This window comes from Juglans microcarpa x Juglans regia, chromosome 8S (genome assembly GCF_004785595.1).
Source record: "Juglans microcarpa x Juglans regia isolate MS1-56 chromosome 8S, Jm3101_v1.0, whole genome shotgun sequence".
In the NCBI taxonomy this organism is placed as follows: Eukaryota; Viridiplantae; Streptophyta; class Magnoliopsida; order Fagales; family Juglandaceae; genus Juglans; species Juglans microcarpa x Juglans regia.
The window spans coordinates 10823574-10895662 of record NC_054609.1 but is presented as its reverse complement, the minus strand read 5'-3'; the positions used below and the strand labels follow the sequence as shown (position 1 = coordinate 10895662).

Below are 72089 nucleotides of genomic sequence, written 5' to 3'. Positions count from 1 at the left end.
CCAAAATAACCACTTCAATTATATGCAAACTCAATGAAAGGCAAATGATACTCCTGCAAATGTTCATGCAACAAGTCAATGAATGGCAAATGATACTCCCACAAACGTTCATGCAACGCGTCTAAAATCTTCTTTACACCAAAATGACCACTCCAATTATATGCAAACTCAATGAAAGGCGAATGATACTCCCACAAAAGTTCATGCAACACGTCTAAAATCCTTTTAACACCATAATGACCCAACAAACCACATCCATGCACTAGCATCTCACGCATAAGACTAGTAGGCTCACAAAGTTTATTCTCTCTAAACAAATACCAATTTAGTCTATAGCACTTACCAAATGATGCATTCTCACACGCTCCATACACACTAGCAAAGTCATCATCGTTAGCATGCAATTCCTTATCATATTTAAATTTCAATAACTTTGCATCTAAAATGAAGACAATGACATACCTTCTTGCTAAAGCATCAACCACAAAATTTTGCTTACCTTGTGTGTATTTCATTACATGAGGAAAATTCTCAATACAGTCCTCCCACTTAGCATGCATTCTAATAAAAAACTTACTTTGTCCCTTCAAGTGTGTCAATGACCAATGTTCTTCAAAGAAAGGTCGGGTAGGAATTGTCGCACCTGGTACAAAATTAATGTAATGCTCTATCTCCCTAATAGGTGGCAATCCACTAAACACACCGCTAGTATTAAGACTAGCCATAGCATAAAAACTTACTTTTCCCCCTGTTTCTTTACTCTCTTCTTTGTTTCCACTCTCTTTTTCTTTTTCACTCTTTTTTTTTTCTTTCACTCTCTTTTTTTCTTTCACTTTCTTTTTCTTCATCTTTTTTTTGAACTCTCGACCTCACAATTGTTTTTCAACTCATTCTTTCTTTTTCTTGAGGTTTCAGCCTCATCCTCATCTTTTTTCTCTCTCATTTTTCACTCTCTCTCTTTTTCGACCTCACTATTTGATTTTTTTAGAATCTCACCTTCACTCTTATTTTTTAGCTCAATCTCAATTTCACTCTTGCTTTTTAACTCAATCTCTTTTTCACTCTTTCTTTTTTGATAATTCTCATTTTCACTTTTTTTTTTTTTTTTAGCAATCTCACTTTTTAGTTTCAATTGGTCCCCATGGACATGTGTTGGAGTTAATGGAGCAAATTTGATTGTTTTTCCATCATTTTCAAAACTGTAGATGTTCCTTAACCCATCATGGATCACTTTCGTATCATACAACCACGGCTTCCCCAATAAAATACGGCCAACATGCATAGGCACTACATCACACAACTTACTTTGTCCCTTCAAGTGTGTCAATGACTAATGTTCTTCAAAGAAAGGTCAGGTAGAAATTGTCGCGCCTGACACAAAATCAATGTAGTGCTCTATCTCCCTAATAGGTGGCAATCCACTAAACACACCGCTAGGAAACACGACCTCATATCCCTGCAACAAAGAGACAACAACACTAGGCAAAGATACGTCAAGTTCGTTAGTATTAAGACTAGCCTTAGCATAAAAACTTACTTTTCTATTTGTTTTTCTCCCACTTTCTTTACTCTCTCCTTTGTTTCCACTCTCTTTTTCTTTTTCACTCTTTTTTTTTGTTTCACTCTTTTTTTTCTTTTCACTCTCTTTTTTTCTTTCACTCTTTTTTTCTTCATCTTTTTTTGAACTCTTGACCTCACAATTGTTTTTCAACTCATTCTCTCTTTTTTCTTGAAGTTTTAGCCTCATCCTCATCTTTTTTCTCTCTCTCTCTCTCATTTTCGACCTCACTATTTCCTTTTTTCACAATCCCACATTCACTCTTACTTTTAGTTCAATCTCAATTTCACTCTTGCGTTTTAGCTCAATCTCTTTTTCACTCTTTCTTTTTTGATCACTCTCATTTTCACTTTTTTTTTTTATCAACCTCACTTTTCAGTTTCAGTTGGTCCCCATGGACCTGTGTTTGAGTTAATGGAGCAAGTTTGATTGTTTTTCCATCATTTTCAAAACTGTAGATGTTCTTTAACCCATCGTGGATCACCTTTCTATCATACTAACACGGCTTCCCCAATAAAATATGGCCAACATGCATAGGCACTACATCACAAAGCACCACATCCTGGTATTTTCCAATTGAAAAAGAAACTAGCACTTGCTTATTTACCCTAACCTCCCCACAATTACTCAACTACTGCAACTTGTATGGTATAGGGTGTTTCAAGGTAGGTAAATTCAATTTCTCAGCTAAAGTAGTGCTAGCCAAATTAATACAACTCCTCAAATCAATGATCATACCACAAACCTTGTTGTTGATGTGACATCTAGTATGAAAAATGTTCTCGCTCTGTAGCTCTATATCATCCATCTTAATTTGTGTATTGAGAGCATGCTTGACAACAAGAGACTCACCATACTCTTCATTCTTACACTTATGTTCAATACTAGGCTCACGCCTCCTTCTATCTCTCCTGCCTTGTAGATTTCTAATTATCACTTTTTGATAATCCATCCTATCCCTCACTTTACCCAACACCAAGTTCAACTGCTCAAACTGTTGTTGCATGGCTTGCAACACAAATGATGAGTTATCTGTCATCCCTTTTGGTGATGAGTCACTCCTATGAGATATTGTAATGTGCTGCACAAAAAGAATATTAGTGAAAAACCTCACATACTCCCTTACATGTTTATACTCGAATAATGGCATTTCACTCGTGTTTCACTCTTAATTGGTTTTTTCCGATAATAATCTCACACTCTCTTGCATTTTGCCTCAATAGTTGTTTTACTCAAGTTCTTTAAGAACTAGTTGAACTAAATCAAGAAAATACAACCTTGTATTATTCCAACCAGCGATAGGTTCAAGAAACAAGAACAAGAAACAAGGAAGGGATAAAATGACACGAAACTCAAAGAATTTATATGAGAAAAAGAGTAATTATAAAACAAGATACCAACTAGAAAGATGTATCTAGCTCCTTTGATGATAAAGCTCAATCAACAAATGTATTTCTTTCTCTTTGTTGTAACTATGTAGCAACCTTTGAATATGCTACCTTTTATTTTCTTCTTTTTTTTTTCAAATTTTTTTTCTTTTATTTTTTTTCCTTTATATTCTTTTCTCTAATTCAATCACAAATATCAATATTCAATTGAGAAAATCAAGCAATTGAATTCAAGCACACAAGAATTGACAATGAAGTAGAAGAGAAACAATGAAACAGCACTCCAAGCAATTGACAAACTTAGAGATGCAAGAAACCCTAGAATTTTGAAACCCAAGGTGATGCAAATTTCAGCCAAATCAAAATTCTTAAGAATTTTTGTAACGTCCGTCCTTGGGATGTGACTTTTTATAAAATGATTTTAGAAAGGATGACGAGAATTACTATTCGATTTAAAACTTTTTACTTCCATACCTAGGGTGCAAGACTCTATGTTTATAAAATAAAATGTGCTTTTATTATAAAAGAGGTTTACAGCGGAAAACATTAATCTTACAATAAAAAGGTCTCTCGTACAATTAAAACTCATGCCTAGACTTCTGTGGTCTTCCCCATGGGTCGTGTCCATCCTGACGCGTACTTCTCATTCAGTCCCTGTGAGGGGGAGGGACATGTATAAAAAACTTAAATGAGTCGATGACTTGTAAGCATTACTTCATACAATTAAAATAGAACAACATAGGATTCATGCATTCATCATTCATACATACTATACTTACATGCGTGCATGCTTACGTGCGTTCATTTGAAAACATCACTAGACGGGATTTTTATCTTAAAAATGGACTTTCCTTTCTTTAAAACGTGTCCCTCGTCAGTGCTTTCATTTCTTCAAAAATTCGTGCATTCATGCTTTCATGCATTCATACATTCATTCTTATCACTTTCATAGGCCAGTACACATTATTACACCCCGTGTGTTGGGGTTAGCGGTCTTCCTTTGGACCTGGACTCCGCCCGTAACCACGGGTTGGGAATCCCTTTTCAGTCAGGGGGCAGCACTGGGTGCACTACCAGTACTACTTACTCGTCATTGCAATCTGCCCATTCATTGGTACCCTTTCCATTCATTCATGTGGCCATTACATATCTTCATACAGTAAACGTTCATTTCGTTTCAGTCCATTCTTACAGTTAAGTCCTTTCAGTCCTTTCAGTTCAGTCCTTTTCATTTAACAGTTCGGTTCATAAAAAAACGTCGTTTAAAGCATGGGCTTAAACTTCGTCTTTCATGGCATCCATAAGCATCACCTTGAACGTTGTCTTTCATGGCATCCATAAGGATCACCTCATGGCATGCCTAAAAGCATTGGTTCGTAGGATCTGTGAAAGCATCAGTTTAAAGCATCATTCTTTTCTTTTCTTTCGTTTAACAGTCCTTTCATGAGAAAACATTATTTTTCATGAGAAAACATTGTGTCATGAGAAAACATCGTTTGGGGCGTAAGCCCGAAATTCGTCGTTTATGCATTTTCATCAGTTCATGAATTTTCTTAGAAAATACATACAATAGATACAACGTATAGTCATCCATTCACATGCGTACAATTAATACTTTGGGTGCATAAACAGGGGTTGCCAAGGAAGGGCCTTACATACTTATACCTTTAAACACTTAGCAATTGCTTTCGTAAAACGTCTTTCGCGTTGTTTCGTAAAGCATCGTAAAGGAAAAATGTTTCGTTTTCGTTTCTTTATATTTTAGAAAACTCTAGAAGAGTATGAACGTAACACTTACCTGGACACCATGCTACTTGCATATCATGCAGTCCATTCATGTGCGTGTCAGATGGCAACCTACATGCATACACATAACCTTAACGTCATTCTCTATCTAATGCATAAGTAACTTAAACTTAGAAATAAAACTACACTTTACTTGGAACACTCTCCTTCTATCCTGTGCTCTTACGTACCCTTTACTATGCTAAGACCTTCGGGGGACAGCTTACGGTCACTACCTCTTCTCAATTCGACGTTCTTGCCTCAAGTGCTTATCTCTAAAGTGAACCCGTGATTCACCTTAGGATTAAGACACTAGGACCTTCGTCTTACTCTTCTTACTGACCACATTCCAACGCATGATTCTGACCGGTGGAATCACGCATCCCCATCCTAGATAATACACCCATCACTACCTCCATGCACCTTAGCTCACATTAAATCCTCATTCCCATCCATACAAGCCACGTGGCTCTAAGCCAACTCTGAAGCTTAAGTACCGTGTAACTGTGCTAAGGACAGATTACCCATTACATATGGTGAATCCGTTCGGCACATGTGTCTGACTAGATTACACATGTACCTTACCCTTTTATCACTTGAGACCAACATATAACATGTTGATCACCTGCTCATAACGAGAAGGGCCATACTCCGATACCAATCTTCTCTTAACCCTGCTAGCATGACTCTTCGTGCTACCTGTCCCTTTTGACAGTTCATCCCAACACTTGATATGACAAGACTCCGTTCACAACTACGCCTTATGTCACGTCATATAGCTTGAGACTACACTCAAGCTACACTGTGACCTTGTCACGTCACCTGACATCCCACTACGTCATTTCTACGCCAACTTCTAACTCATCAAGAGTACGGTTCCTCCTTCACATACTCCTAACACATTGTGACATTTCGTCATGATCCCTGCTACACCATTTCTACACTAACTTCTCACCCATCACAAGCACGACTGTCGGTAACCACGTCACTTCGTGACGTTGCACAGTCATGCTTCCGCTGCACTACTCTAATACTTGTTCTACTACTTCACACGTACTCCCAGCCATAAGTCAATCACGGTGACACTTGTCACCTCAGACTACAGGCTACGCCATAACTACTTCGGAACACTGTTCCACAGTTCCTGACACTACTCATCACGTTCCACGCCCATCAGTCACACAACCATCCTTATCTCTACGACACGCCACATGGAGTGTCGCTGCCTCGTGGAGTACACTCTACGTATACTCCATCTTCATACACTACGCCACATCACCATTATGGCATACCCGCCATATGGTGCATCACTCGACCACATGGAGTACACTCCACGTGTACTCCCTTCACACACGTTACGCCACATTACCATTATGGCATACTCGCCATATGGTGCATCACTCCACCATATGGAGTACACTCCACGTGTATTCTCTTCACATGGAGTATACTCCCCATTCCACAATACGCCAAGAGGGTATATTTTACATATACTCTCCTTATCCCACACTACGCCACATCACCATTATGGCATACCCGCCATATAGTGCATCACTCCACCACATGGAGTACACTCTAAGTATACTCCCTTTACACACTACGCCACATCACCACTATAGCATACCCGCCATATGGTGCATCACTCCACCACATGGAGTACACTTCACGTGTACTCTTCCCATTCCACAATACGCTAAGAGGGTATATTTTATATATACTCTTCTTATCCCACACTACGCCACATCACCATTATGGCATACCCGCCATATGGTGCATCACTCCACCACATGGAGTACACTCTAAGTATACTCCCTTTACACACTACGCCACATCACCACTATGGCATACCCGCCATATGGTGCATCACTCCACCACATGGAGTACACTTCACGTGTACTCTTCCCATTCCACAATACGCCAAGAGGGTATATTTTACATATACTCTCCTTATCTCACACTTCGCCACATCACCATTATGGCATACCCGCCATATAGTGCATCACTCCACCACATGGAGTACACTCTAAGTATACTCCCTTTACACACACTACGCCACATCACCACTATGGCATACTCGCCATATAGTGCATCACTCCACCACATGGAGTACACTTCACGTGTACTCTTTCCATTCCACAATACACCAGGAAGGTATATTTTACATATACTCTCCTTATCCCACACTACGCCACGTCACCATTATGACATACCCGTCATATTGTGCATTATTCCATCATATGGAGAACACTCTATGTGTACTCCATTCACACACACTACGCCACATCACCATTATGGCATACCCGCCATATGGTGCATCACTCCACCACATGGAGTACACTCTAAGTGTACTCCTTTCACACACGCTACGCCACATCACCATTTTGACACTACGCCACATCCCCATTATGGCCTATCCGCCATATGGGGCATCACTCTACCACATGAAGTACACTCCACGTGTACTCCCTTCATACACACCACGCTACACAAAGTACACTCCACGTGTACTCTTCCCATTTCACATGCCACATCACCAATACAACACATACTCCACAACTACACTACACAGTCCACAACACTTCACAGTGCACTACACAGATATGCCCAACACTTCACTACACAGAATGCCCAACACTTCATTACATAGCACATCACAACACAACGAACTCCACAAATACTAACAGTACGGTCCACAACCTAATCAACTAATCAACATCTAACATAAATAACGAGGGATAGAGGGTTATACCATCAACGGGATAACCCGTATGTTGCTCGCTGATTGTCATAGCCGATGATGTCTGAAGGGTCGTACGTGGTGGCTAACCCACGTACGATGATTGTTTGGGCGTTTGGATAGCTAGGTGTGGTCTTGGAAGGGCTTGTGGTGGCCTTGTGATGGTGGCAAGGAGCGTAACACGGTGGATCTAGCCATGTACAGTGGCAGTCAGCCATGCGCAGTGGCTGTCCATCATGTGCAGTGGCTACCCACCACATAAAGTGGTGGTTTGGACCTAGGGTTCGACTAAGGGAGGCAGCTGGTGGAGCCGTGGAGGCTCAGTGGTGGTGGCACAGCGATCCACGGTGGTGGAGAGAGGAATGGTCGTGTGTGAGAGGGTGAGATGCCGTGAGAGAGTGAGAGAGAGTGTGCATGCATGGGTGGTAGATTGGGGCCAAGGGTGGTTAGGATGGGTCAATGGTGGCCTGAGGATGCCAGAGAGGGTGGTCACACACTATGGGTGGCGGCATAATGTGGTGGAGGGTGAGAAACCCGTGTGTGAGGGAGGGAGAAAGCTCGTGCGGTGGAGGGAGGCTATGGGCCTCGGGTCAGGTGGAGACGGAAGGGGGAGACCAGGAGGAGCTCGTGGTGGTGTTCGGTGGCCAAGGTGGTCGCGCATGGTGGCGCTAGGGAAGTGCACAGTGAACCCGTGCATGGGTAAGGCTGTGTACATGCAGGCGGAGAAGGTGGCTGCATGGAGGAGGCCGAGCTCACTGGAGGGTGATGGCCGGTGGGAGGGGAGGCTGCCGTGGAGGTGGTAGCACCGTTGGGCGGCACACGGTGGTGCAGTGAGCACCAAGCCCATTCGGGCTGTGCACTACCTAGAGAGAGGAAGAGAGAGCGTGAGAGGGAAGGACCAGCATGGGAGAACTCACCGGAGGGAGGAGGTGCCGACGGTGGCGAAGGTGAGGCGCACTGGCGCACGACGGCACCGGGCTGGGTAGTGGAGCAGTTCGGGCATGGGGGGTATCGTGCAGTGCAAGCTAAAGGAGAGAGAGAGGGCTGGGGGAAAAGTGAGGGAGAAGGAAGAGGGGTCTGGGTATTTAACCCAGTCCATTCGTCTGGGGATCTACGCAACGATCTAACGATGGGGAATGAAAACACTGATTTAAAATGCGTAAACATTAACTTAATTAAAAACATTTAGAGGAATTAAGATAGAATATTATTTAAACTAACTTTAGTTTATAAAATAATATTCTTTCATCATTAATAAATGATGAAGTTTTATTTAATATATTTAAACGATAAAACCATTTAATTAATTAAAGTTGTCAACATAATTTAAATCTCATAATATTTTAAATAACTGGAATCATTTTAATAATAATAGTAAAATGATTTCCGACAATTTTAATATTTTTGGAGCTCTTCAAGAATATTATAATTGTCGAATTTAAAATCCAGCTTAGTTCAATAACACTGGAAATACTTCTTACAAATATTTTCAGCACATTTAAAACATTGGGCGTGCCTTAGAAGTCACATAGTATCTTTGAAAACACGCCATCAGGGTTTGGCACGCATAATGAGGCTCACAGTCACTAGAGAGAAGGGCGGACTATTGCATAAATGCGTCCTCAGAATATGCTTATGTCAAAAAGAAGGAACGTACGTCAGAAAGAAGAAGCGTACATAAGAAGAAAGGAGTGGGGTGTTACAATATCGGCAGCCTACTTTTTGTTTTTTTTGCAACCCTAGAATAATGAAACCCTAGAATTAAAAGATAGAATCAGACCTGATTAGAAACCTTGCTTTAAATACCAAATGATATGAACCAGTGGGAATGAAATCACTTGAACCCACAATCAATTTGAAAACTCACCCAAGAAAGCCAAAATCAAGTCAATTGGTGGAGAACCTAGATTATATTAAAATCTAGACCCGTTGAAGAACATGTCTCAGGAACCCAGATTACAAGGAGGAATGCCACAAAGGTTGTGATTTATCATTGATAAGTTCAAAAGTTCAATTAAGAACAAGAGGAGTAAACTCAACTCACAATGAATAAATTTACCAAATTTCATAAAACTAATTAAAATGAGATTACAAAGAGTATTTAAAACAAAACCTAATTAAAACCCTAGCCAAAATAAATTTCCATCTTCCAAAAATGCCCCTGATTGAATAGTGCCGCGTCTACAGTACGGCTACAGTACTCGGCTACAGTAACTTCTTGAAATCCTAGTTCAAAAAATAATAACTTTCCCAACATGCCCTTGAATAGGTACCCCCCTTAAGTCGTTTTCATAATAAATCTAATTATTCTAAAGTAATAAAATAATTCATTTAAATTAATTAAACAAGTTGAAAGCCTTCAAGTGCACAAAGCCTTTAAGTTATGTTGTTGCCCTCTTCCATAGCTTGTATCAAATGAATCAAAAATGGATCTTCATCCTTCAAGCCCATCTTGAATGTTGGGCTCTTGCTAGACTCTTCCCAAGTGGATTGCATCGCCTCATTGATCTTCTTGGCTCTTGATTTTGTAATTGGCCCATCTGGAACTTGCAAAGAATCTTTAACACTAGGTCCATCTTGGTGCCCATCACTTGGAGTGTCGGGACATGCAACATAAAGTTACATACCCTCGTTCATGATAGTTAAAATGCAATGCATCATAGTATGCAACTAGCAGTATGCAATAATCGCAACGGAAATAAGGGTGATAAAAATAATTAATGCCATAATGAACTAAACATCCCAATGATTTATAAACCATAAATAGGTACTTCCTCACTTAAGAGGTCCACTTGAGTTCAACATAATGTGGGAGATAGAATCTCCATAAAACAGAATCTATATAATCGGACTAACTCTTGCATCCGTTCTATAGTATATAGAGCTATTACTACGAAAGTTAAAATCAAGTCTAGCCTCCTCTCCAGATTGGGCTCCTCCTCAACCATCTGAAGCCAATGGTTCATTTTGTTCGTCGAATTCTGGTCCTGACACAACTGTTACCATTCCGGGGGGAATGGTAGTGGGTCCACAAGGGTGAGATTTATTTAAAATTTCCGTAAGTTAAACAACCAACTTGCACAGAGATAATATATGCATGATTTATGATAAACATGAGATGCATACTATGCAGAAAAATCCGTATTTGTCTCCCATCTAGATTCCTCAACATTTTTCAGAAGAACTTTAATGCACATTCTCTTTCAGAGAACAATTTTTTTCACTTCCTTATTTCAAAAGTATGGCATTTTGAAAGAGAACATTCCATACTTCATTATTTCGAAAAAATTTTCTTATTCTTAACATCATTAACATAACGTATGGTGGCAACACGGTTCCTCATATGCATCGTGAGCACCTGCCGATGACCGTAGCACAACTCATGTTGACACTACGTCTTTGTCTGCAAACATCGTACCGAATGCATAGGTATCATAATATGTCATAACATTTCATCATAACGTATGCACCCACCAGTATTAGGTGCCATATACGACTTTGCTCCGACATTTTTTAAAAAGAATTCATTCGAAACTCGTTGATGGTTTTTTGTCAACCCAGGGGTTACCACTCCATTTTTACTCACTCCAGAGTAAACCGAGGAGTTTCACTAGGATAATTCACCATTCTAACTTTTGGGGTCATGAAAAAATTTCTTTTTCATACTATGCTTGAAAGTGATTTTCATGACATGTGTTTGTAAAGTATGCTTCGTGTGAAAATGACAATTTTATATGTTACTACTGCGTTTGAATGTGACAAACCTAATTGAGTGGGAGTTCCGCCATAACATACATTCATATTGTATGTGTACTATTGACAACCATATGAGGGAGCGATTGGATGAGTCCCTGCTTCATCACTATGTGAGCCCTAATGGATCAATAAATGATCTGTTCCTATGCCCTTAAACCTAAAACTATGTCATGAGATGAAAACTTGATGTCGCTACTTTAGTATGTTTTCTTAGGGTCACGAATGATGCGGTCTAGTAGAGCATGTCTAGGAAAGTAGTCGAATCTAATTTAATTGACATGAATGTCTAGAAAAGATTTATTGGATTTTTACTTGTTATTTTATATCTCATAGCCCGGACGATTATATCATTTTGACTCGATATAATTATGAACATATTATATATTGTGAGGTCAATAATTGCTTTGAGTTATAAACTCGTGAGGGATTAAGGACCGTTGACCGAGTGAGATCAAATAGACTGGGGCATAGACGAGAGATGTTATGAGTGATATACTATATTAGTATGATGATGACTTAATATGGTACTCCTACCTTTTGCCTTCTCGTCGGGTTGCATGCTTTATGTTCTGTATGAGGGATAATTGGTTGAGAGATCAGGAAGAGATTGTTAAGTACCACCCATTGTGGACAAGTGGAAGATGTTAGTAGTGGGTACCCCATGACCCATATTGTGTCCACATGGGTGGGAAAGTTACAAGAAGTTAATTAACTCCCCGCCACTAGCACTTCACTTTAGGGAACTTAATTAACCACCCATTAGAAAACTCTATAAATGAGAATTCTACATACATTAATGATATGATGGTGAAAAAGTGAATGTACAAAAAAAGCTCTCCTCTCTCTTTTCAATTGCCTAGAGTAACCATCTTGATTAACTCTTGATTTTGAAGTGTGGAATTATTTTAGGAGACTAGTAGCCTTCTAAGCAATGTAGAGGTGCAATCACAATAAAGTGATGTGGATTGTAAGACGAGCAAAGATTCAGACTTGATGGAATCCCACTCCACTTGATGTAATTCGAATTAACCTTATTTAACAATGGTATACTAGGTCCTCTTTATATAGTATCGATCAATTTAAGAGATGATTAGATATTACTTTTTAGGCAAGGGGAAGCCTAGAAATGTGCACTTGGGTTTGAATCCGGGTACTCAAGTATACCCGGACTCGAAACCGGGTTTCAAGTCCAGACCGAGTACCCGCTCGGGTTAACCTGGGCCGGTACCCAATTTTAAAACCGAAAATTCGAGAACCCTGGTTGTATCTAGATTTTATTTTATTTTTTAAAAGAAGCCTATATTTTATTAAAAAGATTTCAAGAAAAAAATTATGTTGAGAATAACGCACGTGATCCTGAGAAAGGTTGGTTCAAGATGTTGGAATTCGTAGATCCTTATATTTCCTTTCAATGTTTTAATATTGGAGATACTTCTAGCATATATGGTAAACTAGGTTTTCTAAATGCAGTGCCTCAATTCACAAAATTACCTTCTCTCTTTCTCATGTATTAAACTTCATGAAAAATTTCACATAGTATCGACCAATTTAAGAGATCATGATTAGATATTACTTTTTAGGCAAGGGGAAGCCTCATGATGTTTTTATTTTTTACAAATTTGCAATTTCCTTATAAAAATTAGGTTAAACAATATCGGTTCCTCCCCATAGGCCTCTAAACAGCTGTAAATGATCGAGGTAGATTTATCAAGTAGGGAAAATGCTTTTCCATATACAAAGACAAATTATTATATCTTTCCTAAAAGTCTGTTGGATGATCAACTTCGAGGGGTGTCGAGCTTTATCATTTCCTTTTAATTTCCTCCTCCTTATACGTACCGTGAAATATATGCATTGTTCTCTCAATCCGGCCAACATGCATTTTCTACTGATTAAGGGCGATGGATAGTGCAAAGGACAATACCATCCACCCTAATATGAAGTATCCCACCAGTCTCGTTGGCCCCACATCCTCTGGTTCCTGCCACAGAAGTTTATATTCCAAAAATCACTATAAAATTTAAGAGAGAGAGAGAGAGAGAGAGAGATAGAGAGAAGTTAAAGATACACACGAGTTCTTTTAATTTGCTAAATAGTATTGTTCACAATTAGGACTATCAGTGTTTATTATTAACACCGAGATTACATTTTTTAGTTTAGAAGAAATTAATTAAGATCCAGGAAGGAACTGATCAATCCTTGACTCCACTGTTTTAGACTTTGGTTAGTTCTCAACCCTAGATCTCCCAGGTTGGAAATTTTTGTTAGGTTTGCAATATTTCTTTTTTCAATTATGCCCCCATATATAATTTTAATTTCTTCTTAGGCGGCTAATACTATATAGTCTAACATAAGCCCATATTCACTAAAGGCATATGGCCTGAATGACATAAATCCACAGTCTCCAAAATGGAGGTCTTGGGTTCGAAACCCCATCCCCAAATGTTTCAAAAATAAAAAAAAATGAGCACATATTCATATTCGAACACATAACCAAGTACATATCAAACCTCTTAGGAGTAAGTCAATTAAGACTATTAAGCCACTACCCTTGGTAGTAGGACCTTAATTGACTTGCTTTTATGGAGATTGGTTGCTTTTGTAAATGTCTCTATATGGCTTTTTCGGAATTAATGGTATCTTATCTTAATAATATATGATGAAATTAAATTTAGTAGTATCGTTTTTCTTAAGATTGAAGTTTTGTCTCGCATATTTTATTGAGTTATGTGTTTTTGTGGCAACGTTTTATTGCTTAGTCTTGTAATAGAATTGATAAATATTGAGCTAGCTAGGGTGTTACGGTGGCCGGGGTGGCTACCCCATGCGTGGTCAGTCAAGGCCGACTGTCGTAATGGTAGACATCCACGATGGCCACCTCTCGTGTAGGGGCCAATATATATATATATATGAGTAATGTTACGTACAATTGTGAAATGCGTAAGCGTTGTACAGTGGTTTTGAAAAAGAATGGAGTCTACTATTAAAAAATTAATTTATTTTCATACGGGTCCACTATTACTGTGTAAAAAAAGAAGAAACCATGCCCAACAGTACTACATAGAAATTCATTTAGAAGAGACGCGATGACGTATCAGATGAAAAACAAATAGTACGTAGCAGCTAGCATACCTGCAATATGGGAGGAGATTCTTTAGAAGTTGGTGTTTCGTCAACCTCAAAGGGCCAAACATATGTGTCTGCCTTTTCACTCCTAGCCAAGCTCCAATCATACATCCTTCTCTCTTCTTCTGATGACAAAATTATGTATGATTCCTATCAAAAGTTACCACTATTGTTAGAATTGCTATTCCCTCTCTCTCTCTCTCTCTCTCTCTCTCTCTTTCTCTCTCTCTATATATATATATATTTTTTTTTTTTCTTTGTCATGAACTGACTATATAGAAAGGCATTCACTGGATTTGCTTTGAGAAAACAGTAGCTTTCATGTACTAACTCTTAAAACTTCAAGCTTCTTGTCGAGTTCTTCTTCATCTAACCCCTGATTCCTCAATTCCTCAGCCTTGCTTTTGTATGCAACTAAAACCTGGATAGCCAAAATCCATGAGAGAGGAATATCATCAATAAGGAAAAAAGAGATGAAAAATAAAGACGTGATTTCATTAAATTGTCATTAGGTTGTGACCTGCTCGAGAGAACAATCTCTTCGTAATCCAAGTCTACCATAGTGATCCACATCTGTTATTGCTGCATTCTAAATAAACTTTTATCAATCAAATGCAACATAATAAAGGGTAGGAATTGAAGCAGAAGAGTACAATTGCATAAAGAAATTATAGTATAATTACGTATGCCCCGAAGAGCTCTTTCGACGTTAAGAGCAGAAATCAAGGAAGTTGTTCCTTCGGGGGCTTCGATGGCACTTTCTGGATCTGCTTCTGTGGAAGTGGTACTGGTTTCACCGGAAACTTCACTCGAGGCTCGAATCTGAAGAGGAAATCTCCTGCTCGGCTTGGTTGCAAAAGTGACGGAATTTACGAACGTGGCAGTAACGTTTACTGGCGTCAGAGACGATAAATCTTTCCGGGAAATGCAGACTGTCGCGGTGGTGGAAGACACGGCCATTGGCCTGAGAGTGAGAAATGCAGACTGTTTTTTTTTTTTTTTTTTTTTTTGGGAGTGCTGCTTGCTGACTGCTGTTTTTGGGGAGAGATAAGCTAAGGGCTTCCTACCAGTGAAATGTAATCCGACTTTTCAACGTGGATAGTGGATACCAGTGCTCAAGAAAAAAATATATATATTTGAGAGAGAAAAATTATATATATAAACGTGCCAAATTGATGGTGGAATTTAATAAATATAATCACATATTGACTTACAAATAAAATAACTATAATGAAGAAGGTAGGTAGTACGTACTAGTTTTACTACATGAACTATACCAATTGATGTAGCACCGTTCAAGAGTTGAATAAAAATAAATAAATCAAACCAATATTGCAGTTTGTCTGTGTCATCAATTATATAAATTTGTAAGATTTTTTAATAAAATTTATTCCAACTTAGCGATTTCTGTACAAAATATATATTCTCTCTTTTTCGGGTGTACTGGTAATATATAATAATACATTTTTTTATATAGTTTTAAATAGTGTAAATCCTATAGATTCTTTTTGAAAAATATGGGGTCTACTAATAAAAAATAATAATTTTCGTATAAAACCTAGATTTAATTATTTTTTTCAAAAAAATTGCATGTAAGACTTGAATTATAGGACGATAAATATCATTTCCCATAATATATATTTATTCTCTTACATATAGCTTTGGAGGATGGAGGGTGAGAGGAGCTCTATAACTTTGCAAGATTTACTAAAAAATCATCAAGTTTCTCTATATAATTTAGGGTTAAGCGGTTGGGGATCGCCACCCCTCCCCGTCCCGTCCGGCCTCTGCCTAGCCAAGGCAGGGGACGATGTTCACAGACTAGTCGGGAAAAGGGGGGTGCGGGCGAATGCCCGCATGCAATTGGGGAGTTGGGGGTGGGGCCCAAGTTGCGTCCAAGCCTGCTTGGGGTTTACCTTGTTCACCCAGTCCAGGCCATACACACACACACATACATACATATTAAAAAATAACTTTCTTTAATAAAATGACGTCATTTCAAGGTGTGGTTTTGTTTGAAACCTAACCCACCCCTCTCGACCCGTCTCTATCTTTCGCCTCTCTCTCTCTCTCTCTTTCCTCTCTCAGTCTAGACTCTTCCTTCCCCCTGTCACTATCTCTCTCTTCCTCTCACCAGCGCTCCCATTCTTTGATCTATTCTTCTTCTCCTCCTCCACTTTTTCTTCTCATTCATGAAGTGGTTCCAAGCCATGAATGGTCGTGGGTTTGCAAATAGACCCACGACCATTTGTGGTCGTGGTTCATTGCTCAAATTTGTTGTTGTTTTGAATTTTTTTTTTCGATTGTAGATTTGTTTTGAATGGATATGTGATTGTGTGAATTTTTCGTTGTTATTGTTGTTTTTTTATATTTTTTAAGTTTTTCAGTTTTTTTTTTTACGTTGGGTGGGTAGGGTGGGGCGGAAGGTTATGGCGACCAATATGCCCCCGGCATCCGAACCGGGGCACCCTTCCACAGGAGATGGTGCCATGGTTCGTGGCCCAAACTCTCCCCTCCCCCCCCCCCCCCCAAACATGTGGAGGTGGCGGGCGGGACAGGGGCACCGCGGTCTACCCTTCTAGTGGTGCGGGTAGCACCCGCAATATAAATGGAGAGCGTATACACTAGGCTCTCAAAAGTACAAAAATTTCTCAATTTTAACTCTTCCATTTCTAAACCCTGAGCTACGGATGAGTTACAAACAATGCGAAGGAGAAGAAACTCCCTGAAATACCCATGATGTCTCGGAATCCTTAATACACAAGCATTTGATCATTTTTGCTGTTGGTTAACAAGATAAAGGCAATATAAAAAAAAACTTCAAGGAGAAATTTAAAATAATTGCCATACTTTTCAATCTAAACCTCAATTTTCCCCCAAATGAGTTTTTTTATTTTTATTTTTTATAACTAATTAATTCAATCAAATCAACCCAAATTCAGGTATAATCCGAATTAATTCAAAGCTAATTATAACGAAGCCTATTGTTGAGTGTCTAGTTCAGAAATAGCGTGCCACCTTTATTTTATGAGAAAAGCTACGGATCAGCCATTGTTCACGGTGGATCCGTAGCACACTTGACGTGGCGTTTTTTTTTTCTCCTACCTGCTGTCAGCTAAAACATGCCTTTTACGCCCCAATTTTGAAATTTCCCACCTCCCCCACTTCTCCCCTTTTGCTCAGTTTCATCTTCGTCTCTCCCTGCTCTTGCTTCATTCTCTTCGTGAAATTTGTTTGGGCACTCTACTATTTCCTTTACCCCACATTCTCACTCGCATTTCGATCTCACTCATGAAACCCAATGAATTCTCACAACATTCAAGCAGGAGAAGCAAGTCCAAATAAACAATGGTTTTTGCAAGATTTCGAGCACATTGATGTTTATGTAACCGAGCACCTTGTAGTCGAACGTTTGATTCAAACGGACGAGCATTCAGAGCGCCTCATCCTTGGTGGCACCCAAATCCTACTAAAAGCAGAGAGCTTTCCACTCTGACATCATTACACGCGTTGTGGCCTCCTTTGCCGTGTTCAGGATTATCTCTGCATACACCTTCTTTAGCGAGAGCATTTTTTGCACACACACACCAAAAAAAAAAAAAAAAACAAACAAACAAACAAACAAAAAATCAACTTCTTTGAAACAAGAAATCAAAAATACATAATTAAGAAAATAATAGGCCAATGGTAGTAGTTGAGGTGGAAGCTTTTGGTAGTTACTTAGACAGTGGTTACCTGGGCATCATCTTCCATGAATCTTGAGAGCTGGTGTTATTTTGAGAACACAAAAGCACCGAATTTTTGAACTTGAATTTCCCTCTTTTATCCATTGCTACCTGTATATGTTTTTTAGCTGAAAGTGGTTCATTTTCATTATCTCATTTCGATTGTGAATTACAAGATTGTCTCTTGGCTTTGTTTGGTTTGAGGTTTTGGCTTTTCCATGGGGGTTTTATGCTGAGAGTTTACTCAGTTTAGTTGGGGTTTCTCTGAGGCAGGGTCGTTAGGCATTTTGCTGATGAGAAATTGGGGCATAAAAGGTGTGTTTCAGCAGACAACAGGTAAGAGAAAAAAAAATGCCACATCAGGTGTGCTACGGATCAGTCGTCAACAGTGGCTGATCCATAGTTTTTCTCTTATTTTATAACTATTTTTACAACTCTATTTTAAAATAAGGGTAGTTTAGTAAAATAGTATAATTATTATAAAACTTATTTTGGAAAGGTAAAAAAGGTCATATCTTTATCAGTTTTCTCATTATTTCCTCATCATGAACTGGAAAAATATATAGACTTTTCAGTCCAAATGAGTTGCTGAATACACAGGGGAACAAACTCCCACCAAACAATTAAATCATCAACATTTCTTGCATATCTATCAAGTGTGTGAGTTGCAACATCTGAAAATCTGTAAACATGTTCTATTGTGCAATTCTAAAATCTTTGCATCATCTGTCGTACATCTAAAACCAGATTTCCCAACAATGAGTTAGATTGTTGTAAGTCTTGAACTTCTTTCACCGCTAAGAGAGAATCACTTTCAATGATCAAATGGGGTATTCCAAGTGGTAGACATAATTGTAAGCCTCCAAACATAGCCAACAATTCTATATCAGAAGATTCATGAACTGCTACCTCTCTTTTTGTTGTTATCATGATAACCTCCCCTGCATAGTCCCTAAGTATCATGCCAATTTCAGCATACCCTTGTTCATGAAAAATGGCTCCATCAATATTAAGTTTAGAAGCACCTTGTGGTGGAGGCTGCCATTGAAATTTGGTATTCATACTACTCCTAGATTTGTCCTTTGCTTCCTCAAAATGTTACTGTAGACTCAAAGCCTGGTTGAAAATTTCCTCTGTAGAGAGTTTTTTGTCTTCAAATAGTCATTGATTTCTTCTATACCAGCTACCCCATGCTAACAAGAAAAATCTTTCCAATGCTTATTCTTTCTTGCTGTCTAGCACCTGTTTGGCTGTCTTCAAAAGTTAGACTTCTATCATTGACTTTTAAATCTGGAAAGAACTTCATCCAACCTGTTAACAATTGGAGGCATTTATATAGAGCATGAATCGTGTATTCACTTGGTTTAGAACAAAGTTGGCATATGTCATTCAACACAACCGTATTCTTGCTCAACTTCGATTTTGTTGGTAGACTATCCCTGCAAGCCCTCCAAGCAAATATTTTAATTTTGTTAGGTACTTTCATGCTCCATAGGCTCTCCTAGAACTGCCTTTGTCTGCTGGCATTTGAGGTCTCTCCCTGTACATTTAAGGTTTCTCCCTGGAACTTTGAATATTTGAAGTTGGAGTAAATAGATGGAATGCTAGTGGAGGGTGACGTCATCGTGTTTTTAAAACTTGAATTAATTCTGGGATGAAGTGTAACGTCCAACCACCTGTAAGTTTCTAACTACTACGAAAATCAAGCTCCTCAACTTAAGCGGCTGCGTAACGTAAGGCTACTATCGGACATATCGGGATTAGAAGAAAAAGTTGATAGGCTTGAAGCACAATTACAAGCCGGCTACCATTGCTTCTTTATATTTTTTTTACACCATATGAATCATATTTTTAATGACACATGCCACGAGACTTAAAAGGGGAGAAAATAACGGAGCGATCAAGAAATAAAAAATTGAAGCTGAGGCTTGTGAAAAAGTGAGGTAGCATGGTGCATGAGGACATTTGATTGATTGTTGCAGGCTGCTCGTAAATATAACAAATAAAAAAAAATAAAACAAAAAAAAAAAACAAAAAAAAAAAATGAAGAGAGATCTTCAACAATCTTGAATGCTTCATCAACCTATTTCAAGTAAGAGTTTTATTCTCCTCTCTTTAATTTTTTTTTGATGTATTCCAATAAGAACATGGTTGATTTCAGATTTTTCATGAACTAATTTTATTTTTCTAGGGTTTGATGTAGTCTAACTTTGAACATACAATTTAAATTCCAAGTTTTTTTATTTCCAATATTTTTGATGTTGAGTGTTTATCCTTGATCTTATTGCTTACAATTTTCTGGCCAATTATTGTTTGATCTATTGAATTGCAATGAGACCGAGAGGTGATTTATGATTAGAATTCTAGGATTAGAGCTAGATTGTTACTAATTTGGATTTTTTTTATTTTTTATTTTTATTTAGAAGTGTGTGCCCCGATCTAAACCATCGATCTAAACCATTAGAGTCTACACTTTTAGATCCCGAGATTGAGAGAACTTTGTGTCGAATTAATAAAACGAAGCAAGATGTCAACACATATGCCATCACTATGGCGGATCAAAGAAATGGAGAGGCAAATAAGGCTTTGAGAGACTATGCTATGCCCTTGGTTAGTGGGGCTACATCTAGCATAAGGAGGCTGGCTATATAAGCTAATAATTTCGAGATTAAGCCGGCGATAATTCAAATGGCAAACTGTTCAGTTTGGGGGTTGTCACATGAGGATCCTAATGTTCATATCATAAATTTTTTAGAGATTTGCAACACCTTCAAGCACAATGGAGTGACAGATGATACTATTCGTTTGAGACTTTTCCCTTTTTCACTCAAAGAAAAAGCGAAAGTCTGGCTGAATTCTCTGCCACCTGGTGTCATTACTACCTTGGAGGAGTTAGCACAAAAATGTTTGGTAAAGTATTTCCTTCCAGCCAAGACATCAAAGCTAAGGAATGATATTACTACATTTGTAACACCTAGACCCAATCAAACTCATTTTTTTTTAATTATTGATTTTGTTATTTATTTATTTTGTTTTATTTTCTTCACACATAAAATATTTTTCCGCATGTTTTATTTTATTTTATTTTCCTTTCTTTCCTTCTATGTTTCTTTTTCACTCGTAAGTGTTCGTTTCGTTCACGGCATGCATATACAAGCACGACTTAGAATCCGCACGCACAGAAGCTCCATGCACACACACGTCTCTCTCGTCTCTCTAGGGTTTCACCTCACACATATATATAGATGCATATGTTTTTCCATGCTATAAAAACTACCCAAACGCTAGCCGCCGCACCACCTTAGAATCGCAAGCCCAGCCTCCATCCCCTCGGTCTCATGCAACTCCATACTGATAGTCACCCCACGTAAGCCAGCCCTCCGTCGTCCATACTGCCGCCACCAGTGTACCCCCTCGTAAGCCTCTGATCAACCAACCCATCTTCACCGTGCACTGACCAGAATTCACGCTACCCTCCATACAAATATCGACGCAACCGTGCATGCATTGCATCTCCAACGATCGCAACTCCACCTCGCCGTGCGTCACCTTCACTTGACCATCACTGGTAGTCCAGCTCCTCCGCCGTACACCGCTGCACCACCACCAGAGTGCCAAGAACAACCATCTACGGAGTGATCTGAAACTCCTCTATTTTGGGTCCGAAAAATAGAGCAGTCCGTTCCACTGAGCTCCTCCGCCAGCCTCTCCCTTTCCCTATGCCCCTCAATTTTTCAGCCACGTTACACGACGGAAACCACCGCATGTAACTCCTGACAAGTCGCACGCCTTCTCGCTGTCCCTCGGTGAGTTCTCTCCCCTTCCGAACGCCATAGTCTCTTCGTCTCTCACTCACACCTTCATTGTGTTTCTTTCTTTCTCTCTCTCTCTCTCTTTCTCGTCCAGTGCATAGCCACCGAGTGCACCACCTTCCATCGCGCACTGCGCCGTCGCACGATACCTACTCGGTGAGTCCCTGCCGCCGTTGTACTACTATTATTCTTATGTTTATATTCATTGCTAATTTTATTTCATAAGGTGTAATTATATATATATATATATATATACGTATATTTGTATGTAAAGTTTTAACCTAATATATATGTATATATATATATGGAAAGTTCCTGGTTTTAGCCTACCGTTTTCGGGTGAGAAGTTTTGTTTATTATAAGGGTTTATATTTAAATGGGTTTTACTTTAAGTCTCATTAAGTATTATACTGTATTTTGATAATATTTTTAATTAATAGAATTAAACCTATTTCCTTAAGAGATGAGTTTTTCATGACCTATTTTATGGAAATTTTAGTAGACAATGTATTCTATTTATTTATAAAATGCTGTTGGTAATTTTAGATATTTTGAATATTAATTTTTATTGAGTTCTATAATTATCTTAAGACTTGCTCGATTAAATTCTTATTCGGAACGAATTCGATTAAGTGGATATTGATGGTATTTTGGAAATTTTGAGAATTCTAGGTTTTAAGGAATTATATAGGTTATTTTAGAAGTTTAGGATTAAATATCGAAATACGTGATTAATTGAAAATTTACGATAATTACGTGGTTATTTTATATGTGACGTTTAATTATTGTTTGACATTTTTGAGGAAAATTTCGAAAAAGCTAAGAAGTCCAGGTAAGCGGGGTTCCTATGCTAGACTTTGCATTTAAAATAAAATGAGTTGAGGTTATTTTTGGAAAATATACATATTTGATTATGAAAAGAAATTTGAACTACCTCAGTTATTTGTTCTGCATTACTCATGAGATTCTGTTTAAGAAGAAATTATTTGCTGTCATGACTGGTGTAATAGACATGAACTTATTTTTGACATTCTGTTTCTAAACTTTGGAAAAGAAAGCGAATATGAAATTTGTGCATAAATTATGTTGTGATATGATTTTGTTCTGTTCTAAAGATTTTGTTCAGTACTATGTTTGGATAAGACATGATTTCTGAAAACCTTTGGCATGACTCTCTAATTCTGAATTTGATTTTGTTTCCATTTTGTTCAGTTACGGCCTTGCCACGGGTTATAATAGTGGATACGGCCCAACCACGGGTAATAATAGTGGATACTGCCCAACCATGGGTAATAATAGTGGATACGGCCCAACCATGGGTTATAATAGTGACGGCCCTGCCACGGGTTATAGTAGTGGTCTTTGTTTTGAGTGCACACCTTGGTGACAGAGTGATTTACGTTCTGCTTGGTTATCCGCAGATTGCACAACCCTACCACGGGGGTTATACATGGCTTCTGTTCTAATATAATATTCTGATGATGATGATGATCATTTATGCTATGCCAAAAAGGATATTTTTGAATGAAATTATTTCTAGATCTTCGCTCTGATATTTTGATAACATGTTTTGCTTCCGCACTCTAAAAATTAAAATGTTTTGTTCTGCATTCTGATTTCTGTAAATGCTCATGTTTACACACTAGTATATGTCCTTTGCTTACTGAGTTGTTGATAACTCACCCCTTAGCTCCATATATTTTTCAGATAATTTTGATAGTTCAGCTGGAGAACAAGAGTAGGAAGTTTTAGCATGGTGTGATGATCGAAGTGGAATAAGTGCCTGAGGATACAAGTGCTTATTTGAGATTCGTAGTTAGTAAACTGATTTTATTTTTCGGGTATTTTGATTTGATGAGTTAAGGATAATTTCGAATTTTGGAGAGTTTTTAATTTATGTTATTGAGATTTTCTTTATTGTCCCCATGATATTTGGATTGATTAAATGGATTAATATTTTATGGGATTTTTTGGATTTTATAGTTGTGTTATTTAAGTTGATTTTAGGTGTTAAGAGTTAACTCTCCGGACCTCCGGGATCGAGGCGTTACAACATTCACTCAATTTGAAAATGAATCTTTGTATGAAGCATGAGAGAGGTACAAAGATTTATTGCGAAAGTGTCCTCATTATGACCTTTCGGCATGGCTTCAAGTCCAAACATTCTACAATGGTTTGAGAGCTACAAACAGGTCCATGGTTGATGCAGCAACTAGAGGGGCTTTAATGAGTAAAACTCATGAAGCAACTTATGAACTTTTGGAGGAATTGGCATCCAACAACTATCAATGGCCTTTGGAGAGAGTAATGCCAAGAAAGGCAGTTGGAGTTTTTGAACTTGATTCTATTACCACATTGGCGGCACAAATGACAACTTTATCTAAACAATTAGGTAAGATGAATGTTAATATTATTCAAACTAATGTTGTGTGTGATTATTGTGCAGGAAATCACTCAAGTATCGATTACCAAGTGGGCAATCCTTTTGCTCAACAAAATTTCGAACAAGCTAATTACGTGTCCAATTTTCAACGTCAAAACAATCCTTATTCAAACACGTTCAATTCCGGATGGAGAAATCATCCAAATTTTTCATGGAGAAACAATCAAGGGGCAGTTAGACCACCTCAAAATTTTTCACAGTAAGAAAAGAAGCCGATACTTGAGGAGATGTTCATGCAATACATGCAAAGGACAGATTTGGCGATCCAAAACAATTCGACTTCGATTCGTAACCTTAAGGCTCAAATTGGTCAGCTTTCAAACATTCTTACAGAAAGGACAACAGGAACTTTGCTGAGCAATACCGTTACCAATCCTAAGGAACAGGTCAAAGCAATAACATTGAGAAGTGGGAGTACAATTGAGCAACCACAAACAGCAAGTACAAACAGCAAGACAAGGCTGGAAATCATGTGGAGTCCGAGCCAAAGATGGAGGAATTGGAAGTGGCCAACCAACAAGCTAGAAGTTCTAAGGAGAATAAAGAAGCTTCAAAACCCACGAATTCCAGGAAGTTTACATCTGAAACTAATTCTCCTTCAATTTGATCCACCGATTCATTTTCCTCAAAGACTTAAAAAGAATAATTTTGATAATCAATTCTCCAAATTTCTTAGTATTTTTAAGCAATTGCATATTAATATTCCTCTTATGCTTTAGAGAAAATGCCTAAATATGCTAAGTTTTTTAAGAATATTTTATCAAAGAAGCGGATGTTAGAAGAGCATGAGACAGTGATGTTGACCGAGGAGAGTAGTGCAATTTTACAAAAGAAGTTGCCTCCTAAATTGAAAGATCCAGTGAGTTTTACAATTCCTTGCCCTATAGGAAGTTCTTATTTTGATAAAGTTTTATGTGATTTAGGAGCAAATATTAATCTTATGCCTCTTTGTTTCCAGGAAGTTAGGTCTTGGAGAAGCAAAGCCTACTATGGTCTCTTTACAATTGGCAAATAGGTCTATCAAGCACCCGAGAAGACTCATTGAAGACGTTTTGGTAAAGGTGGATAAGTTTATTTTTCCGCCTGACTTCATTGTACTCGATATGGAGGAGGACGAGGAGATTCCTTTGATACTGGGCCAACCTTTTCTTGCTACGGGGAGTACTTTAATTGATGTCCAATAGTGGAAACTTATTTTGAGGGTTGATGATGAGCAGGTTACTTTTGATGTATTTAAGGCTATGGATTTTCCTTCCGAAATACACTCTTGCTTTCAAATTAGTGACCTAGACTTAGTGGTGGCCGAGACTAATAGGGCTGGATTTTCAAAGCTGCCACTTGAGGTGTGTCTTACTCATTCTACAACTATTGAATCCGAAGATGAAGAGGTTAGAGAGTGTGAGAGATATTTAGAATCTACACCACCCTTTCCTCCTTGCATAAAGTCAAAATTGGAACAGCTAGATTCATCGATGCTGACATCTTCAAGTCAAGAACCACCCAAATTGGAGCTCAATCTGCTTCCGTCACGTTTGCGGTATGCTTTCTTAGGCCAAGACTCTACTTTTCCGGTTATTATTAATGGTTCTTTGAGTGATGTAGAGGAGGAAAAGTTACTGAGAGTTTTAAGGGAGCATAAGATGGCTTTGGAATGGACAATCTCGGATATCAAGAGAATTAGTCCTTCGATTTGTATGCATAAGATTTTAATGGAGGATAGTTTCAAGTCGATCGTTCAACCGCAACGGAGATTGAATCTATCGATGTAAGAAGTGGTGATAAAGAAGTATTGAATCTCGTAGATGCTGGAATTATCTATCCAATCTCAAATAGTGCATGGGTGAGTCCGGTTCAAGTTGTCCCAAAGAAAGGGGGAATAACCGTGGTAAAGAATGACAACAATGAACTTATACCAACAAACAAGGACAGTCATGGGATGGCGAGTATGTATAGATTATCGAAAACTTAATGATGCAACTCGAAAAGATCATTTTCCATTGCCTTTTATCGACCAAATGTTAGAAAGACTCGCTGGCCATGCTTACTATTGTTTTCTAGATGGATATTCCGGATACAATCAAATAGTAATTGATCCTAAAGATCAATAGAAGACTACTTTCATTTGTCCTTACGGAACTTTTTCATATAGGAGGATGCCTTTTGGTCTTTGCAATGCTTCAACTACATTCCAAAGATGCATGATGTCCATTTTCTCCGACATGGTGAAAAAATTTCTAGAAGTCTTCATGGATGACTTTTCAGTTTTCGGTTATTCTTTTGATAATTGTTTATCTAACTTGTCTTTGGTTTTGCAACAATGTGAGGAGACTAATTTAGTTTTAAATTGGAAAAAATACCGCTTTATGGTTGAGGAAAGGATATTGCTTGGCCATCAAATTTCCTTCAAGGGAATTGAAGTTGATCGAGCCAAAATAGACGTTATTGACAAACTCCCACCACCGGCCAATGTGAAGGGCGTGAGAAGTTTCTTGGGTCACTCTAGATTTTATTGACGGTTCATTAAGGATTTTTCTCAGATTACTAAACCTCTTTGCAATCTTTTGATTAAAGATACATCGTTTGATTTTTCTCATGAATGCATGCATGCTTTTGAAACATTGAAAAAGAAATTAATTTCAGCACCTATAATTGCTTCACTGGATTGGAATTTACCTTTTGAATTGATGTGTGATGCTAGTGATTTTGCTATAGAGGATATTTTAGGGTAGGGAAAAGATATTTTTCGTGTTATTTATTATGCAAGTATGACTTTAACAGAAGCTCAATTTAATTATGCTACTACCGAAAAAGAATTATTAGCGGTTGTTTTTGCTTTTGACAAATTTCGTTCTTACTTGATAGGCTCGAAGGTGGTTATATATACCGATCACTCCGCTCTTAAGTACTTGCTTGCGAAGAATGATGCTAAACCAAGATTTCTTCGATGGATTTTGCTTTTACAAGAATTTGATTTGGAGATCAAGGACAATAAAGGTACCAAAAATTTGGTGGCAAATCACTTGTCCCGAATTGAGCTTAAGGTGCGGATGATGAGCAATTGCCAATTAATGAAGCATTTCCAGATGAGCATTTGATGGCTGTACAGGTTATTCGATGGTATGCCGACAAGTCAACTACTTGGTGTCGCAAATACTACCTCCCGGGATGACATATCAACAAAAGAAGAAGTTCTTCTCCAACTTGAAGTATTATTTTTGGGAGGAACTTTTTCTATTCCGGCATTGTGCAAACCAAATAATTAGGAGATGTGTACCCGAAGAAGAGATGAAGAGCATACTCCGAGATTGCCACTCATTGGAGGTGGGCGGCCACTTTGGTGGTGCAAAAACAACAGCAAAAATTTTGCAATCCAGGTTTTATTGGCCTCCAATTTTTAAAGATTCTTTTAACTTTGTAAATTTATGTGATCATTGTCAAAGGGTTGGGAATATTTCTAAGAAACATGAGATGCCTTTGAATAATATTTTAGTTATTGAATTGTTTGATGTTCGGGGGATAGATTTTATGGGTCATTTTCCATCTTCGTATTCTAATCAATTTATTTTGGTGGCTGTAGATTACATCCCCCAGTGGGTGGAAGCTACTGCCCTGCCAACCAATGATTCTAGGGTTGTAGTGAATTTTCTTTGAAAAAATATTTTTTCCCGATTTGGCACTCCAAGGGTGATAATTAGTGATGGTGGGAAGTATTTTTGTAACCGTCAATTTGAAACTTTACTTAGTAAATATGGAGTTACTCATCATGTGGCAACACCATATCATCCTCAAACAAGTGGCCAATTTGAGGTGTTCAATAGGGAGTTGAAGCGCATACTTGAGAAGATAGTTAGTATCTCATGAAAGGATTGGGCACAAAGGTTAGATGATGCATTATGGGCTTATAGGATAGCATTTAAAACACCGATGGGAAGAATGTCAGCTTATTGGTTAGTTTATGGGAAAGTATGTCATTTATCCGTGGAGTTAGAACATAAAGCTTATTGGGCGATGAAGACTCTTAATTTTGATTTAAAGGTTGCGGATGAGAAAAGGATGTTGCAAATTAATGAGATTGATGAGTTTCGCAATGATGTTTATGAGAATGCTCGGATTTACAAGGATAAAACTAAAAGATGGCATAATAAGCATATTTTGAGAAGAGAGTTCAAAGTGGGGCAGAAAGTTTTATTATTCAATTCAAGACTTTGACTTTTTCAAAGAAAGTTGCGATCTAGGTGGTCGGGACCATTTGTTGTGACTCGTGTTTTTCCATATGGAGCAGTTGAAGTTCATCATAAGACAAAAGGGACATTCAAGGTTAATGGAGAGAGGTTAAAGCCTTATGTGGATGGAGAATTTAGCATGCAAAAGTTTTCCATCAATCTCTCCAATTCTAAATAATGATTTGGAGAATGTCTAGCTATAGACTTTAAACAAAACGTTTTTTGGGAGGCAACCCAAGTTTTTTAATTTTCTCTTTAATTTCATTTTTTTAAATTCTTTTATTTTTGTTTTCATTTTGTAGGTTTGCATAAGTTTGGGGACTCTCTATTGTGTTACACGGTTGCACTTTCAAGGACAACATTCAATTGAAAATCGAGGGAGCACTTCTTACCTTTTCTCATTCTTTTTCGTTTTTCTTCTTCTTTCTCATTGAGGACAATGTGAAAATTAAGTTTGGGGGAGTGGATATTTGATTATGCTGAATGCTAGTACTGGCTATGTTTGTTTGAGAAAGAATTTTTTTTTTTTTCATGCAAGTTAATTGGTGATCATATCCATGTCTTCTAAATCAGATTTTTATGTGAAAGATTAGGAGAAATTGCATTTGCACTTATTTAGGAGGATCAACATTACACTTTTTGTGTTCTTGATTGTGTTAAGCATTGCATTTTTTATTTAGGATATACGATATCTTATAGAGCAAGATTAAGTATACTTGTTTTCTTTAGGATTATTGAAGTACATCTTTCCTTGCAAAGTTGTGTGAGTTGTGACTATGAATAAAAGATGAGTGTGATGCTTTTCTTGTGATTATCCCCTTTGATCTAGTCCTAAACAAGGTTTATAAATAGAGTGATAATGATTAGACAATTGAATAAATAAATATGTACGAAGTTCTACCAACTCCAATGTTTTGAGTTGCTTAGTAACTAGGGGTATTCATTACCAATGTTTACTTTTACGGCAAATGGCAACTTGAAATATGAGTATGCAAAAGTACTTTAAGTGTGTGACTTGTTGAGTAACTGGGTGCATCCATCACAAATGCTTGTATTCATGTCACAAGGCGAGTGACAACTTAAAGACTGAATAAATATTAAAAAAAATAATCATGAAAAAAAAAATATATCTCTAGTGTGCTACCTTGTTTGTAGTAGTGAGAAGGGGTGATTGTAGGTTGAGTTGTTACACGATTCAATTGTATCGATTGCATGATAAATATGATTGAGTTTGGAATTATGTATGGATATTTGAACTAGAGAATGTGAATATGCTTAGTTTTCCTTTCTTTGCTATTGTTTATCGACTAAGTTGAAGATTTGATGTTTGCATGATAGGTCCTTTGAGTGTGACGAGTTGAGCCTAACTATGGTTATTGTCCTTTGTTTTTATGGTTTTTCTTTGCTTGAGGACTAGCAAATTTTAAGTTTGGAGAAATTTGATAAGTGTAATTTTTACATGATTTTTATTACTCTTTTACTTATTAAAATTGTTAGTTTTCCTTTATTTCTTTTGATTTGATTTGATTTTAATTTATTTTTCTTTATTTAATTGTGTTTGAAGGATTGATGGAAAATGAAGGTTGGATGTGAGAAGTAATTTGTTGTGGAAAGGATTGCATGGAACTTATTATTATTATTATTATTATTATTATTATTATAGGGAAGACATAATTTTATGTCATCATGAACTGGAAAAATACATAGACTTTTCAGTCCAAATGAGTTGCTAAATATACGGGGGAACAAACTCCCACCAAACAATTAAATCATCAACATTTCTTGCATATCTAGCAAGTGTGTGAGCTGCAACATTTGAAAATCTGTAAACATGTTCTATTGTGCAATTATGAAATCTTTGCATCATCTGTCATACATCTAAAACCAGATTTTCCAACAATGAGTCAGATTATTGTAAGTCTTGAACTTCTTTCACCACTAAGAGAGAATCAGTTTCAATGATCAAATGGGGTATTCCAAGTGGTAGACATAATTGTAAGGCTCTAAAGATAGCCAACAATTCTATATTAGAAGATTCTTGAACTGTCTCTTTTTGTTGTTGTCATGATAACCTCCCCTGCGTAGTCCCTAAGCATCACGCCAATTCCAGCATACCCTTGTTCATGAAAAATGGCTCCATCGATATTAAGTTTAAAAGCACCTTGTGGTGGAGGCTGCCATTTAAATCTGGTATTCATACTACTCCTAGATCTATCCTTTGCTTCCTCAAAACTTTGCTCCAAACTCAAAGCCTAGTTGAAAATTTCCTCTGTAAAGGGCTTTTTGTCTTGAAATAGCCATTGATTTCTTCTATACCAACTACCATATGTTAACAAGAAAAATCTTTCCAATGCTCCTTCTTTCTTGTTGTCTTGCACTTGTTTGGCTGTCTTTAAAAGTTAGACTTCTATCATTGACTTGTAAATCTGGAAAGAACTTCATCCAACCTTGTAACGCCCGTGCTTGTGGTGGGATTTTTTATTAAATAATTTTACAAAAAGGCGATAGGAATTACCGTTCGATTTAAAACTTTTTACTTCCATACCCAGAGTGCAAGACTCTACGTTTATAAAATAAAATATGATTTGAGAATAAAAGAGATTTACAGCAGAAAACATTAATCTTAAGATAAAAAGACCTTTCATACTATTAAAACTTCCATGCTTAGGCTTACGTGCTCTTCCCCTTGGGCCGTGTCCGTCTTGACGCATACTGCTAATTTATGTCCTATGGGGGCAGGGAGGGGCATACATAAAAATTAAAATGAGTAGATGACTCGTAAGCATTAATTCATACAGTTAAAATATAATAACATAGATTTTCATTCATGCATTCATCATTCCATACATATTATACATACATGCATTCATTTGAAAACATCACTAGACAGGGTTTTTCTTTAAAAAGAGTTTTCTTTCGTAAAACATTTCTCCCGTCAGTGGCTTCATTTCTTAAAGCATGTGATACATTCATACATTCTTTCTTATCACTTTCTTTGGCTGGTACACACTGTTACGCCCCGTGTGTTGGGGTTAGCGGTCTTCTTTTGGACCCGGACTCTGCCCATGGCTACGGGTTAGGAATCACTTTTCAGTCAGGGGGCAGCACTAGGTGCACTACCAGTATTACTTACCCGACATTGCAAGCTGCCCATTCCTTTGGTACCCTTTTCATTCATTCATATGGCCGTTATGTATTTTCATACATTAAACGTTCAGTCATTTCTTTCAGTTCAGTCCTTTCCTTTTCAATCCTTTTCATTTAACAGTTCATTTATGGAGAAAAATCATTTATGAGCATGGGCTTAAATATCATCTTTCATGGAATCATTTAAAGCATTAGTTCTTGGCATCCTTAAAACATCGGTTCATATGGACGTTAAAAGCATGGGTTTAAACATTATCTTTCATGGCATCGTTTAAAGTATCTCTTAAAGCACAAGGCATAAGTTACAACATTTCATTTCATAGAAAATACATACAATAGATACTACTTATAGTCATCCATTCACATGCGTACAATTAATACTTTGGTTACATAAAAAATGGCTGCCAAGGAGGGCTATACATACGTATACCTTTGAACACTTAGCATGTTTTTCGTAAAACATCTTTCGTGTCGTTTCGTAAGGCATCGTAAAGAAAAAGCATTTCATTTTCATTTTTAATATCCTTTAGAAAACTCTAGAAGAATATGAACGTAATACTTAACTGGACTCCATGCTATACTCATATCATACAGTCCGTTCATGTGCGTGTCAGATGGCAACCTACATGCATACACATAACCTTGACATCATTCTCTATCTAGTGCATAAGCAACTTAAACTAGAAAAGAGCTACACTTTACTTGAAACACTCTCCTTCTATCTCGTACTCTTACATGCTAAAAACCTTCGGGATCCACTTACGATCACTACTTCTTCCAAACTCAAGGTCATACCTCGAATGCTCATCCACTAAAGTAAATCCATAATTTACCTTAGGATTAAGACACTAAAACATTCGTCTTATTCTTACTATTAATCACACTCCGACGCATGATTCCAACCAACAAAGTCATGCATCCCAATCTTAGACAATGCACCCGTCACTACCTTCATGCATCTTAGTTCATACTAAATCCTCATTCCTATCCATACACGCCACACGACTTTATGCCAACTCTGAAGATTAAGCATCATGTAACTATGTTATATGTTAATCTTAGGTGACTCTTCATGCTACCCGTCCATCTTGATAGTTCATCCCAACACTTGATTACGCCCAAAGAATAATGCGGTAGTTGTAACACAGCTTTGGAGTGTCGATTCCACAGAGAGACAAATTAAAAGAATTGTAAAAGGAACAAAGAAACTAAAGAAAGAGATTAAATTATTAATAGGAAAACAAAGATTAATTTTAAATGTAAATTAAAGTGAAACAAAGTGACTAATGAAAAAAGTACTCAAGTTTAATAAACAGTAAAGCGTCGGGAATGAATCCCTTGCACAAATATGGTATTTTAATTATTCTTAATTCATTGAATAACTCAATTGAGAACTCAATTCCTAATATTCTCAATCGGAATGTATAGATTTATAAACCAAGATTAAACCAAATATAACCCTTTGAAAAATCATTCAACATTTTCTAAATACGTAAATTATTATCACTATTGAGAAAATCCAACGACTACAATATACTCAGGAAGTGATATTGCAGCAAAGAATTAAACCAGTATAGAAAAATAATTGATCCAAACATAATCAAAGAGTCAATTCATTCAATAGAAAAAGCATGACTGAATCCATAAACAGAATAAATTCTATAATTATTCGGAGAATAAAACATTAACAATGAATTGAGAATGATAAAACAAAAGAGTTTTAGTAATTGAAAATCAAATACATAAATCAAGAATAAATTAAAAATACCATCTAATGTGCAAGTTCATCCCTAACCCTACTTGAGAATTTAGTTACCTATAAATATAATGGACAACAAAAATCTCAAGAGAAAAATAGAGTGAACGGTGGCCATGGAAATTAATTTTAGATCTTCCTCCTTCAAACTGAGCCATCTCCCGTTCTTCTCCACTCCCAATTTCATGCCAATGATGTGCTTAATAGGGTAGGAAAGAAATCCTAATGTCTTCATATTCTTGCACACAAAATCGCCTAAATTTTAGTACTCAACTTGGCAGCCACGTACACGCTTCAGGAGTTCGAATTTGGAAATACTTATTAGAGATAAATTTGTATCCCTTTAAGATATATTTCCAACACATCAAGAATTTCATCAATCTGATATCTGAGTGAAAAGTTATGATTAAAATAATAAAGTATATCCATTCTGTCTCCTAGCGCATTTTGGACTCTGATCCGAATTATTCTCAAACCCCATCATTATCCTTTTTTGAAGAGTCCTACACTCCTTAAAAGTTCTTAGGTTGTTCCAATGTCTTACCCACTTGAAAGTCCTTAGAATTTGAATGGGTTTGGACTTGCTCTTTTATAAACTCTGAAATTAAACATAAAAATCTGCTTAGGAGTATCCCAAAGTAAATAGAAACTTAATTCAAGAATACACATTAATTCTAATGATTTCTATTAATATTTTAGCACTTTAGTCCAGTAATAAGGTATTTAGAGTGCACTTTCGTACACTCATCAACACTCAACACGACAAGACTCCATTCATAACTACACCTTACGTCACGTCATATAGCTTGAGACTACTCCCAAGCAACACTGTGATCTTGTCACATCACCTGACATCCCACTACATCACTCTTACGCTAATTCCTAACTCATCTCAAGCACAACTTCTTCCTTAACCATGTCACTCCATGACATTCCATCGTCATGCTTCCACTGCGCACTCTTACACTTGTTCTGTCACTTCGCACATACTCCCAACCATAAGTCAACTACACAATGACACCTATCATCTCAGACTACAGGCCACATCGCAACTACTTTGGGATACTGTTCCACAATTCCTGACACTACTCATCATGTTTTACGCTCATCAACTACACAATCATCCTTATCTTCACGACACGCCACACGGTGTATTGCTTCACCTCATGGCTCCCTTCACACACGCTACGCCACATTACTACTACAGCACACACTTCACACCCACACTTCACAACACAGTCCACAACACTTTACAGCACACTACACAGATACGTCCAACACTTCACTACACAGCAAACTCCACAATTACTAATAGCACAGTCCACAACATAACCAACCAACCAATTTTTAACATAAATAATGAGGGATAGATGGTTATACCATCGACGGGATAACCCATATGTTGCTCGCTGTCCGGCATGGCCAGTGGCGTTGGAAGCCACTAGCTTGGGTAGTAGTGATCACTACTGTGACTTACGACGAGACTATCTTGGGGACCGGATCTAGGATTCTAGTGAGTGGTTCTGGGCTATGCGAGGGTGGCCGACATGGTGAGAGTCTGTGGGTGGCGGCTAAGTCCGTGTACAGTGGCCATTAGCCACGTACAGTGGCTATCCACCACGTAAAGTGGCCGTTTGGGCTTAAGGCTAGGCTAGGGGAGGCTAAGGTTGGTTTCATGGTGGTTGGGGTGGCAGAACACGACAGAGCCGTGGGTTTCCAAGGGGAACCCGTGTGTTAGAGAGTGAGGGGCCGTGCGGTTGTGGGAGGCCGAGGGGCTTCATGGGGAGTTAGGGAAAGGGGGAGGGAGGCTGGTGGTTGTGCTTGGTGGCCTGGGTAGCCGCGTATGGCGACGCTAGGAGCTGCGCACGGTGAACCCGTGCATGAGGAGATGTGGGCGTGCGTGGGAGAGGGTGGCTGCGAGATGGAGGTTGGGTTCGGTGGTGGGAGCTTGCCAGCGTGAGAGGAGGTGTTGATGGTGGCGGTGAGGCTTGGCAGCGCATGGTGGCGTTGGGCTGAGAGAGGGAGAATCGAGTGAGGGGGAGGAGAGCGAGAGATAGGGGTGTAATTTTAAACTGGAAAACCGGTCCGGACCGGACCGGACCGGTTTTACCGGTTTTGAACCGGTCCGGTCTGGGACTGGTTCCAAAAATCCTAAAACTGGCCGGTTCCGGTCCGGTTCCGGTTTTAAGATTTTTGGAACCGGACCGGACCGGATCGGACCGGTTCATAAAAAAATATACAAAAAAAAAATATTTTTATATATAAGTTATTAAGTTTTATACAATATATTTTATATATATATTAATATATAAAATTATAAATTTATATGTGAAATTTTTATATATAATATATATAATTATATATATTCATATATGAAATAATTTCATATTATAATTTATAAATTATTACATTAAATGTTAATACTAATATATAAGTTTATAAATAATACTAATAGTCTAATATAGACTATATAGACTATAGTTATACTTATAATTAATACTAAAAGATTTTACTAAAAGTTTATAACTAATACTAATATTAAATATATAGTTTACAACTAATACTAATATATAACTTATAACTATACTAATAGTCTAATATTAATACTATTATATAGTCCAATATATTATTTAGCTTTACTAATATATAAGTCTATAACTATTTAATTAATAGTCTAATACTAATAGTTTAATATAGACTATAGTTATACTTATACTAATATAGTTATATTAAATCACTATAGACTATAGTGATACTAAATCACTATAGACTATAGTTATAGTTATACTAATATAGTTATACTAAATCACTATAGACTATAGTTATACTTATACTAATATAGCTATACTAAATCACTAAAAGTTTATAACTAATACTAATATATAGTTTATAACTAATACTAATATATAACTATACTAATAGGCTAATATTAATACTATTATATAGTCTAATATATTATATAGCTATACTAATATACAAGTCTATAACTATTTAACTAATAGTCTAATACTAATAGTTTAATATAGACTATAATTATAATTATACTAATATAGTTATACTAAATTACTATAACTAATACTAATATATATAATATAACTATACTAATAGACTAATATTAATACTATTAATCTATTATATAGTCTAATATATTATATAGCTATACTAATAATTTTTTGGACTTGTAATTTAGACTTTTGGACTTGTAATTTGTTGGACTTTTGGACTTCTAATTTAGACTTTTGAACTTATTTTATTCCATAGGCTCATAGGCTTGTTGATGTCCATTCTTGAATTTCTTGTGATTGCTCTAACTAAAAAATATGTGTAAGTACTAAGTTATTTCCTTTAGCATGCAAGGACTTATTGTAGATAAGGTAGTTTATTGCAGATTTTTTTTTTCAGTTTTTGTAGTAGTTATATTTATAAGTTTGTAAAACAGTTTTTTTCCAGTTTTTTTCAGATTTTTTTCCAGTTTTTTAGTAAAGCAATTTTTTGGAGTGAATCAGATTTTTTAGTAAAACAGATTTTTTATAGTAAAACAGATTTTTTGTAGTAAAACAGATTTTTTATTGAAGTAATTTTTAGTAAAGCAGATTTTTTTATTTAAAGTTAAAACAGATTTTTTGTAATAACAGTTTGTAAAACAGATTTTTTTAAATCAGTTTTTTTATTCTATGAACAAATTTTTAATGACAAACTATGAAATTTACATTTTTAAAAAACCGGAAAACCGGACCGGACCGGACCGAAAACCGGTAAAACCGGAAGTACCGGTTTAGGAGGGTAACCGGTGCGTAATCGGTTTTGGAAAATACAAAACCGGTACATACCGGTTCGGTCTTAGATTTTGTTCAAAACCGGACCGGACCGGACCGGTTACACCCCTAGCGAGAGAGGGAAGGGAAAAGTGAGGGAAAAAGATAGGGGGTTAGCGATCTAATGGTGAACTTTAAATACTGATTTGAAAATGCGTAAACATTAACTTAACTAAAAGCATTAAGAGGAATTAAGATAGAATATTATTTAAACTAAACTTTAATTTATAAAATAATATTCCTTCATCATTAATAAAATGATGAAGTCTTATATAATATCTTTAAGGGAATAAAACCATTTAATTAATTTAGAGTTTTCAACATAATTTAAATCTCATAATATTTTAAATAACTGAAATCATTTTAATAAATGGTATTAAAATGATTTCCTACAATTATAATATTTTTGGAGCTCTTCAAAAATATTATAATTGTCTTATTTAAAATCAAGTTTGGTTCAATAACACTGGAAATAACCCAAATAAATATTTCCAGGGTATTTAAAATATTCGAGGGCTTTAAACACTGGCTTACTTTAGAAATCACATAATATCTTTAAAAATACGCCATCGAGATTTGACACGCATAACGAGACTCGCAGTTGAATTTGCTTACGTTAGAAAGAATGAGCGGGTTGTTACAAACCTGTTAACAATTGTGGGCATTTATATAGAGCATGAATTGTATCTTCACTTGGTTTAGAACAAAGTTGGCATGTGTCATTCAACACAACCTTTTTCTTGCTCAAATTCGATTTTGTTGGCAGACTATCCCAGCAAGCCCTCTAAGCAAATATTTTAATTTTGTTAGGTACTTTCACGCTCCATAGGCTCTTCTAGAACTGCCTTTGTCTGCTGGCATTTGAGGTCTCTCCCTGTGCATTTGATGTTTCTCTCTGGAACTTTGAATATTGGCGTAAATGGATGGAATGCTAGTGGAGGGTGATGTCATCGTGTTTTCAAAACTTGAATTAATTCTGGGATGACCTGTAACGTCCAACTACCCGTAAGGTTCTAATTACTACGAAAATCAAGCTCCTCAACTTAAGCGGCTGCATAACGTAAGGCTACTATCGGACATAGATTAGAAGAAAAAGTTGAGAGGCTTGAAGCACAATTACAAGCCAGCTACCATTGCTTCTTTTCATTTTTTTTACACCATAGGAATCGTGTTTTTAATGACACATGCCATGAGACTTAAGAGGGCAGAAAATAATGGAGTTATCCAAATATCAAAATTTGAAGCTAAGGCTTGTGAAAAAGTGAGATAGCGTGATGCGTGAGGAATTTGATTGATTGCTGCAAGCTGCTTGTAAGTTTAAAAAAAAAAAAATGAAGAGAAATCTTCAACAATCTTGAATGCTTCACCAAACCTGTTTCAAGTAAAAGAGTTTTATTCTCTTCTCTTTAATTTTCTTTTGATGTATTCCAACAAGAACATGGTTGATTTCAGATTTTTCGTGAACTAATTTTATTTTTCTAGGGTTTTGATTTAGTCTAACTTTGAACATACAATTTTAAGTTATTTTTTTCCAATATTTTTCTTGTTGAGTGTTTATCCTTGATCTTATTGTCTATAGTTTTCTGACCAATTATTGTTTGATCTATTGAATTGCAATGAGACCGAGAGGTGATTTGTGATTAGAGCTCTAGGATTAAACATTATTAGTTGAGCAAAAGTGAAGATATTTTACCGCGATTAGTGTGATTTTTTAAAAAAATTAAAAGAACTTAATGAATTTCTAATTAATTAAATTCACATAGAAATATGAAGTTATTAATTAGAAATATTTTTAATATTTTCACTAAGTGAAATCAAACACTCTAGATCTATTCTTATTATCTTTAAAATCTTAATTTTACTGTTATTTTCTTCAATTTAATTTGGATAATCTATTATTTAAATTTTGATTTTCCAAATAGTAATTAATTTAGTAAATTTCAATACCCAATAGTATAATTAATCTCTATGAGTTCGACATCCGTTTTCTTTAAAACAATTTACTACCTATTACGATTCTGTGCACTCACAGATATTTTCAGCGTGACAGTAAGCTATGTGATTAAGTGGAAATAATATGAAAATTAAGCATGAAAATTAAAGGTTTTGGTCTGGAAACGAGCACACATGCTTATTTACACAACAAGTTTACAACAAAGGCACCACAAGGTCAAAATGGGAAATACACATGCAAAAGAATCAATATCTGACCACTTACCTCACACACCGACTCGGCACTTAGAGAAAAAGAGAAGAAACAATCCTCTCAAGCCTGTAACCCTTGCTATTTTGCATCTCAGGTTTCACACCCTAAAACCGCATGGAATTGGAGAGAGCAACAATCTGGAGAGAGAAACTAGCAAGAGCACTGGAGAGGATGAGGAAGGAGAGCTTAAAAGGGACAAAGGGACGTGCGAGAAGGGGATGTTGGGATTTTTGGCAGAATCCAAAAATCATTTGGAAAGTTCAGCTTCTAATTTTAGGGTTTTTTTTTTTTTTTCTTTCTCTGGATTATGGATCAGTCTTTTTATTTGCTTAAGAGCTTGTTTTCATACTGGATGGAAGAATAATTTTGTGACCTAGGTCAAGGGGAACTTTTGGGCAGTACGGTTTTGAGTGGGAATTTTGGTTTCTTCCCAGTTTTAATTTGTATTCTCCATGAATTTCTGTCATGCTTATAGACAGCGAGATTAGAGTTTCTCTGTGTTCTTTGATCCATCGTTGACTGAAGGCACGATTGATGCTTAAGGAATGCAAACCCTAACCCGAGTTATATGTTGATTGCCAGTTTAATGTGAAACTTGTTGAAATTATTCAGTAAATGTGTTGTTAAGAGTTTTTATCATATACATCATCCAAATGCTTTTATCATGACTAAATCGCGTTTGAAGAGTAAATGCAAAACTCCCCTAGAATCCATCTGTGTAAAGGTAACCAGAAGCCAAGGTATTTTTCTTTTTCCACTAAAAGCTTTTCAGAACATTGGTTTTGAGTTTTGAACTTGTTCATCTTTATCAATACAAAGAATTCGGTTTCTATAATTTTTTCTTTATTTTGGTGTGCATCCATTCCAATTCATTCGCATCTAAGATTCTCAGAAAAGAAGCTAAAACTATTTTCAACCCCTTGAGTCTTCTGGTATGAACAATCTGGCTTACAAAGCTATTCAGGGACAATAAGATAGTTGCACATCTCGTATATCACCTCCTTGCTTCCTGTTATTCCAATAAACAATTGCATAGCACTGAATCTACCTTAATCCCTGTGAAATTGACCTTGAGACTCTCAGTATACACAAGTAAGACACCTTCTGCACTTGGGAGGTATTTTAAGATAAGAACCACTATGTTATTTTGAGACAATACGTAGTGTGCACTTCTCCGAGAACACATGGCAAAACCCAAATGATAATAATAACGTTAACCAGCATGAAAAATCAATTAACAAGATTCATTCCCCGTCCAGTAACACAAAATTAAGGTCTAACATAATCTAAAATATGAAAACCCTGGAAAGAAGCTTCTTCAAAGAATCAAGTATCCTCGTACTCTGAAAATAGAAAAGAACAAAAAGATTAGGTTCTACAAGAAAGGTGTGAGGAAACATCCCAACTCTGGTTTTAAGCAACTGGAATCTCCACAGGCGTTGTCACCACAATGGGGTTGTACTCTTCTTCCTTGGGAGTGTGGATGGTGACGAGATCCGGCAATGGTGTAGTTGGCCCCACCTTCCCCTTAGGATCCCAGTCAAGCATGATCTTCACCTTGATACCGAGTACACCCTGTTAAAATTTAGGAAAGAAAGGCAGGAAGGAGGAAGAGAACAGAATAATCTGTAATTAGCATGAATTTTATAACATGATAACATAATAGGTCCGAGACAATAGACTAACCAAGTGATGGCACATTATACTACTGCCAAGCAAAACAATAGGAATATAGAAGACCCTAGACAACAAAGACAAGACTGACCTGTCTAAGAAGAACATGTCTCACAGCCGAATCGATGTATTCTTTGACAGGTTGACCAGAGGATATCATGTAACCATCCTTAAACTTCATTGACTTGGCACGCTGAGCCCGGAGCTTTCCACTCACAATTACCTGAGTGAAGATTGAAGAAAATATTGAAGATTCAAATAACCACACAATCAAACTTTAAGAAAACAATGGAAAACTTTATATGTACCTCACATCCCTTCGCCCCATTCTCCATGACAAATCTCAGAACACCATAGCAAGCCCTACAAACGTGCAAAAATTAACTTACCACCACAGAGATAATTCAGAGAAGATTATATAACCTCTTCCATTCCTTATTTTAAAGGATGACATAGGATTAAAAGGGGACAATTCAAAGCATTTAAAATAAAATCTTGATGGCATATCAGATCCATGAGAGAAATGTTAAAACCTAGGATTAAAAGATGGGCATAACTCGCCAACCAAATAATTCTTAATAAAAAGGTAAATGAGCGGCTGCCCAATATGGGTAAATGATGTGGGATGTGGGCGGACATTAAGATATCAGCACACAAATAGCAACACAGCAGGACTAACCTGAGAATCTTTAATGTGAGCATTGATATTGAAACCCTTAAGTTCATTTGGCAAGGCCGAGAGGTCATTTGGGTTCATATTGTGAAGCACTAAAACAGGTGTATTAGAGATCACTCAAGAGGGGAAAAAGGAATTTAATAGCTAAGAGGATAGCTTCAAGAAAGAAAAGCAGAGGAGATTGTATGGAGAAATGGACTGTGAATCTATAAAGTATACATATAAAGGAGTTGTTTTGTCCTTTTTTCTTTTACTCGATCCTTGTGCAAGTAAATCACTTTAACCAAACTAATTTTGAACTTATCTCACACAAGCTTCCAAGTTTTTGAATTGCTATGTAGCCAACAGAGGAAGAATGAAGCCGATGCAGTATGATGGAATATGCACAACAATGAAACCACAAGTCCGGATGGAAAAATTGATATTTTCAGTTGTTATATACAAAACTTCTCCAGAAAAAGAAAATCATTCACGAAAACTCAATTCCACAAAATAAATAAATAAATAAAAAGGAGTAAATGCTACAATCTAAATTTATAGCCTGTGCTATCCTTCCCCTATAAAAACCAGTTCAAAACTTTTCTGGGGCTTCAAGGAGGGAATAGGAAAATTTTCACCTCGAAATCATGGGATTCAATCTGCTCACAAAAATATTGTCCATCGAGTAAAGTACCGGGGAATGCAACTACTTCCTTAGCTTAAATAGAAAGATGGACCATAAAATATAGTCATCCTCAGACACAAAGTAGGTATTAGTGAGTAACCTACTCGCTGTAAAGATGACCTGAACAGGTAACATTTGTGAGAAGATAAAATAGAAATGTGTGACCAAACATTTCAAATGCACAAGAACGTCAATCAATCAACAACCAACTAAAATTGGCTGATTGAAGCACATAGCATCCGTTGCATATAACATGAATGCCAACAAGAATAATTCCTTTTTCTTTTTGGATTGATTAGAATGAGAAAAAAAAAATCTGTCCAAATCTGCAAGAAAGATTGACCCATTGGACTCTCTCTCACTCTCTCTCCAAGATTTGCAGAGACAGGGAAAGCTATGGGCATTGACTCATTCGCAACCACCCACAGACATTGCAAAGTACCAGTAATCAGTATATGAAGCCAACCAACATGAATAAATTAATAAGATGTTCAAACATAATTAATTTGATCAACATCTCAGAAGAAAGCTGACGATAATGCCAAGGGTTATTTAACAAACCTCCGAACAGCAAGGCCACCAAGAAGTTTGTAGCGGAGAGATTCAGCCTGAGCAATGGCACAGAGTCCCCTGTTGTTAACTTTCTCAGCATACAGCTCCACACTGTTCTCTGGGAACTTGAACCGTTTCTGAACAACAGAAGTCAGCTCCCTAATCCTTCTTCCCTTTTCACCTGATAAAAAAAATACAATAACAAATAAAAAAAAAGGTTAACATGACAAAGAAATTGATGAAAAAAATAAAAGATTGCATTCTAGTCTAATGAGAAGTTGACTTTCCTAACTGAAGGTATGTATACCACAACTAAGTCAAATAGTTGTACAAAATCCCACAACTAAGACAAATAGTTATAAGCAGTTTTGGTAAAAGTGCAAATGTGCTTTATTAGGCTACCCACGCGGTGGCTGAGCTACTTAAGCATAACATTTTACATAATTCTCTAGTGCTTTACCTGATACACAATTATACACATGATATTTGATAGGCACTCATAAAAATAATAATAATAATAATAATAATAATAATAATAATAATAATAATTTTATAGCCATAATCAAATTTGAGTACGTGGTTGAATTAAAATATAACAAGAAGGCCAAGCCCAAAAAACCTCAAGAATTTTGCAGGTAGTGATTTCTATGCTAACATAACAATCAAATACAAGTCCATCTTGAGAGCCAACTTGGACTATTACATCGAGTTCAAAGCATATACATCACATATGTCACATGGGGCGCCATGGCACAAAGATGATCTTCAATATCAACTAAATACTTCAAGAATATTTGTTTACATCATTTTCTGGGTCTTGAAATGATATTTTCTAGTTTTATTTCTACAAAAGCTTTAAACTCGTACAAAAAAGCCCCAAAAAAGCACGCTTGAAGCACACTTTCATAAATGCACTTAAAGCACATTTTTGTAAATTGGTAAGCAAAGCGCTTTGCTTACCAATAGGCAAAGCACTTCGGCCTTGGCGCTTTCACCAACACTGATTATAAGAAATCCCAGATTCCAGATACTATAATAATTAGCTTAGTCTTCACTTCATTTCCAGCCTCTCTTAAAAAATTTGAAGGATTTTTTTTCTTAAAATTTTCAAATTATCACCTGAGTGTAGAAAACTGAAAATCAATAGTCCAAAACCAGGTCGTGCTCAGTTACTCTTAAAAATATAGAGAAGTGAATAATAACTATAACAGGTTAACCATCTCCAGCAGATGATTTGGATGAAGGGTCTTCGAGGAATCGAATGGAAAGGAATAGGGTAATTTTCCATTTCTCAAAGGAAAGGGTGGAATCACCAGTCCTATTTGATTCGCTCATACATCTTCACCACAATTAGCGTGGTCTCCAATGATCAAAGACACAGATAAAGGAAGAGCAGTCAAATGATGTACTTCCCCTTTCCATTTCCTAATTTCTTTTAAAGATACAAGGTGTACCCACAAAACACACAGAACACAGGTAGAAGATTAAATCAGAGATATACCAAGGACATTCTGTGTACGGGTGGCCCTAATGATAATCTCAGTGCGCATAGGCGTGACCCTAACTTCGACACCCGAGTACCCGTCTTCGGCGAGCTCTCTGGTCAGCACCTCATTAAGCTCCGCGAAGAAGACTCCGTCGGCCACGAACTGTTCAACATGTGGATTATCAAAATATATATAAAAGCACTCTTTCCATTTCCTTTCTACACTTTCACCAGCAATCAAACCAACCAAACAGACCTTTAGGGATAGAATATATCAACAGAACAAATACGATTGATCGATCTGGATTTTAGAATTATTTGGTAAATCAAAAACAACAAACATAACAATATCAAATGCTCTATACTTTTTCCTTTTACTAATGCTTACCGTATTTTTCAAAAACCAACAGAAAGCGAGTGATATGAGATAGAAACACTGACCTTCCGCTTCTTGCTAATCTGGGTAGCCATGTTTTGGGGTGAGCCGAATAATTTAGGAATCGAACGCTGGGTCTGAATTTCAGCGGTCGGTAGTAGTCCGCAAAACCCTAGCTTCCTGAGCAGCGCGTTAGGGTTTGAAATTGACAATATATCGGATTGATGAGGAAGCGTAATCTGACGATCAAGGTTCTGGTCACGCGCTTTCTATGGATTGGATGAAAGCTTTCATTCTGTGCCTCTATTATACCTGTGCATGGGCATGGCCGCCGGTCCAGAGCCGAAAGTCATAAGGCCCAGTCCAGTGATTTTGGTGCATGACTAGAGCTAAATAATTTGAGTTAAAATTTTTTATTTAAATTATTTTAAAAATATACAAAAATATAATTAGGTAATAATTTAATACAAAATTTGAAAAATATGAAATTAAAAAATATTTTATATTTGAAAATGAAGTTGTGAGAGTTTTTTAAAATTTTGATAATTTCACGTTTCATCTATGTGCTCAAACATCCATTGGATTTTCTTTGATTCAATGAAATTCAATACGTGATTTATACCTTTCAATAAGAAAAAAACACAAGCGAAAGTATCCAATTATGCCCAAAAACATTGTAAATATTTGTGGAATGAGATAATAATTCTATAAATAGTAATGAAATAGTTTGTAAATAGTAATAAAATTATTTGAGTTAAGATGTTTTATTAGGTTTTGAAAAGTGAAAAAGAAAAGTTGGAATAAAAATATTATTAGAATATAATTTTTTAATATAATTCTTATTTTGTAATTTGAAAAAGTTGTATTATTTTTTTTGTGTTTTGCTTGAAAGTTAAGGAAATTAATTGTAAGAATTAGAAGGAAAAGTTGAAGTTTTGAGATTGAAAAGTATTTGAAAAGTAAATTATGAGATATTTTAAGAAGAGATGAGATGGTTTGTATTCCCAAATAAACCCTAAAAAATCAAACCATTTCTTTCAATTTGATTTTTAAGACCCGTTTTGGGAATACACACGATTTCTTAGAAGACATAAATTGGTATAGGTCTTAAGTACGGGACTTCAAGTCTTAGATTATATTTGAAGTTGCTAAAAATCACATACCAATTTCAACAGCCTTTAGCTGGTTACTAGTATTTTTAATATTGTTTGAGCATCCAACGTGGCGAAACATTTTGTGAAAAACGAAATGAAGAAATTATGCAAATCCCACCACTCATTTTTTTTTTTTTTTAAAAAAGAGTTATATTATTAAAAAAATAATTTTTTTATATGAATCTCATATTTATTTATTTTCTAAAAAAAATGAACGAAATTTACACACTCTAAGACGCGAAAAATCATTTCTCTTCTTGAAACTCTTTCTCTTCTTGAAACTCGTATATATTTTGAAAAGAGAGCAGAGCAAATATATTAATTAAATCTCTTCGAACTTTTAACTTTTCTTTCATTTAATGTGATGCAAAAAAAAAAAAAAAAAAAAATGAGGATTATAAATCTATTCTCTCCAGCATGACAAATATCAAGATATTGTGAATGCAATGAAGTTGGTTGAACTTTTAACGTCTTTTACATGTAATGAGATATGGCGGGTGGAATTCTTTATTCAAAGAAGTTTGTGAATTTTGTGCAAAAAATAATGTTATTGTGCCCAAAATGGATGATCAACAAACCATGGTCACGATGAAAATTTTAGAGTATGAGAATTCACATCATTATCTTGTGGAGGTTAATTATATGAATAATACTAAATACAGTCATAAGGCATACAAATCTTATGCATTCCTCTTTTTTGAAAAAAGTACGTAAATTTATGACTCACATGAAAAAATTATTTTTTTAATAGTAGACTCTATTTTTTTTAGAAGAAGTGCGTGGGGGTTTTGCATACTCTAGAATTGTAAATATAATTTATCTTATTATATTGATATAGATATGCAATTGCAATAACTTAATTATGTTTACTATATAATGTGTTGTTTATTGAGTATTCGACTCATTTTTATATATTTTATGTTTTAATCATCCCAAGCGAGAATCTTTATGAGGATGAATTTGCAAGACGAGACTTGGCCTAAGGAGGCAAGGCATAAGTCTAGAATGTTTATGACGTGCTCACTTTTATTATTTTCAGTTTAATAAGTTATTTTATTAAACACATAAGACTTGATCAATTTTAATAAGTGCTTTCACTAGGGGTGTAATACGGTCGGTCCAGACCGGAGAAATGGTCCGGTCCAGTTTGGACCAAACCAAAAAATGTCATGGTCGGTTTCCATCCAGGAAGTGGGGGGTTTTCGATCTTCGGTCGAGTCCCGGTCGAGTCCCATGGTGGGGGTTTCTTGGACCAGACCGACCGAATAGGAAAAAATGTTTTTTTATTTATATATATTATTTTATATAATAATTGTATAATAAATTATGTAATTTTCATATAACTTATCATCATTTACAATATAAAATTTTAAATATGTAATTACAAATTAATATTATATTAATTGTATATTATCAATTAACCTATCAATTCACAATTAACTAATATATGACATCTATGAGCTAAGTTGCAACTTGCAAGTAAATATAAAGCATGTATGGATGTATGGATAATTAAATTATTTATGCTTATTGCTTCATATACAAAATGTAAAAAGTTGTATATACTCATTATGCATTAACTTAGAAGTTAGAACTATCATACATTATAATACATTGACATACTCTAAGTTAGTAACAAAGTAACAATTAACATCATCTATAATTATGACTAAACTAAATCACTATAACTATAATTATAACTAAATCACTATAGTCTATAAGCCTATAAGACTATAAAATAAGTTATAACTATATATAGTATTAATATCAGTATTAGTATAATATAAAGTAATTAGAATTAGTAATAATTTAGTATTAGTATCACTATATTATTGTAATATATATATACACACACTATATGTAGTAGTAACACTATAACAATATAATATCTAGTAACACAATAATAGTATAATATATAGTATTAGTATATATTAATATATTATAAGAGTTATAACATAATATATGTATAATAGTATAGTTAACTTCATATGTTAGATTTTGTTTTTTTTTTTTTTTTTGAAAAGAACATTCAAATTTTATTCAATTTCCAAACATGCTTACAAGAAATGAGCAATACATTGAGGAACTTCCTCTATATCAAGCATTGAATTAGCAATGCTTAAAGCACTTCTTGCCAAAGCATGAGCAATTGAATTAAACCCTTTTTGAATATGAATAACTGTACATTATTGAAGTTGAGCCAAGAGAGATCTAGCATCTGATATGAGCATACTAGAATTGTCTCAACCTTGAGCACCATTTTTAATACCCTCCACAACATTAAGAGCATCCCCTTCTAATATAACCCGTTGAAAACCAAGCTCCAAGGTAAACTTTGAGGAATAAAAAACAGCAAAGGATTATGAGGATCAGGTAATAGATTTTGTTTCATCCTCATGGCAGCTAAAACATGACCCTCACTGCCCCTTGCCACAGCTCCAAAACCACCCAAAGAAAGATATCTATCTATCAACCGATGCATCCCAATTAATCTTGACAATACCATGAGGTGGAGGCATCCAGCAAGATGAAGATATAGTATGATTAGAAGCCCTAATCTGTTGAGGTTGATGACTGGTGTGATTTTTAGATAATCTTTGGCTTGCTTGATTAAAAAGCACTAGAGGATAAGAGAATAGGTTCTCAAAATCATTGAATTCCTTCTTTTCCACATCTTCCACATTACCACAACAATCTCTAAGAACTCCTCTTCTTCAAATGTATCAAACAAATAAAACAACAATTCCTTAAAAGTCTGGTCTGCAATTTTTGCTTTTTGTAACTTTTTTGAGCTGTAAAACCAGACATGTCTAGCAGCAACACAAGACCATAAAACATGCTCAGCTGTTTCCTCAAACAGATCACAGATTGGGCACATGAGATTGTCAAAAACCTTTTTCTTATAAAGATTGAGCTTGGTTGATAAAAACCTTCATGACATGCCTTCCACAAAAAAACTTTCTCAGCATTATGCAACTTAAGGGACCACAAAATTTTCCATTTATCTCGATCAGAGTTATGAACAGAACATTGACGTTTCTTACTTTCCTCAAGCTCAACTTGCATATGATAAGCAGATTTAACAGTAAAAATTCCATTCATAGTATAAGACCAGGTCCAAAGCAGGTGTTCTATCCTAAATATCATCTTAGCTTCTTCTTGGCAGAAAATCTGTCTCACAAGCTGGTACTTCCACTGACATGTTGAGTCATCAATAAGGGCTGAAACTGGAGCATCTGTAGGTAGGATAGAACACCTGCTTTGGACCTGGAAATTAAGAGTTTGAGGCAGCCACCTATCAGACCAGATTCTGATATCTTTCCCATTTCCTACTCTCCAACAGAGACCTTCCATGAGAACAGGTCTTGCTAGCAGGATATTTCTCCATAGATAAGAAGGATTTCTCCCTAACTGTGCATTTAAAAAATTACCAGAGTTACAATACTTTGAAGCCAAGACTTGAGCTACCAGAGAGGAAGGGTTTTGCGCTAGCCTCCGTGCTTGCTTGGACAACATGGCCAGATTAAAAAATTCCAAATCTCAAAATCCCAAACCCCCCACAACTTACTTCTTCCCAATTGATGCTTTGGAACCCACTGAATCCTCCTCTCATTTGATTTTTGTCCCCACCAATAAGCAAGCATAACCCTATGTATTTCATGCAAGATGCTTAAAGGGATTTGAAAACTCCCATACTATATGTAGGTATTGCTTGAATGACAGATTTGATTAGAATTTCTTTTCCAGCTTGAGAAAGATATTTCATTTTCCAGTTTGCAAGCCTTGCTCTTACTCTATCCATAATACCAGTGAAAGAGGCAACTCGAGATCTTCCTATCATTACAGGTAGGCCTAAGTACTTTTCATAAGATTCAATGGCTCTAACCCCTGCAATTTTGATCAAAATATCTTTCACATCTACTCTTGTATTTTTACTAAAATAGATTGAGGTTTTGTCCTTTGACCTGAAGCCAATTCATAAATAGATAAAAGCCTTTGCAGCCTACTCCATTCAATAGAACTTGCCTTGCAGAAAATAAAACTATCATCAGCAAAGAATAGATGATTTACATGTAAATGACCCCTTGTTAATGGAATGCCAAAAATATAGCCAACTGATTCAGCATGATTCAAAATGGAAGTTAAGGCTTCAGAACATAAAATGAAAAGGTAGGGTGACAAAGGTTCACCCTGCCTAATGCCCCTCGAAAGATTAAAGTTCTGTTGAGGAGTTCCATTGATGAGTAGAGAATATGACACAGTTGACACAACTCATTATCCAATCAATCCATTTTCTGTGAAAGCCCAATTTAGACATAGCAGCTTCTAAAAAACACCACTCAACTCAATCATACGCTTTACTCATATCAAGCTTCAAAGCCAAATATCCATCCTTTCCCTTGATTTTGTTCTTCATTAAGTGCAAGATTTCATAGGCCATAATAAAATTATCTGTGATCAAACGACCAAGAATGAAAGCACTTTGAGTTAGAGAAAAAAACTTCAGTCTATTGGCCAACACCTTTGCTATAATCTTGTAATGGGCATTACACAAACTTATAGGCCTGAATTCAATCACTTTTGTAGGCTTAGCAACTTTTGGAATCAATGCAATGAAAGTTTTATTAATAGAGTCATCCCAAGAGTTGGATTTGAATGCCTCTTTTACTACATCACAAACTCCTTTACCAACTATATGCTAGTGTTGATGATAAAAAATAGCTGGGAAACCATCTGGTCCATGAGAACCAAAACCATTCATCTGAAAAACTGCTTTCTCAATTTCCTTAGAACTGATATCTCTTGTAAGAGAAGCATTCATAGTTGCAGCTTCTTAACTTCCTGCTTAAGCACACGAATCTCATCACCAAAAGTCCCCTGATTATCATTCTGTAAGTTTTTTATCAATTGCAACTTTGAGTTAATAAGTTGATTTGTCCCTTGAAAGCTGTTTAACTCTACCTTTGCAATTGTTTCTAGGATCTGGTCAGACCCCTTGAAGTATCTGAAAGAGTATCAACATTAGACTGTGATCTGAAGTGTTAGCAGCTAGAGTATAAACCTTAGTGCCATTGAAATGCAACATCCAACTTGAATTGCCCAAAGCTCAATCCAGCCTTTCTTTAGTGAAAGCAGTTCCCTCTCTATTATTACACCAAGTGTATTTCCCACCTTGATAAACCAGGTCATTAAGGTCACAAGAAAGCAAGCCCTCTCTAAAGTCTTCCATCTGTTGGTAAGGTCTGTTAGGGCCTCCAAACTTTTCACTCTGTCTAATGATTTCGTTAAAATCACCGAAACAAATCCATGGTAGATTATTAACTATTAGTATAGTATATAGTATAGTATATAGTATTAGTATAGTATTATTATTCACTATTAGTATAGTATATAGTATTAGTATTGCGATTAGTATTGGTATAGTCTATACTTATTTAGTACTATAATATATATTAATTTTGATAAATACATTTCTATACAAATATTAATGTAATTAACTAATTTGATATGAATATCAATTAGCATTGACAATTTGACATACTCTATTACTCTAAGTTAGTAACAAATTAGTAATTAACATCATAAATATAATTATCATTAATTATTTTTTAAATGAGTTAATTAAATAGTCCACATTAAATAGTTTACTTTATTTTAATTTTACTAATTTAAATAATTTTTTTAATTAATTTATGTGCCAAAAAGATTAAAAAAACACCTAATCTGCCAAAGAAGTAACGGCACCGTTTAGTACCAAACTGGACCTAAACAGCGCTGTTTAAGTCCCTTACTGGTTGAATACTGAAACTGGGTTAAGTGAAACGGCGTCGTTTCACGCAACCCAGTTTTCTTTTACATTAATCGTCCTTAAAATGATGTCGTTTGGATCCAATTTCATTCCAAACAGCGCCGTAAGGTTCACCCCCCTCAGATCCCCCATCCCCCAATCGCCGATCCCCGATTCCCCAGTACATTTCAATTTTCATTTTCTCCCTAGTTTGAAAACCCTAGCAGCCACGCCATGTGTTCCCCCCCTCTCTAGTAGCCCAGCCTTCCGTCGCATCCCCTGAAAATTCCAGCCGGCAACCCCTCCGTCGCATGGTACTCTCTCTCTCTCTCTCTCTCTGATCTGATTATTTATATTCATGTGATGTGCATTCCATGTAAGCTTCTTTTTTTCCCCTCTTTGCTCATTGGTATAGCCTTTTCTTTGTGAATTCTCCATTCATTGAATACATGGCTGGCAGTACTGCTGGCTGTATTTGGTCATAATTGCTAGCTGCACATACTAGTTCTTATAAACATTTAATACTGACATTTAGGAAAGTGGCTAGCTAGTTTGATGAAAAGTTCCTACATTAATTTAGAAATCTGGGTTCCATTTATTTTATGCATGACTAGCTAGGTATGATGATTGAACTAAAATAGGCAAATTGATCGCTCTCGAGAATAAAGCTTTTGAAGTAGAAATAATCATAAGATGTTTTAGAATGTTAAAATAAAGGTTATTATTCTAAGACTCATGAGATTTGCCTAACCCTTTTGAGATTTCATTAACCTGCTGATCTCGAAAGCAATATGGAATAATCTTCTTTTCCAAACAAATTGTTTTTCCTCTCTCGTCTTTTGGTTTATTTAATTCTGAAGGGGTGAATATAATTTTAATCCTACAATGTAAGAAATGTGTGCCACAATGTTATTAATCCTAATCCTAATTTTAATTGTGTGCCACAGTGTCAATGTGTGTCACATAAATGTGTGCCATAGTGTTGCTGGTGCTGTTTTCTTCTTCTCCTGTCCATTATTTAATTTAATAGTTATGGGCCATGGCATGTCACTTTAATCATGATTGATTATTTTGCTAGATGGACTCTATTCTAGAATTTATTCCACAAGACTCTATTATAGATGATGTACAGAGTCAACATAGGTTACACAGGGGCAATATATTCCTCCACTCCCACCCAATGTAAGTACTAATACTAAACTGAGTGGTAGTGGTAGACCTAGGTTAATGGTTTGTGATCACTTTACAAAAATACCAAAAGGTGATCCAAGTAACCTAGGGCTGCATGTGATACGAAAACCAACAGTACAAAGTCCATGAAGTATCACATTGAGAAACAGTATAAGAAATGTCTGTTGAATAAGACGGATAAGTCCCAAACTACTCTCGGTTGGAAGGTGGGTGGAGGAAGTGGGGGGCAGTGGGGGATTTGTGCCCATATCATTTAGTGTTGAGGCTTGCAAGCAAGCCTTAGCCGAAATGATTATTCTTGATGAGTTGCCCTTTAGGTTCGTTGAAGGGGAGGGCTTCAAGAAGTTTATACTCATTGTTTGCCCTAAGTGGGTAGGGATTCTATCGCCTGTTACGATTGCGAATGATTGTTTTAATGTGTATATGAGGGAAAAAAATAAGTTGAGAAGTGCTCCTCAAGGGCAACGAGTTTCCCTCACCACGGATACATAGACATCCGTTCAAAACCTCAACTATATGTGTCTCACTGCACACTTTATTGATGATAATTGGAAATTATACAAAAGAATTCTTTCTTTCTGTTTGGTTGAGAATCACAAGGGTGATACACTTGGTAGGGCCATAGAGATGTGTATGCTTGATTGGGGGAGACTGAAAGTACTTGCAATCACACTTGATAATGCAAGTTTTAATAACAGAGCAGTTTCTTATTTGAAGAAAAAACCAAGTATAGGAGAGACATTGTTTTGGAGCATGAATTTTTGTATGTTCGATGTTGTGCCCACATCCTAAATTTAATCATCCATGAGGGGTTGAGTGAATTTGACGAGTCTATTGTGAAGGTAAGAGGTGTTGTAAAATATGTTAAGTCCTCACCTCAGAGGTGGAATACATTTAAAAAACGTATTGGGTTGGAAGAGATTGCAAACAAGAGTAGTATTCTGACTAGGTGGAACTCCACCTATCTTATGTTGGAGGGGGTTTTAAAATTTCGAAAAACTTTTGAACGGTTGGAAGAAGAAGATTCGGAGTTCCTTACTAGTATTGGAGACAATGATGACAAAATAAGTGATGTGGTCAATAGGAGAACGTCAAAGAAGTTAAGGCCTCCCAATAATAATGATTGAGAGAAGGTAATGTTGTTTGTAAAGCTTTTTCAAATATTTCACGATGCAACTCTATTTTTTCCGGGGTTCAATATATAACTTGCAACTCTTTTTTTTTTTTTGGAGTTAGTTAGAATAACCGATGCGATTGACTTGGAGTGTGAAGAGGGAAGTCCCATGGTGGGATTAATGGCCATAAATATGAAGAAAAAATTTGACAAATATTGGGGCAACTTGGATAATATGAATATGCTGTTGTTTGTTGGGATTATTCTTGATCCTTGGTACAAGATGCAATATTTTGACTTTGCATTGGAAGGGATGTATGCCAATGATCCCACAAAAGCAGTTGATTTGAGTTGGAAGGTGAAAAATGCTTTAACCCGCATGTATGAGGAATGCACTGATAATGAGGAAGGCAATAATTCTAATCTACAACAGCAGTGCACAAGTTTCCCACGTGAAGAAATAAATACTACAAATGGTAGTGGTAGTGGTAGAGTTAAGGATAGGACTACAGAAAGAATGGTCTTATTTAAGTAACAGTTAAAGTCGGAAAACTCATTGAAAAACAAGAATGAGGTTGATAGATACCTGGCTGAAAGTTGTGAGGAGGCATTTGCAAGTTTTGATATTCTTATTTGGTGGAGGGTTAATTCAGTTAGATATCGCGTGCTTTCAAAAGTTGCACGCGATGTACTTCCAATACCGGTATCTACAGTGGCCTCTGAATCTACATTTAGCACAGCGGATTGTGTCCTTGATCCTTTCCGAAGTAGTTTATCACAAAATTGACTTCGTTCTTATTCGACTCCAATCAGCCTTAGGACTTTAATGGATGAGGTGGAGGATTTTGAGATGCAGCTGAGTATGTTTCTTATTTACTTCATTTTATAACTTTTATGATCTATAATACTATATGTTATGTAAATTTATATAATTTGTTTTGTTTCTTTCTTATATAGAACTTGTTTGAGAGGGTGAAAATTCTATGGAGGCGTCGAATACAATATCTACAACCAATGCAAGTTAATGAGGTGAATCTGTTTTACCTTGTTAGTTTTCAATTTTCACTTTTGCTAATAATTCATTTGTTTACACTTTGCAGCGTACTGTGAAAATTAAAAAATATGCCAAGCCAAAAGATGTAGGAGGCTAGGAGCTGTCAGGAGGATAATTGTATAATTTGTATTGATATAAATTGTAATTTGTATTGAGAGGTCAGAGTTATGTTTTTTTAGAGCTTTTGATGTAAATTACTAAATATGACTTCTATTCTTGAGTCTTGACTCTTCACTTTTTTTTTTTTAGACCTTTTAATTTTCAGTGTTTTAGACCTGTATAATTTTTAGTTTTCATTATCTATGCTTGGAAATGGTTTTTTTTTTCTTTACTTTCTTTCTTTTAGAAGCCAGATTTGCTTGGGAATGGTTTTCACTTTTCTTTCATTATCTAGTATAGTTTTCAGTTTTCAATTTAACCTTGTTTAAATTGTTTGGATGGATATCGAATTCACCCCTAGCTTTCACATACTCTTTTTTAGATTTTAAATATTTAATAATGAATTTATTTATTTTTTGAGATTTTTTGAATTCGCATTTTCTTGAGAAAAAAAGTTTTTAAAGATAAAGTTAGTAGCACTCCGGCTGCGCTAAAGTTTCTAAAAAATTATGTTAGTTTTTAATGGAGCCGGGTGTTATGTACTCTTGGATCCCTCTATTAGGACTCTGTGGAAGGACTTAATTACTACGATTTGAATAGATAAAGATAAAATCTATGAAATTCTTCTACAAATACATAAAAATACAAGGATTAATTTTACATTAACCCGAAAACTAGCAACCCGAGACTATTTTGAGATTCCTAAAATTTGTGTCAATTTTCGGTAATTATAAAAATTCTCATCAATAAGAAAAGGTCTATTACCAAAGTATATTTTGATACATTAATATCAAGAGTAATTCTACATACAACCGTGAAATGCGTAATGCCCGTAATCGCTTTCAAAAAGAGTTAGGTTCACTATTAAAAAATTAATTTTTTTTATGTGGGTCTTATGTTTTATTCACTTTTTTCAAAACGATTACGCCGTGATTGTACAACTCATAGTTGCAAATATATTTTCTCTAATATAAATGAGGATTGTAATCAAGGCGAACCGAACCAGTCTTTGGCATGTTGAGCTCGAGCTCGAGTCCAAGTACGAGATTTTTATTTATTCTTTATTCAAGCTCAACTCGGTAAACTAAACACGAGCTTGAGTTCGAATTGTTTATTTTATTTTTAATAAGATTTAATAATTAATAAATTAGATAAATAAAAAAATAAAAAATCTAATATTGAATTTGTACAACTAACAAGTAGAACTTCTATTGAATTATAAGATTTTAAATATTTATAAATAATTAATATCTAACTAGTTGATATTGATCTATAATAACAATATATTATATGCTTACATATATTATTAATACATACACATAATATGATAGCATATATTTATTTCATATCTGGTTCTCACATACTAGTATAAGAAATTATTAAATATTATCGACTAATTATTGTATAAATTATAAAATACAACTATGAAGTATATTCAATATATAGACATAAATAATTAGATTACATATTATATATTTAATTATAAAAATGATATGCTTATATTATTAGCTAATACATATATATATATATATATATACATGCATTTATATATACATATGTATGTATATATTTATCAATATATGAATGAGTTTTAATCGAATCAAACTAACGACTCGACTCGAGCATAAACGAGCGGGCCTTAACAAGCCTTTAGCCGAGTCGAGTCGAATTTTATCGAATATGTCATTTACTAATCGAGCAGCTATCTGCTTTCACGGACGTGTTTTTTTTTTCACAACTCAAATTCGATTCAAGTTTAACCGGACGAATACCAAACAGACTATCGAACAAACTGATTCATTTACTGCTTAAATATCATCTCTTTCATGAAGGAAAAGAACCACATCTACGTGAATTATTATTTGAGTCAAATAATAAAATTTATTACCAAGCAAAAAATAAACATAAATCATTTGTGTTGTTACAAATAATTGGCCCCCACAAACTAACTATTACTACAATTGCACTTTTTTTTGTCTTTCAAATCTTTTTTAAATACCTTTAAACATTTTAAAAAGAAAAAATACACTTTACTAAAAGTCACTTCTTTAATCATTAAAAAAAAGAAATACCTGAAGGAGCAAAATAACGAGGCCAAATATCATTTCCTGCTAAAAATATATGATTTACGTTTCAAGTTCATGTATTTTCAGCACATCTGACTGCAAAGATGCTGTTGCCTGTAGCACGTCAATCCAGCATACCACATCAATACTAATACAAGCTGCATCGAAGTAAATGTCTATTTTTGGTGTTTTTGTTCAGGCTTAGCTTGTTCCAGATTAAAAATCAAATTTAAAGATCAGAACAACATAATCTTAACTAGGGTCTACGAGGATAACAGTACGAAGAGTTAACAAGGTAAACACATGATTGACGTCTTTACTTGGGTCAGGTACAAAGCAAATAGTGTTCTTTTCAAACTACATCTGGGACAAACTTCCGGAGATTTTCTGGAGAATTCTCTGCAATCTCAGCCCATCCTTTCCGGTAGAAAAGACACCACATTCCTGCATGAATGCATCCACATATATGGGGAACCCAACGAAGTATATGTCTGGACTCTGGAAACAAAGTTATGTTCGCTTACGCTCTCCAATTAAAAAAGTTGATACAACAAAACTACCAAGTGATAAATACACATAGAGAACCCATAGAAATCAAAAGTAAAAACAATCTTGATATTTGATATAAAAACTGTCAGCCAGGATACAACACAGAGAGAGAGAGAGAGAGAGAGAGGACGGAACTTTCTGGTGAATGCTACACATTAAATCCAGACGTCAAAGGTTAGGCAGTGTTCAAAAGCATCCTGACGGAAATTATAATGCAGCTAAACGATAAATCCTCCGGGTGGTACAGAGACCATGGGTAGGTGGGTGCACTAAAGCATATCCTGGCACAGAGACATTTAATTTTTAGAGTTCATTCAAGCCTCGGTAGCAATTATTGGAAGACTCAGCTAAAAAACGACTCTCAAGTTCCCAAGAAAATTGAAGCGGGTTAGCAACGCATTCAATTACTGAAGATACAAAATACCAACATAACATATGGGTTAGCTATCAGTTGCCAACTTATATGTACCATTCATACCAACCCGAGAGGGATGGACGCCCAGAGGGGCGGGGTTTACCAAAACCTCTAGCTATCTTCATTTTCTAGCTCATCTCTAGTTTCTGGGAATTCAGCTTACATGAATTTGGCTTACATGCAAAACAATCGGATCTTGAAGGAGCTTTCGTCTATCATATGCTCTTCCAAGGGAATATAATTATACCAGGGTCGTTACAACTACCATGAATTAACCCTTCTTGGAGAGACTCCAGCTCATCTTATCTGTGGTACCTTCTGTCATGCTTACAGAATACAATACCTCATAAAACTGTGATAGTCTCCATCTCCCAGTCATGGGCTGCCCTAATGAATTCTACATTCCATTTAGGGAGCCACTAGAAAAGACCAAGAGATCGGCTATCACTGCATCATTTTCTCTTGCAATCTCAAAAATAGTAGGGAAGGTGTCTTGTAGGCTACATTCACTCTACCATTTGTCATACCAAAATCTTACACGCCGTCACCGGCCACAATATTTTCATGTCTTCGGAAAAACTTCTAGTGTCTCCTAATGTATTTCCACAACCCCACCCCATATGTGCCATGTACCTCATTTGAGCACCATTCTCCCCAAGCCTCCCAAAATTGTGAATTTATTTATTTTTTTATAGGTAAAACTGTGAATTTATAACAGACTTCCATAGAGCCCCCTTTCGTTTTGGTACCTCCACAACCATTTAACCAACATGACTTGGTTGAATTTCATCAAGTTCCGAATCTCCAAGCCACCCTAAAAGATTGGGGTATACATACAAGTGACCGATTAACCAAATGAAATTTGAACTCTTTCCCCAATCCACTCCATAAGAAATCTCATTGTAGCTCCTCTATATGGTTGGCAACCTTTATGGGTGCGGAAGCAAGGACAAAAAATGTGGGTAAATTAGAAAGAGTGCTTTTAATCAGAGTAAGTCTGCCACCTTTAGACAAATAGAGCTTCTTCCAAGAAGCCAATCGGCGCTTCACCTTTTCAACCACGCTGTTCCAAATCCTCTCTGATTTAAAGGGAGCACCCAATGGTAAGCCAAGATATGTCAGGGGTAAAGATGAGACCTTACATCCCAATATAGAGGCTAAAGTGTCCGCGTCAAGAACATCCCCCACTGGCACCAATACAGACTTTGAGAGATTAATACTCAAACCCAAGACAGCTTCAAAGATTGGATATGCCAGATCTTTGCTCCACAGAAGATAAGAGTGTCATTACCAAAAAGCAAGTGAGAAATATCCATGGAACCATAATCTCCATTCCCTACTAGAAAACCATAGAGAAAACTGCCTTCCACAAGACCCACAATCATTTTACTACGAGCTTCCATGACGAATAAAAATGGTAAAGGAGAGAGCGGGTCTCCCTATCTCAAACCACGGGAGGAGTCAAAGAAACCCACCGGAGAGCCATTCACTAAGATAGAGAATCGAACTGTAGAGATGCAAAACTCTACCCATTTATGTTATTTCTCCCCAAAACCACATCTTGCAAGTAAATAAAGTAAGAACTTCCAGTAGACGTGATCATAGGCTTTCTCCATGTCTAATTTGCAAAGTAGACCATGTTCTCTAGATTTCAGTCGTCCATCCAAAACTTCATTCGCATTTAAGACTAAATCTAGGATTTGTCTACCTTTGACAAAAGCGTTTTGCGGCTTCGAAATTACCTTTTCCATCACCATACTCAATCAATTCACTAACACTTTGGAGAGGATCTTGTAAACCCCATTAACAAGGCTAATGGGGCGGTAGTCTATAACATCCACATAACCCATCTTCTTGGAGATGAGGGCCAGGAAAGTAGCATTAAGGGTTTTTTCAAAGTTGGCATTAGTATGAAAATCTTGAAAGACCCGCATCAAGTCTCCCTTAATCACTTCCCAACAAGCTTGGAAGAAACCGATGGTAAAACTGCCAAGGCCTGGAGCCTTGTCACTAGCCATGCCACAGATTAGTTCGCCCACTTCTTCCTCATCAAAAGGCCTCTCTAGCCACCCTGCGCACTGCTAGTCTAGTGCTGAGAAAGTCAAACCATCCACTTCCGGTGGCCAAATGTGTTGTTCAGATAGGAGGTATTGGTAATACTGCTCAATGTGATTCTTGATGACTGATTGATCCGAGGACACTACATCATCTATCATCTACATATCAATAGCATTATTTCTCCTATGAGAATTAGTCACCCTATGAAAAAGCTTCGTGCACTAATCTCCCTCCTTGAGTCATAACGCCCTTGATTTTTGTCACCAAGAGAGAGATCTCCTCCAGCAATGTTACTCTTTCAAGTTTTGTGGCTACCTGGGTCTTGCAGGTTCTCTCAGATTTAGAGAGAGATCTTGCCTCCTCCACTCCTTCCAACCCCTATAGCTCCTCCAAAAGAGATCACCTCTGTTGTGTTACATTGCCAAAAACTTGTTCATTCCATTGCTTCAGATCCTGTCTTAGCGCTTTGAACTTTCTTGCCATTATCGAGCTTAGAGAACCTTGGAAATTGTAAGAGGTCCACCATTGTCTAACCCTGTCTACAAAACCGTCAAATTTAAGCCACATATTCTCAAATTTAAAATACCTTATATCCTTTGAATGCCTCCACAGTCTAGGATGATGGGGAAGTGATTAGAGCATAATCTGGGTTATCCTTTGAGTTACGTCCGGATAATGTAACTCCCAATCAGGAGTTAACAAGAACCTATCAATCCTCGACCAAGATGTGAATTCTCGGTTGTTAAACCAAGTAAACGTACCTCCAGTTAATGGAATATCCATAAGCTCCTGTTCCGATATGAAATCAGAAAAATCTGTCACGGCAGGAGTCATGTGGGACACACCCAATCTTTCTCTCAAGAAGCAGGTTACATTGAAGTCACCTCCTATGCAGCTTGGTAACTCCCACCAACTAAGAAGTCCCGCCAATTCTTCCCACAACGACTTTCTCTCCAAATCAACATTAGGGCCATAAATTCCAGCAAATGCCCATTGGAAACCATCTTTTATATTCATAAAAGAGCAAGCCACAGTGAACTCACCCACACATTCCTCTACCCTCTCCACCACCCTTTTATCAAACTTAATGAGAGCACCACCGGCTGCAACTTTTGAAGGCAAGTACGACCACCCTACATGTTGACCTGGCCATAATAAGCTCTGAACTAATTCCCTTGTGATGAATTCCAATTTGGTTTCCTGTAAACAAACTATATCACCCTTCCACTGACAAAGTAAGTTTCAGACTTGGAGCCGTTTATTATACTCATCTAGCCCCCTTATATTGCATGATATTATTTTTGGCTTCAGAAAGTAACCATCTTACCCCTCCCCTTGAGACGCCCTTGGTTAGAGCTCTTCTCCCCCCAACCTTCATCTTTCATGGCCCACATAAGTCGTTCGAGTTCTCTCTTTTTTTAGCCGAGTTCAGAGATGGATCGGGTTTTGATAGTGCATAACCAGCCTCAATAGTTGTTAGTAAGACAAAAAACTCCTCTTCAAAACCCTCACATGTAATCCCTGCACAATGCTTAATCTCCAAAGCTTTCTGAATGACCCAATCTGATAAATTGGGATTAAATGAGTTTAAAGGAATATGTTCTTCCCCCTCAACAGAAGTCCTGCCCCTCCCTTCGTTTTCCCCTCCTTTATTATGCTAAAACACAACCATAGTTCCATTTGTTGCATCCTCCCCCACTAAATCCGCCCTCCTAGACTAGTTAGACAACACTTTTCGGCTACTGTGATTTTTTTCTGGCGTCAGAACAGTGCCCTGTGCGACAGTCGTCGACACTGGAGTTGCCAGTGCAACTTTCTGTGGCATCCCACAGCATTCAAGACCTCCCAAAGAGAGAAAGCAGCTTGGATGGAAGTGAGTAGCTTGGCTTGCTCATGTGGGGCTTTGGAAAGAAAGTAACCAGTACTCATCTTCTAACTAGCTCGAGCGTTTAAGCATATGTTAAATTGGACTCTTCAATACTCAATCAAATCCTCTCTTTCGAGGATTGAGTGCTCTCCTATATCCCATATTAGTAAATCCTGGATTTTTCTTCCATATTGAGAATCATCAAAATAAGCAAGAATACTATTTTAGCGAAAAATGACATTTTAGGACCACAAAAGGACATTGGAGTGGCTCGAAACCTTTTTTATCTTTACTTTTTTCATGTGGACTATTCCTATAAACTTTAATGAGCAGAATCTACATGACTTTCTTGTATCTTTATCTTCCTCTAAATAGGTGTTTCACTTGTATATTCCTCGTGCACTTGGGTTTCACTTTTTGTGCTTTTAAATAAATTTTTACTAATAAAAAAATCCAATAACTATGAACTAGGGCAGGAATCTCCCTTGAGAAAAGACACCAAAATACTCAAAAGGAATATTTCCTGTGTATGAAAAGTGTGGCATGAATAATGGATTGGAGCGTTCAAGTGATTACACCTATGATATCAAAGATAAATGTTCATATATCATAAGACAAACATTTGAAGTGGTGACTAGAAAATGTGTCCATAATATGCACAGGACAAATATGAGAATATGCACATGTCTATAACATTATTTTTAACAACCATAATGCATAAAGATTGCATAGCCAATTAGGTGTCCTAATATGGCATAAAGTGGACCAAGATTTTCACAAGACTTAAAACATGGGAAACTTCCTGGCCATAATTTAACATGACAAATAAAAATTAAACAAGAGCACAATTCAATTTCAATGTCCAAACCAACATCAATAAAAACGACAACGAGAATATTTCTTGATAAGTAAGGTATGTTTTAATAAGTATCATGGAAAGAAACAAAGGCATTATCAATGTAAATAACAAGGCATAGTAACAATAAAAATGTTGTTCTGCTGTTGATAATGGTATTACAATTGGTAGTAGTATCATTTTATTACTATAATCAACACCATTATAAAAAAAAACATGACTTAGTAAAGGAGAAGAAAAAAACCTTAACATTGATTCTATTTACAGTAACGATCGGCCTTCTTCTTAACACGGTCATCTAGAACTTCCTCAATAGACTTGGAAGTGGTCTTTGGATCGTAACCAAACTTCTTGGCCTCCACAGGGAAGAGCTGCTCATACTTCATGCGCTTGGCTGCGTCAATTGTGTAAAGTACTTGTTCTCCTCCTGCATTTCCAGATTCATCACCTGCATCAGCATCCAGAATCTCTGCCTCCGCATCTAACGGAATTGACAGCTCAGATTCATTGCTCTTGGGGTTCTTATTCTTATTCTTCTTCCTCTGTTTCTTCTTGTCAATGGATTTGCTGCCACTCGCAAGACTTCCACCTTTGAAGGTCAGTCTCCCTCCTTTCACTCTCTTGTACGGATCTGACATTTGATATGGTCCAACTCTATGCCCTGAACATTGTGATGCATTTAAAAATCATTTTAATGAGAGATCAAATACTATTACCTTATTTCGGTTTATCATATCCATATAAGCCAGTGGACTTCTGACAAAAAGTGGGTAAAAATGGCACAACAAACACCAGCTTATCTACTATTTAATGAACTGTGATCCATACTTCAAACACCCAAATGAGAAAACACATATACTGAGGAGTATAAGTGAACCATATAAACGATTTGTTCATTTGGCCATAACAACTTTAAATAGCCGACCCAGAGTCAAATCTGATTACAAAAAAATCGAATCAACTATCCTTAACGAAAACAAGATCGCTACGAAGAAAAGTAACAAGACACTAAAATTACATTTCATGGAATGTTAAGTAACATAAATACTGAAATGTTATTTTTTTTTTTTAAAAGAAATAGAACTTTCAACCATTTGAGACAGAACAACACACAGATTGATCCATGTATTAAAAAGAAGAGAAACGAAAGCTCTTTTGCTTTCCTTCTTTCGGTTACCTTTCAAAAGAACATAACCCTAGCCCCGGAAAATAGTAAAATCGGAACAATGATATATACAACTTGAAAATAATTCTTGAGTGATAAAGAAAAAGACTAAAGTGTCGTTTTACCTTTGGCTAGGGCTTTCCGTGGGAGAAGATAGAGATGAGATGTTTCTCTTCGAACGGCGGAGAGGCAGGGCTCAGTTTTGCCCTTGCACGTGAAAAGGAGTTTTGATAGCTATTGGTTGGGGAAGCTGCACTGCTGCAAGCCTGCAAGGGCCACCGAGGAATCACCGAGGATTTCTACCGGACTATTTCAATGCATCGGTCTTTAACTTTAGCACACCTTAAATTATTATTATTATTATTATTATTTCTTATCTCGTGTTGTGGCTATGGGTTGATACAAATACATTCTCTTTCCACCGCGAGCTCCACTAATATTAGTGACGTGAACTATTTTCTCAAATGTTCATTTCAAAATCAGTACCGTTTCTTTAAAGTCTACCTTTCCACTTTATTATTGATGCGCATATTGGTGCAGAAATCTTCTTACAGCCAAAATTTTCCTTTTACCATGGTGCAAATCCACTTACACGATACTAAAATATAAACAAATATAAATATCAAAAGAAAAAACACACATAATATGTAGCTTTTCTAGGTAGAAGAGCTTTGCTACTCATCTTCACACATCACACATCACAATTTTTTTTAAAAGAAAAATTAGTTTTGTTTTAATTTTATTCTTCTTAAACTTATTGAATTCTTCTATTCATCATCCATATACCACACATTTGGTAAGAAAAAAAAATAAAAAAAATTGTAGTGTGTGGGGATGATGAATAAAAATTTTCTTGTGCAAATAATTGCAATACTCGTGATGGAAACCAAGGTGAGTCTACTCTTAAAAATCTTTTGCAAGTTCCAGATAGGCTAATTACAAGATCAAGGGCCAAGAAAATCAATGAAGCAATACACGGATTGATGCAATCCACTTGGGATGAAGCTAGCAAGAGCCCAACACTCAAGATGGGCTTGAAAGAAGGAGAACTAGTTTTGATCCACTTGATTCAAGCTGTGGAAGACATGACTTAGAGATAGGGCCTATTGTTATTGAAGGCTTCCAATTTGGTTAAATGATTTATTTTATTAATTTAGAATAAGTGGGCTTGAATATGCTTGACCCACACGTCTTATTTTTAATGAACTAGAGTTTTCGAGAAGGCCATGTATTTTGGCCAAGGGTTTATTTGGAAAGTTACTTTTTAGGAACTAGGGTTTCAAGAGGTTACTGTAGCGTTACTGTAGCCGCGACACTATTCATCCAGGGGCAATTTGGGTAAAAGGGGTTTATTTTGGTTAAGGTTTTAATTAGGTTTGGTTCAAATACTCTTTGTAGCCTTATTTGAAGCCTTAGACAATACTGAATTTTATTTGTGAGTTGAGTTTACTCCTCTTGTTCTTGATTGAACTCTTGAACTTATCAAAGGTAAATCACAACCTTTGTGGCATTCCTCCTTGTAATCTGGATTCTTGAGACTTGTTCTTCAACGGGTCTAGATTTTAATATAATCTAGGTTCTTGAAACTAGTTCTCATTGGGTCTAGATTTTTCATCCATTGACTTGATTTTGGCTTTCTTGGAGAGTTTTCAAATTAATTGTGGGTTCAAGGAATTTCATTCCCGCGGGATCATATCATTTGGTATTAAAGGCAGGTTTCCAATCAGGTCTGATTCTATATTTTATTTCTTGCACATTTAATTCTAGGGTTTCATTATTCTTGATAGGAACCAAGGTGAGCCTACTCTTAAAGATCATTTGCAAGTTCCAGATGAGCCAATTATAAGATCAAGGGCCAAGAAGATCAAGGAAGCAATGCACGGATTGGTGCAATTCACTTGGGATGAAGCTAGCAAGAGCCCAACACTCAAGATAGGCTTGAAAGAAGCAGAACCAACCTTGATCCACTTGATTCAAGTTGTGGAAAACTTGACTTAGAGATAAGGCCTATTGTTATTGGAGGCTTCCAATTTAGTTAAATGATTTGTTTTATTAGTTTAGAATAAGTGGGCTTGAAGATGCTTGGCCCACACGTCTTATTTTTAATGAACTAAGATTTTTGGGAAGGGCTTGTATTTTGGCCAATGGCTTATTTGAAAAGTTATTTTTTAGAAACTAGGGTTTCAAGAGGTTATTGTAGCGTACTGTAGCCATATTGTAGCCGCGACACTGTTCATCAGGGGCATTTTGGGTAAAGGAGCTTATTTTGGTTAGGGTTGTAATTAGGTTTAGTTTAAATACTCCTTATAGCTTAGAGAGGCAAGAATATTAGTAATTTTGGTGAGGCTTTTTAGGACTCAAGGGCATTCATGGGCGTAGGCCAAGAAAACCTTAAACCAAGTCCTTAGGAAATCAAGGCTAGTCTTGGCCTAAGTATAGGAAGGCATAAAGCTTTTAGTGTAGATTAGACCCTTGGCCCTTTTCAAGCTCATATGGCCCAAAGCCATGTTTGGACTCATTTTACCATTCAAAGACCAAAGGCCCAATACACCATACCATTGGTTTCCTTAAGCCCAAAACACACTTAAAGTACCCAAATTAAGTTTTGAAAATTAGCTAAGGCCATTAACTATCATACTTGAGGTTAGTGCACTTTAAGCTATGCTTTGAAGCTTAATCATACTTGATCTTTTCTTAAACTTTTTAATTAAAATTTTCTTGAATTAATACTCCCTTGAACCATAATTAAACCATGTTAATACCTTAACTAAACTATTTCACATGTCATTAAGAAAAATTAGATAACAAACCCAAACCATTCTTCAATCGGTTTTGTGCATTGCCATTTGTAATGCTTGGACTATTTTGCCTTGGGCCCAACATTTTTGTGGTTTTTCCTGCAGGTTAATATGGTCCTTAAACACCTCATGAGACCCTCCCAAACTCAGTTTGAGCCTTGGACGAAATTGGGTGAATCAACCAACTCAAAGAACCAAACTGGGTGCACCTTGGTCTAGTTTGTGTAGGAACCATTTGGATTGAATTTGAACCAGCCTCCTGCCATGGTTTGCACCACCAACTCATGCCACCTCCTTCTCCACCCAATCACCAAGAAGTCCCATGACCATCATGAAGGATTTTGACTCATTTTTGCTGCCCAAAAACATCCAAAACCGAACTGATTTTTTGGCACCACAAAATCACCTCCATCCACCTGTTTTCAAGGGTGGTTTGAGAGATCTTCTGCCATCTAAATGATGCCCCACGACCTGGAGTCATCTTTAGGACCCTTGCAGCTATTGTGGAGAGGAAATGATGGTGGTTTAGGGCACTATTTCATTTTGCACAAGTGACCGCTCATGCAAGCAAATCTGAAAATTTTCCAGATTTAAGCACCTCCCACTTCACCCAATCACCAAGCACCCAAGCCAACGTCCCTCACCCTTTGGCCACCTATAAATACTTCCCTCCCCTTCTCATTTCATCCACACCTCAGCTCCAAGCATCATCTTGAGCTTTTAGAGCATTTCCCCCTCTTAGAGATCAAAAAAGTGTAAACCGAGTGAGTTTTGGTGAGTTCTTGAGTATTCTTGTGTAAGACAGTCTAGAAAGCTTGGAAGGCCACGAAATTTGTAAGTTTTCTTCCTTTTGATCTTAGCTAGCATGTCAAGCTTTTTTTCCAAGTGTTGGTACGAAATTTAGTTGAGTTTTGAGAAGGTTATGATGCTTAATGCAAAACTGGGTCAATTAAAAGAAGGTTTGAATGATTGAATGTTTTTAATTGGAAATTTAGCTATGGAATGTCCTAAGCATGATTTGATATGATCTATTATTATCCTAAAATGATTATGGAAGGTTAAATTTGTGATTAGAAGCATGTCATGATAGGTTTTAAATCTATCTTGTTTTGATCATCAAGCATGAATCAGTTTTAAGCATATTGATGATTAAGGATTTCTTAGCTTTGATTAAGTGTTGGGATGAACTTGATTAGTCAAGCCTTAGACTTCATAATGCCCCTAAAGATGTTAGTGATCATTAATGATTAAAGAAAATCTCATATGCATGCATTCATAGAGATCAATAGTTGAAAATACACATAGGCATCAACTAGGATGCATGCCACTGGTTGGAACTAATTGGAAACGTTCCACTTTGAATTTTGAAAATCTAAGGGCATAGACGGTTTTAGAATGCCAAAAATATGAAATCCATAAAATTTGGTTAAATTTGGAGTTCGTTTGCAATTAGTGAAATTTAGGACCTAAATGGCAATTTTTGAAAGTCTAGGGGTATTTTTGTACATATCTAATTTTTTTTAAGCCTTTGATTTTGAACCTATCCATAAGAGTATTAAACCTAACTTAGTGTACACACGATTTACACAGCTATGATGCTAATTTCAAATTTCCCCGGAAGCTTGTAAGTTGGCCTCTAACTTACATCTTGATAAATTTCTTATGAATTATTGATAAATGCTTCATTTATTATTCAATTATCATTTTGAGGATAAATTATCATGTTATATGACACATCGAGTGTATACTTACATAACATACAGAATTTTCACCATTTTTGCATATTACATTTATAAATGTCATTTTTTTTTTGCATGAAATTTACTACATATGCACATGTCATGAAAAAGATTTTTTTTAAAGCAGAGCATGAAAATCATTTTGTCATGACCCCAAAGGCTGGGGAATTATCCTGGTGGAACTCATCTGTTCACTCTAGAGTGTTTAATAGTGGAGTGGTAACCCCGGGTTGACGAAGAACAGTCAACAGGCTTCGAATGGGTTCTTTTCAAAGAACGCCAGAGCTAAGTCAACATGTTATGACACCTAATGCTGATGGGTGTACACGTTATGATTTTTATGATGTTATGTTATTTACCAATGTATTGAGAATGAGTCTATAAACAACGTAGTTTCAACGTAAGTTATACTACGGTCACTGGCAGGTACTTACAGTGCATATGGGGAACTGTGACAATACCATACGTTATGTTATCAATTACGATAATGATGCAAGTTTATGATGAATAAAATTTATGATGAAATTTTTATGAAGAAGTTATGTCTTTTAAAAAATGATGGCTAAATTACTTACTGAGTAAAAACTCATATCTTCATATTTTTAAAAGATGTTGAAGAATCTGGATGGGAGACATGCATACTGATTTTTCGCATCTCATGCATTCCATATTTATCATTTTTTCATGATTGATTTATCTTTATGTCAGTTAGTTGTTTAACTTACTGAGATTTCGAGTAAATTTTACCATTTTATGGGAACACTATCATTCCACTCAGAATCATAGAAGTTGTATCAGGAATTGACCAGGACGAGATTGATGGAGCACTGGATTCGCATGATTGAGGAGGATTTAGATTTGGAGAGGAAGCTGGACTTAATTTTGATGTTCGTAGCCCAAGTCCTTTACGCTTTAGATCACATTAACATAATTATATGACTTTGTATATAAGTCTATGCTACTTTAGTATTTCAAACATAATGATTATCTAATGAAGTTGAGATGTTTTAGTTATTTTGACATATTTTTCACCTTAACCTTTTATTTCCGCTGCGATCATTATATACTGCTAGTTGCATACTAGGATGCATTGCATATTAACTGTCTTGAACGGGGATATGTAATCTTGTGTTGCATGTCCCGATGCTCTAAGTCTCCATTCCATCCCAAGCAAGGATTGGGGTTGTCACACCACCTGATTGGCCTTCTTTTAAAGTGAATTTTGATGCAGCTTTTGACAAAGATAATGGCAGAATGGGAATGAGGATAAGAATCAAGGACTCTAAAGGAGGTTTGCAAGCTTGTTTGACAGCTTATAAGGACCAAGGACGATGTTTCCTTAGTTTTTCAAGCAGAAAGTGCAACTCTTCACAGAGCCATGGAACTTTGTATCGAGTTAGGATTGAGCCAAGTGAGTTTTGAAAGGGATGCTAAAGTTGTTGTAGATGTTGTCCTTTCCAAAAAAGAAGATAATTTGTGGCTTGGTCAAGTGACAGAAGATTTGCAGCAGTTGATGGATTGCAACCCAGCATGGCGACTATCTTTTGTGCATAGGTCTGCTAATAAAGTTGCTCACATAGCAACTAAGTTAGCAATCAATGATGATAGTGAAAAGTCTGGTTAGAGGATGGCCCTCTTGAGGTGATAAACTCTATTATGGTTGATTTAGCTTGTATGGTGTAATTTTACCTTATTAATGAAATTGTTTCCTTTAAAAAAAAAGTCATATCGTTTATCCAAAATACTAAGGTAAATAATTCATATGACAAAAGTAGGGCTCCAAACTATGGTCACTCTTGAAACCTCAACAGAGAAACACTTAGTACATGTTACAAGATCCTAATCTTCATCTTGTACTTCTCAAAATCTCTATGATCTCGTCCAATAATGTTGAATTGACTGACTTTGCTAAAATGATTAGCTCATACAGAATGATTCTCCAAGGTGAGAAATTCTTCACATATTGGCATCCATTGGGGTTTAGGATTCCCCCCAAAATTCATTTGATACTGTTTAACATATGTATTATAATCTCCATATTTTCTCTGTCACACGACACAAAATTGACTTGTACATGCATCGACAACACCTTCCTCATTTTTTTCCTCTATTTCCTCAGTCTCACGTGCATCCTTACCCAGTCGTACAACACCTTGAACGATACGGCCTTTCGATGCTGTTGGTGTTGCATATCCTCCATCACTGTCACCAATAAATTTCCATGCGTTTTTCACCTTCCCATCTTTCAACACATCGAATCAAGGGTAAACGCAAGCTCCAATTATCATTTATTTGAATCTTTTCATGTATTTTGATTCATAGGTTATTGAAAATTACAAAAATAAAAATGTTTAAAAATAAATAATAATAATAATATTTTATTATTATAGAAAGTGAGATAATTAACTCAATTTGGGGTTTAAGTTTGAGTGGATAGCTAGCCAAATGGTGATTTCACATGATATTAGAGTAGAGTTCTTGAGTTCGAACTCTAACTCTACACTTCACCCAATTAATTAAATATTCCACTTGTTGGACTCCATCATTGAGGGGGTTTGACCCACACGTGAGGGAGACTGTTAAGATATAAAATAAATATAAAAATCTAAATCTTCATATCACTTTAAGGTGTTGGAACAAGTAGAGATTTCACTCATATTAGCCAAATTTTAACTAAAACTTTACTTAAACCAATGTTAATGCTCTTAGCACAACATATTTAATTGCTAGTAGCTATATTTTAGCTTCATGTATGTATGTTTTACGGAAGCTTGATAGCAGTGCTCTAAAGAATGACCAAGAATAGGTATTCTTCCAAGAACAATAGTTCCTCAAAATCTAAATTGAAAATGAGGAATGACTATTCCTCTGAAGTACTAGCTATTTCACATAATAAAATATTCCAAGCAAACTATATTTCAACATGTATTCCCGGCCAATACCAAGCATGCTCTTTTGCCAAAAAAAAAACCCAAACATGCTTTAACATCAAGCATACTTTTAATAAGGAAATATTGATTTATAAATAAAATGAGATAAGTTTCCTATATTGCTTATGGAAAAGAGTTTCTTATATTGAAATATTTGTACATGGGTTAAATACTAAAATAGTCTGTATATTTGGCTTTTGGACATATTGCTCCTATGTTCTGATTCTAGACTTTCTAGTACTCTTCATGCTTTCTAGTTTTAGTCCTTTTGTCACAGTTCAATTAATCCCACTAAGGAAATCCACACGAGGTCAGCCATATATACCTTCAGATCTTCAAAG

General features: G+C 36.2%; 3 protein-coding genes across 5 annotated transcripts; all 3 read right to left on the bottom strand.

The window, feature by feature from the left end:
* Positions 1-12908: 12908 nt before the first annotated feature.
* On the bottom strand, positions 12909-15466 carry LOC121244960 (NAD(P)H-quinone oxidoreductase subunit U, chloroplastic). The gene is made up of 5 exons (XM_041143218.1): positions 15034-15466; positions 14871-14932; positions 14682-14771; positions 14357-14500; positions 12909-13205 (listed from the first exon to the last, which is right to left on the bottom strand). The coding sequence occupies exons 1-5, from the start codon at positions 15308-15310 to the stop codon at positions 13110-13112; spliced, it is 669 nt and encodes a 222-aa protein (XP_040999152.1). The 5' UTR covers positions 15311-15466; the 3' UTR covers positions 12909-13109.
* A 25193-nt stretch (positions 15467-40659) lies between these two features.
* On the bottom strand, positions 40660-45163 carry LOC121244636 (40S ribosomal protein S3-2). The gene is made up of 6 exons (XM_041142794.1): positions 44971-45163; positions 44545-44692; positions 43053-43224; positions 41460-41514; positions 41243-41374; positions 40660-41052 (listed from the first exon to the last, which is right to left on the bottom strand). Exons 1-6 carry the CDS (start codon positions 44998-45000, stop codon positions 40891-40893), a joined length of 699 nt encoding a protein of 232 aa, XP_040998728.1. The 5' UTR covers positions 45001-45163; the 3' UTR covers positions 40660-40890.
* Positions 45164-57623: 12460 nt separating this feature from the next.
* Positions 57624-64586, bottom strand: LOC121244665. 3 transcript variants are annotated; one of them, XM_041142830.1, is made up of 3 exons: positions 64407-64586; positions 63361-63777; positions 57624-57869 (listed from the first exon to the last, which is right to left on the bottom strand). In XM_041142830.1, exon 2 carries the CDS (start codon positions 63752-63754, stop codon positions 63374-63376), a length of 381 nt encoding a protein of 126 aa, XP_040998764.1. In that variant the 5' UTR covers positions 63755-63777; positions 64407-64586; the 3' UTR covers positions 57624-57869; positions 63361-63373. The 3 variants fall into 3 exon arrangements, with proteins under 3 accessions (XP_040998764.1, XP_040998765.1, XP_040998766.1); XM_041142831.1 differs by having other exon boundaries at positions 57624-57862; XM_041142832.1 differs by having other exon boundaries at positions 57624-57823.
* Between the last annotated feature and the right edge of the window lie 7503 nt (positions 64587-72089).

Coding starts and splice junctions, on each gene's coding strand:
- LOC121244960 (XM_041143218.1), bottom strand. CDS start 15,310: ATGGCCGTGTCTTCCACCACCGCGACAGTCTGCATTTCCCGGAAAGAT. Junction 14,933..15,033: donor AAGAGCTCTTCGGGGCATAC/GTAATTATACTA, acceptor TTTAGAATGCAG/CAATAACAGATGTGGATCAC. Junction 13,206..14,356: donor AATCTCCTCCCATATTGCAG/GTATGCTAGCTG, acceptor CTTCTGTGGCAG/GAACCAGAGGATGTGGGGCC.
- LOC121244636 (XM_041142794.1), bottom strand. CDS start 45,000: ATGGCTACCCAGATTAGCAAGAAGCGGAAG. Junction 44,693..44,970: donor AGATTAGCAAGAAGCGGAAG/GTCAGTGTTTCT, acceptor CATGTTGAACAG/TTCGTGGCCGACGGAGTCTT. Junction 41,053..41,242: donor GACATGTTCTTCTTAGACAG/GTCAGTCTTGTC, acceptor AAATTTTAACAG/GGTGTACTCGGTATCAAGGT.
- LOC121244665 (XM_041142830.1), bottom strand. CDS start 63,754: ATGTCAGATCCGTACAAGAGAGTGAAAGGAGGGAGACTGACCTTCAAA.